The 58,579-nt window shown below is 38.5% G+C and overlaps 2 protein-coding genes across 5 annotated transcripts; both read right to left on the bottom strand.

Annotated features, from left to right (window-relative positions):
- Positions 1-2,530: 2,530 nt before the first annotated feature.
- LOC137236568 (sortilin-related receptor-like) lies at positions 2,531-18,496 on the bottom strand. 3 transcript variants are annotated; one of them, XM_067759324.1, is made up of 8 exons: positions 18,342-18,496; positions 15,233-15,515; positions 14,687-15,168; positions 14,319-14,619; positions 9,924-10,543; positions 7,450-7,809; positions 4,835-4,973; positions 2,531-2,867 (listed from the first exon to the last, which is right to left on the bottom strand). In XM_067759324.1, the coding sequence occupies exons 1-8, from the start codon at positions 18,400-18,402 to the stop codon at positions 2,576-2,578; spliced, it is 2,538 nt and encodes an 845-aa protein (XP_067615425.1). In that variant the 5' UTR covers positions 18,403-18,496; the 3' UTR covers positions 2,531-2,575. The 3 variants fall into 3 exon arrangements, with proteins under 3 accessions (XP_067615425.1, XP_067615434.1, XP_067615442.1); XM_067759333.1 differs by lacking the exon at positions 4,835-4,973 and having other exon boundaries at positions 7,446-7,809; XM_067759341.1 differs by lacking the exon at positions 4,835-4,973 and having other exon boundaries at positions 2,729-2,867.
- A 4,820-nt stretch (positions 18,497-23,316) lies between these two features.
- LOC137236584 (modular serine protease-like) lies at positions 23,317-49,212 on the bottom strand. Of its 2 annotated transcripts, none has more exons than XM_067759361.1 (7): positions 48,994-49,212; positions 40,462-40,732; positions 37,913-38,397; positions 35,709-35,853; positions 35,441-35,640; positions 32,304-32,436; positions 23,317-24,135 (listed from the first exon to the last, which is right to left on the bottom strand). In XM_067759361.1, the coding sequence occupies exons 1-7, from the start codon at positions 49,061-49,063 to the stop codon at positions 23,649-23,651; spliced, it is 1,791 nt and encodes a 596-aa protein (XP_067615462.1). In that variant the 5' UTR covers positions 49,064-49,212; the 3' UTR covers positions 23,317-23,648. The 2 variants fall into 2 exon arrangements, with proteins under 2 accessions (XP_067615462.1, XP_067615454.1); XM_067759353.1 differs by having other exon boundaries at positions 23,318-24,135; positions 40,462-40,738.
- Positions 49,213-58,579: the final 9,367 nt, after the last annotated feature.

Consider the following 58,579-nt stretch of genomic DNA (forward strand, 5'->3'; position numbering starts at 1 on the left):
TTTGAGGTATATGGGGGGATGTTGTTGCTGTAGCAATAAAGACACTCTCCGAACAAGAATAAAACAGGATTTTTTTTGTCCTCATGGACCGCCCAGTTCAACCTAACCTAACCTGCCACGAGTAGGTGATGTTGACAATTTGGTAGGAGAAGCTATTAACTGCGCTGGCAACCCTTTATTTTGGTATTTTATTCAACTTTTACGACAGGAATACCTCCCTCAAGTATATTTTAAATCCCCAAATCCGCTAGCGGAAGTTTAGGGGGTGTTATGTTTAGCGGTCTATATGCGTTTCGCAAAGTCGCGTTGGGTGTGATAAGCAATTGAGTGCAAACTGTTTTAGTTAGCGAGTATATTGAGCTTCATACATAAAAAATGAACCATATTTTTTGAGTAAATGTGGGATTTGTACATTTTTGTTCGGCTCGTAGTTTCGGTGTGCGAAAAGAAAGTTCAACTACAAGCTAATAAGCCTGTTCTCCTTTATCCCTAAAACAGTGCTCAGCAAGCTAGAACAATAACTCGTTGTTAATCGCTCCCAACAGCTCCTACAGCTCACGCATTTATATGCTTTTAACATGAGTACTTGCCTCTTTAGGCTCAATCTCCCTGCTTAAACACTTCTTAACTGAATCAGTGGTACCACATGAGCTTTTAGTCGGGTGTACAGTCAAAAGGTCTTATCTTGGTAAGATACGGAGTCAATTACAGCTCCTTAACATTTAAGAGATCATGGCATCCGGTTGCAAGGCAACTCCACCTCGAGATCCATTACCATTCTATTCTAAGCATAAATAATTCGCTGCACCATTTCTGACGCTTGGGACAGCGCCAGATATATAATACAATTCCACAATATTAACACAAGTATTAAAGGATGTGAAAACCCTTTTCTGAGCATCAGCATATCCTGCATCACAATTAAGATATGTAATTACAACATTTTCTTCACATCTAATTGAAATGTTCGTTCGCTGCAGATAGGGGAACTCCCCAACATTTACTCTGGATACGATGCCAACCATTCAGCATAGTCCAATGCAGTTCCCAAACATTTCAAAAAAAGACCCACTTTCACAATTATCAACTGTTATCCACAAACGATAGGCATCAGCTTAACCAACATTTAGTCCACCGGTATACTCCGGGTGACAATTTAGGAATGTAATCAGCCTTTTTGTTTGACCTTCCGCAGAAGAATCTTTGAAATATTTGTGCTTGTGGACCAAGGGAAAACTTCATTGTCAACTTTCCAACGCAGACCGCATTAGCTTCAATAAGTATGATTTATTGTCAACTTTCCCGAAAATGAACTCATCGCATTAAGGAAAAAACCAAAATACGATACGAAACTACAGCCCCCGCGAATCATCTGAGCGATGCGACCTTTTAGCTAGCGCATCCCCTTTTTAGTTTCCATGTATTCCCGTGTGGAAAAGGGATCCAAGATGAATGTATGTTTGTCTCTATCCCGATTCTCTTTAAGGATTTCTTGCAACCAAGCACACTTTTAGATGTTGTACTATGCCAGATTACTGCCTACTTTCCTCTAGTGTTTCTACGGCTTTAGTAAAGTCTACTACTTTCGCCTCAAAAACACGTTAGTGATCCAGCAGTTTGTAGCATTTGTTTATTTTCGCATCAGCATACCGTATACCATACCTCTTCAATTGGTTTGGAAACATCGATGGACGTGTGTATTGCCTCATCCGCTATCTAAGCACCCTTATTTGTTCGCCCGAAATTTGATACACGCTATACTTTTATACCCTTATGGTCTGCGCTCAAGTAGTTCCGAGGTATTGAGTCTCGTTACAGTTGCTAACGCTGTGTTCATTGCCGCCAGGTTTTCAGGTAGGTTGTGTTGAATGGCATACAGTGCAGCTGTCGGAGTTGTTTTCAGTGCTCCTGGTCTTACCTGTATACCCGCTGTAATTTTTGAGGTAGGTTCTTTTTTGCATGACTGGACGAAACTAGGAGTCCATAGTAAAGGACAGGCCTAACGCTTCCACCGGCAGCCGGTTCTATGTACCGGAACGACTCGGGAATTTTCCTTACCGAGGGCTGTTAGTGTTACCCCATATATTTTCTTGCATCTCTCCCACAAAACGGTCATCCTTCCAGCAGATCCCTGCAGCTGAACTGATCCATACACTCTTACTGCGGGAATATATTGAATCCAACCCCGGTTCAGAGGAATGGTTTTTTTTTTTTTGGTGGCGGAAACGAATATCTTTAGGACGGTCACACTCATGTCAGTCAAATGCCTAAAATCGCTGTTAATGACCAATGAGAGATAGAGAAAGCGAGAGGGGACAGATCATACGCACACTTCAGAATTCTTTCACATGCAGAAAGTGCCGTTGAGGCCTTCTTCACACTCTCCTGCACGTTGAGATACCATAGCAACTTGCTGTCTGGAATGATTCCTAGATGTGGTGTACAAGGTTGCTTCTGCAGGGTTACCCCTCCTAGTTTAGGCCTAGTACAGTTGGTTCCGTATTCCTTTTACTAAACAAGACCAATTAAGTAAAACTTTCTTTAAAAATTCCATTGTATTTATTCAAACGAAAAACTATACCAAAAGGTGTTTGTAACGCATAATTTGCATTTCAAGCCATTGTTGATATTTATCCATAAATATTAAACCGTTTTGGCCGATGACGACAAAACAATCATTCAATATATATGCTAGGCCTTTGCTATCGCGCTGCTTAATCGTGAGGCCCCTATCTTGTGTAATTCTCATACACGAACGTGAGAACTTCAAACAAATTGGCATAATTCTCGTAAGCGAAAAAGAGAAATAATTAACCAATACAAATATAGCTGGTGTCTCTTCACGGCCAATAACGGGATTGTCAGCTCTGTAATGAACAAGAAAATGTAGATAATATAAGAAGTGAAAACAAACTAATGAGTAAATTGAGTGCGGAAGATCGGCTGTGTACTCCGAAAAAAACTAGGTTAGTAAGAGTATTATGGCCGTAACGCTCGTGGTTTGGTCGAGCAACGAAGCAAAACTAATGTAAGCATTGTTTGCAAATATTTGAAAAGTATTTCGTAAATGTGCTTAAAAAATATTATTTAATTACATGAGAGTACAAAAACATTTTAATAAAATATGGTTTTAGCATTAAAAAGCTTTAAATTACGGGCTTGAGCTTTTGTTGGCTAAATAAGTTATTTCGAAATGAGGAAATAAACAATAGTCTCACTCCATATTGCTACTCCGCTTATTCAGCGACGCCTAACAAATTCCATAATGCGAAGGGGCTACCCACTACAACGTAACCTCACATGGCTCGCGCATTTTCCGCACCTGGCTACGGAAGCGCACTAAGAGAGGGCTTTTTATACTGCGCATTACTTGGGTAATTTAACTGCGCCAGTTCGCAGTTCCGTGCCGTAATGAAGACAGCCACGTCGCAAGACTGTCATACAAAGCATTGCAAAGGTCGGGACCTAACACCAATCCCTGCGCTGTTCCGCCTGTTATCCTCGACCTTCTCTGACCTTGATTTGTTTCGTAAGTGATACAGCGATCTTCTGGGTAGACCCTTAATTTTGCTGGTACATAAGGTGGTTCCTCGAAAGAGTGTTTTAGCGCGTGGAGCATGTCGTCCCTTCTGACGGAGTTGAAGACATTTTTTACGTCCACCGTGAGAAGTAAGACAATCGGCCAAGCTTGTTGGCAAGCCGTTTCAGCTTACATTACAGAATTTGTAACCTGAGCTATGGCATCTATTGTGGAGTGGGTTTTGCGGAACCCACGGATTAGACAGACCTCTTGGATCTCTAATGGATGCTATCAGTCATTAGTTTAGGAGGATTTCTACAATTTTCCCATTATGGTCGAAAAGACGACGGGCAGGCCGGGTCTGCTTTGCCTTCCTGATTAGCACGAAGTCGAAGCGTCTGCTGGTATACCATTCGGTCGCTTTTCCATGCTTCATATTGTGTAGGGCCGTTTTTAGCTCACCTTACCGACGTAGTGACCTTCTCTGTTTGTTCGATAATGAAAAGAGCATCTTGTTCTTATTCACCTTAGAGTTATCCCATCTTGTTTACATATGGGGTGATCTCCCCATTTGACTTTGCGAAGGCGATGCAGTTATGGTGACTACCCGTATGATCGTCCATCACCCTCAAACCAGCCGCATTTGACAGCAGGTTTTTCGATGCTAATGTAATATCAGAGATCGTGTATCCATAGCTTGGTCAGCGGTATGTCGGAGTCGTGACGGCAATGACGGAAATGACGAAACCAAGCCGGGCAGCCATTTCTACCACTAAATTTCCTCTGGAGTTAGTCTGGGGCATTTCTAATTCAATAGCTCTCCCATTAAAATCTACAACAACGAACAGGTTACCAGATTAATCACGCACATCGTCGTCTATTAGTTCTAGCTTGTCTTTTAACCCTTGAATTTGCTTATTCCGGAGAGGCAGCAGCTCACTAGTGTGGTGTGCGCCACAGTCACCCGTACGTAGCCGTTTCCGGCGACACAGCTTCTTACGCGGGTGCCAGCGTCCACGATCCAGATCGCAGATGCACTTGCTACGTTCGCGTGTTAGTCACTCCTGATGTTATGACCTTCGCTCATGATCGCATAGCCGGCTCTGCAATGAATTGATTACCCCTACTCTAAAACGCCTAAGAAGTCATTTATTTCAAAACTACTCCATCTCAACAAAAATACAATATATATAATCAGTCTACGAGTTGGCTATTGAGGTCAGGTGTTATTGAGCGGACATCCGAGGTAAAGTGATGGTCTACTCAGTTCTTGTACTTGGATTAGAGAATATTGTGTATTTCTCAAATACTTACATTACAATTTGAGATATATAATAACATGCATTTTGTTGATTGGAATCATGAACTTGACCCGCTGGTAAAACACAGTATATGGTTGGATCGTTCGCTGTCATGCTGTCGGCGAAACGAATATCTTTCAAAAATTGAGCAGCTGAAAGAGTGCAAAAGAACGTTAAAGTATATGTGAGAGCGCGATATTGGAGTGACTGGATCGTTAATTCAATAGCTTGCAGTTGTTTTTTTATCCACCTTTCTTTAACAAACTTATCAAAATTCATTATATGAGAACAAAGAAAAAACCAACAACAAACGAATCAGCAACCCGGCGGATGAAGGAGGGTTTCAATACCGGGTCAAATTTCTACAGGAATAATAATGGCGACCTTACAACTGTTATACAAAGCCTGCTTAAGTCGTGTAGGTAGCACTTCTCCTCATTGCCAGCTAGCGAGGGAGAAGACGAACCCGATACCTTAATCAAATAAGTGAGAAGGGCAATATCCCGGCTAAGGAAAAACAAGATGCCGGGAAGAACGAACTATCCTCCCAGCTATTCAAATAAGGGGGGGCGGGGGGGGGGGGGGGGGGTAAAATATGGGTAAGGAGCTTGAACTACCATACAAAATAAAATCCTAAGGGCGCATGCCTCCAGATTGGAATTTGAGTATGCTCTGGCCAATCCTTAGATAATCGAGACTGTTGATATTACAGAATTTCTCTTATAACAAAAAAAAAAAATTTGCTACATTAACTAAGAATCTGTAAGTTTTACACAATATTGCTAAATTGACACCAATAGTTTTTCTTTTGTTGAATTAGCCAGTTAATTCAAACACAACAAACCTGCTTTGTTTTTTTAATTTTTTTTTTTTTGTTTCATAATCTTATTTTTTTTTTTTCAGTTTCGTAGAAGGAAGAATTGCTGGTCGCACTGATTGAGATATTTAAACCTCACTGTGAGATTCTTTGAGTGTAGGTCGCCCTTCTACTAGAAAGGGTAACACACTTAAACATAACCACCCACGGCTCACGCAATTCCTTGTACCTGAGACTGCACTGAGCATTACTTCGAGTATGGGTGCACGCTACGTAAGCTTTGTGGCTACTCTCACGCTAATGGGCTAGGCATCCATCTTTTCGTTTGCTCAGTATTAGTTCTCTTGTCCACTTACCTACGGTGATGTTGCTCCACTCTTATTTCCATATATACCTGTCTCTCAATTGCAATTGTTGCCGCTTGCTGATGATATTGATGTTATTTGCCTTAACAAAGACGCCGCGAGTTCTACTTTCTTTGAACTAGATAAAGAAGCAAGAAAAAGTTGGTCTCGTGGTAATTGAGGCAGAACGAAGCTCTTGCCGCCGTTCAAGAAAGAATCGGCGCATTCGTGCCTTAGCAGCCACGTCACTGCTGACGGATATGATTTCGAGACTGTTAAGGGCTTCGTCTATTTGGGAACCAGGATTTACAACGAAAACATAACGACGACGAGATAAAGGTTGTACAATAGATGAGAAAGAGTGTCGATTTTTCGAGTATCGATACCTTCTTGATGATAAGCTGTATGAGATTTACGTAGATTTGATCAAAGCGCAGCGAGTAAAACCTCAATGGTTTCGCTAGGTAGGTCACGTTATGGGAGTGGACGAAGACGTTTCAGCCAAGAAAGTATTTTCAAAGTATTCACAAGTTCAAAATTCCCGATTTTTGTGAAAGCTCGCTAATGATTTGATAGAACCACATCGAGGCGCCTTCACACATCGACCTTGTGTAGAGTTTTACCGTTAATGAACTATCTCATATCCTTGTGTAACTTTTCCACTACTGCAGAGTCCGTGCCTATTCAGTTCTTCCAAAGTCTTGCCAGCAAAAAGCATATTAACTTTTCCATATGTCTAATATGATGCCCATACGAAACTTCTGACTTTCCCCAGATTGATAGAAATTGCAACTCCGATATTGACGCTTAAGATGTGTATTTTAAATGAGTCGGGGAAGGCCATAAATCAAAATCGTGCACAAACTCGCCAAAATATATACTGTGCAAGAAGAAAAGCAAGTGATACTTGTCACTGTGGTATACAAAGAGGCGGCTCAGAAAATAATGCCGTTATGCGACTGCTCCAACTCAATCTCAAGCAGTGCAAAGCCGCACAAACCCTCTTGGCGCACACATTTGGAGAGTTTGCCTTGCTAAGCTAGCCATACAGGAGGAAATCGGTAAGCTGGTTCTCAGATTCGATATAACGTTCGTTAGTGCCAACTTGGCTTGGCTTTAGCCAACACAGTTCATTGGACCGAAGGTCCTAGGTTCAAGTACCGAGTAAAGCAACATCAAATAATAAACACTCCAAGTCAATATCTGCATTGAAAAGCTTTTGAGTGAGATTGTATCTGCCTTGCAGGTACCGCTCGGAGTCAACATAAAACACATAAGTTTGGTCCCGCCAAATCAGGAGCGTAGGGTGAATTGGAAGATAAGATCGACATAAATCTCCTTAGAGATAAAACTCGTCAAGTATAATTTTTTTTTAAATTCAGTGAACTAACTAGTGAATTACTTCGAGTCTCGATTTGATACCGTGTCTTATAATGTGGATAACAAAATATTATAATCCTTACTTACAGGTCAACACCATTTTGGGTGAAATAACGGTGCCATTAAACGCTGCTTCATAATTTCGATTCGTTGAATTATTCGTGTTCAATCTGAAAATATTTACAAAAGCCTTGTTCTCGGGGTGATACCATTCTGTCTGAGATAATTCCATGCATTTGGGCTCGCATTTAAACCCAAATGTTTGCCATTCACCGTCGGAGTCACAATAAATTGAAGATCGAGGCATATTTCGCCTGTAACCATTGGCGCAATAAATTGTCGCTTCGGTACCAGGTTGATGGTATTCCTTCGTGCAATCAACTACTTTTTGTCGATATTTGCATCTCACTATCTTGGAAATTCCATGAGTTAGCGGTGGACAACGTTCTAAATCATAGCAGGAGAAAAGTGGTAAAAGAAAGCATATTAATCGCAATTAACTTACAGGTTTGGAAGTCATATACGGTCACTAATCCCAAGTATTAAGTTAATTGCCAGGACACACTAAAGTAATAACCTTGACCTTCCAAACGCTTGCCAAATGTAAAGAATTTCATTCATTATAGAACTACTGACAACATTACCCAGCAGAAAAAATTGAAAACAGTCACGCAAAGCGAAAGTTCCCCTCTACATGTTTAATAGGGTCTAAACACGGTGCGTCTGACTCGTGAATCAGCTGTGTACATGTTGTCCCGCCGTCAAAATCATACTCGTTTTCATTTTCATGTGTCAGCCAGAGTTATGTCTGTGTAACAATTACAAAAGTATTTTCACTAACACATCGAAACTGACTCTTGACTCTGATTCCCTATGTGAAGACCCTATAATGACAACCTCCGGATGCACAGCGGGATAACTGGTTTGTTATACATTTGTTGACCGTTTGTTATCGGCATGTTATTGGTGAGGCATAGGCGGGTTAGCAATGTGTAAACGAGGGGTTTTAAATTTGTTTTCGATAGCAAACGCTATCGATTATTTATCGTCTATTATTAAAAGTTCAAGAAAAAATTTCGATTTTGTTATCGAAAAATTATCAATTTGTTACAGAAAAATAATCGATTGTTATCGGAAAAATATAGCAGGCAGAAAAAGTTATCGTTGTATTATTAAAAAATATAGATTTGTTTTAGAAAAAATTTGTAATTTAAAAGTTATCGATAGTTCTTCGATAAAAAATTGTTAAAATTTCGATAGCAAATCGATAACTTTTCGATTAAAAACCGATATTCATGGGTAACAAAACAATAATTTTTGATAACAAACCGATAGCTTTTAAGTAACAAATCGATAACTTTTAAATAACAAATTTTTTCTAAAACAAATCCATATTTTTTTTTAATAATACCACAATAACTTTTTATCTTTAACAACTATAAAAAAAATTAAGAAAAACTTTCGATTTTCTTATCGAAAAATTATCAATTTGTTATAGAAAAATAATCGATTGTTATGGGAAAAATATAGCAGGAAGAAAAATTTATCGTTGTATTATTAAAAAATTATGGATTTGTTTTAGAAAAAATTTGTAATTTAAAAGTTATCGATTTTTTTACTTAAAAGTTATCGATTTGTTATCAAAAATTATCGCTTTGTTACCGACGAATATCGGGTTTTAAGCAAAAAGTTACCGATTTGCTATCGGGGAAATTGATTTGCAATTGAAATTTCAACAGTTTGCTATCGACGAACTATAGATTATTTATTGAAAATATTAATTTTTTACCGAAATTTTATCGATTTTTAATGAAAATAAATCGATTTCTTATCGATAACAAGCCGATATTTTATCGGTAACGCGTTCAAACTTTTTCGATACAAATCTATAACTTTCCGATAACTTATCGATTTTTTGGATAACAAATCAATATTTTTATGATAAAAAACGATTTTTTTTCGACAGTAAATAATAACAAGTCGATAATTCGCTAATAATATACCGAATTCTCTATGCGAACAGTTGTTATCGATGTCAAACCGATAACACGTCGATAGTAATGCATAATTTTTTTCCCCCGAACCGTGGTAAATGATTCCAAAATACTACTGAAATGGACCACGAAATGTCTTGTAATGATCCCAAGATTATCCCATAACGATTTCAATATAATCCCGAAAGGATACCTAAATTATCGAAATTGTAAATAATCCCGGAATGTTGCCTAACATCTTCTCAAAATCATCACGAATCAGTACCCAAAATAAACCGCCAAAAATCCAAAATAATCCCGAAATGATTTCAAATTATTCCCTACTACAAAAAAGTCTCGAGAAATAATACCAAAACTATCCCCGAACAGTTCGGCAAAGATTTCAAAAACGGTCCTGTTTATGACCACTGCATGTATTATGATTTTTCTCAAATAATAAATATAAAACATGTTTGCCATGCTCTCGTTTTCCAGAGTCTAGGGATTTTGAACGTCTTAAGTTAATCCCGATTAAGTGCTGCTGTCTGTCAACGCTTTAAGATAATTTTTACATTAAATCGAACTCACTTGAGCATGTCGGTACTTCGCCAGACCATACACCATTATGCATGCATAAAAGCTCCGACTCTTCGTTAACCGGTTGCCAGGACTCTTCACACAAAAATTTAACAATAGATCCAATTTTAACTCGGCTGCCGATTTTTAATTCTTCTTGATCTGTTGCCGCACGTAGTCCAACACGGTCAACTGGTATTGTGCAATAACGATTAGCGCTACCCGTGTCATAATTTTGCCGAGCTGCAGTGTCTTGCTCATTCCGCTCCCGCATCGACTTAGCATATAGTCGACGTTCTTCTTTCGCTTCATTTCTATCAATATTCGATGCATAATTATCATTGAAATTAAACTCATAATCGTGTTTTGCTCTTGCCACCGCAATTGTCGCACATATTTCCGCTATTTCATCAGAACCGTCAACGCAATCCATGCGTCCATCACAATGTGCAGTGCTGGGCACACATGCACCGTAAGCACAAGTAAAAGATGTATTTGTGCAATTCATGTGTGCACACATTTCCACCGTCTCATCGGAGCGATCTGCACAATGTGGTGTACCATCACAGAAGAGTGAAAGCGAAATGCATTCGCCTGAGCGGCACTTCGCCAAATCTTCATCGTCTGTAGAACTGTAAAATATGTAGAAATTCGAAAGGTCACTTATATATCTTCTAAAAATATATTTTTTCTAGGGATCCAGGGCTGCAGAAAGGAACGAAGAGAATCTTCACCGACGGTCCTAAGGTTAATATGATCATTTGCACGATAGTTGCTATAGGGCTTTCTAAAGATCTGGATTCCTTCACGTTAAGGACTTTCATACTGGCACCACTCACTACTTCCAAGAAATAGTCAATAATATTTTGCTGATCATCCTGACTCCTGCAACATCATACATTGTGTTTCTCGTATTACATAAATGTATGTAATGAATTTGGAAACTAGCTTTCCGAATTGCTTAGAATTCGATACGACAGAAACTTATTACCTTTGTCAACTATGGAATACCTATTTCGGCTAATAAGCCGATCTATACAAAAAAAAGGACGTGTGGCACACGGGGACTGCCGCGGTAAATCTAATGCATATTATCAAAATATGCAATTATAATATTTATGCAACATTTTGTTTTCTTTGATATTAATTCAAGTTACACTTTTTAAGCGTGGTGACCGATAAGAAACTTTAACTTCAACTTTAACTTTATGATAGAGATCCGATTTTATGTATTTGGGTTGTTGCTAACACCGAACCTTTTTCGAACCTTTTCGAACCTTTTTTGACAAATATCCGTTACGGTTTTTTTTGATTTAGTCGCCAAGCCAGCGATAAAATCTATGCAATAGCTTAAACATCTTATATGTGGTTCAAAAGTTAGAGCTAAACATAGGTTGTGGTAAGGATCATTTTCACTTCTCGTTTTCCCTATAACTCTCCCTTAAGAATACATCTCGCGACAGTTCTGAGTGATTTTTTTTGGCAGCTCTGCAGCCTTTTCCAGTACGACCAAACCTGCGGCGCGTAGCGTATAAGCAATCAGGAAACTGCCTTGTTAGTTCTTAGCAGCGCTTCTCAGTTTTTTGCCGGAAAGCGACTTGAGTATTTTGCTTTAAATGTAAGAGTGCTTCGACCATTAGACCTAATACTTTGGGTGACTGACACTCAGTAACGTAACGTTATCGACGTGAACGCAAAATATTCGCATCATCAGTTCCTTCCACATAGTAAAAAAAATGGCCGTGTACCTGGTCGATTATAGTGTCAGAAGGGGCGAGATGAAAACCCAGGAAGTCCGGGGAGATAGCTGTTTATTCCAAAAATTAATTCATGTATTGGTTGATGTGTAGAAATTAAACAGGAGCAGGGATTGAATACCTCCCTACATCACCTCTGTTTAATCCTTCTAGGATTTTGGATTTCGTTCCTTAATTGAACCGATGCTTGCCGGCCATTAAGATAATTTGCGATCCTACTTTTGGAAAAGTGTGCCGTCGTTAACTGTAAAAACCTCTTGAAAGTCAAGTTCCACGAGCACCGTCCTATGATACGGTGTTGGCTGGTTCTGTCCGTGATATATCTTTTTGTCTATAGCGTTTAGCGCGGTAATAGTGCTGTGCATTCGGCGGAAGTTATGCTGATGATCGGCTAACCGAAGGTGAAAATGGGGAAAGAGAATAGTTTCTAACGTCTTCGCTATTGGAGAAAGAAGTGAGATCGGTCGATGGGACTCACCTTCGTTAGCTGCTTTTCCAGGCTGTATTAAGGGGACTACCCTTGCTATCTTCCATTGCTCTTGAATTACGAAAGACTTCAACGCGAGGTTGAAATCGTGCGTCAAGTAGTTTAATCCCTCAGCGCCAAGGTGTTTAAGCATCGGAATGGCTATACCGCCTGGGCTTATTGATTTGAAGCGCTTGGACTTTTCAATGGCTTCCTTAACCTCTATAGGGGTGACAGTAATTGGCAGCAAGTCGTGCTGGCATTTTGTGTTCTTCAATTTGCACGACGGCCAGTCTTATCTACTAAAGAATGAGTTACAAACGGCTTGCTGAAATTGCTCGCACACTTCCTCGAGTCCAACAGTGTTTTATCCTCAAAACAAGAACTTGACAGTTGACTGCAATTTACCGACACCCAGAGAGAGATAGCAGTTCTTTAGATGCTCTTCCCATTGAGCACGTTTATGTTCATTTGCCAGCCGCATAATATCTAAATTGAGATACCTGATTTCAGGGTCTCTAGGGCAGAGCTGCCCCGCTAGGTTACGTTCCCTTGCTAGGGTTGCAGCTTTGGCCGGGAAATGTGGTATGATGAAATGGGGAGTGCAGCGAAGGATGGATTTGTGAAAGCCTTGTAATCTTTCCAACTAGCATTTTTAGAAATTAGCTGAATGCTATATTGAGAGAAGTATGCTCAGCTGGTAAGATGCTAAAGTAAGAATCAACTGCCATTCAACGCAGTTTATAAGGCCTGGGTTGGTGATGGGAATGTCCACTGAGCTGTGACAATATCCTGAACTTCGAGTGGGGGCATCGCCATCAACTCCGCAGAGAGCCTTGCTATCTATTTGCTGCACCAGTTACCTACCCCTATTATCGGCTGGCTGTCTGGCTGGAATGCCAGAAATCGTGTTGGACGTTAAAATCGCCAAAACGGTATCACGGCGATAGCCTCTTATACAGCAGGTAGCAGGAGGAATATAGATGATTATAATTAATTATTATTTTTGTTTTTATCGGCCTATTGATAAATAATTCAAGGTTCGAATCGAGCTCAAGGCCAGAACAATAATTTTTTTCTAATGATAATTATTGTTATTTTTTAATTTTTCTAAATTTGAAAATTGTATTTTGTTTTTGGAATAGTAAGTAGAAAATTTTTCAGACAACCTGCCATAGCTGCGCAGATAGATCCATTTCGAAGGGTGCTAAGCCTTCATCATCAGTACGCTTTAGGCATGCTGCGCTAACCATTTAGCTATACATTAGAAAAAAATTATTGTTCTGGCCTTGAGCTCGATTCGAACCTTGAATGATGATTATAATTTTAATATTGGAATCGCCTGACCAGACAGTTATACCCTATCATTCTAAGGTTTTGTTCCTTCGGCTCATGTTGGGGTGAAATAGACTGTATAAATGATAAATACGAGGCTGCTACCATTACCCTTTCACGATCTTTGCTTTGGATGTTGTAGCCATCGTTAGTGTGGAGGTCCGTTCTGGTGGCTATGTAGCATTACCTAAAATACGCTTCACTTTCAATGCCTTTTTTATGTATATACACATATTGACCACACACATTCTAGTCATAGCGACCCACATAAATTATTTTGAACCCAGCGAGAAATCAACATCATATATACATGCCGACACACAAGGCACATATCCGTTTATATTTGTCAAGCCGTCACATTGACCAACATACTTATCGATCAGCATGACTGATCGACATTGTCGGTTTGTCAATGTGACTGCCAAAATATTTATATGCACATAATTACATGTGTCCGTAAATAGGTCACTATAATAATAATATGCTGACTTGGCATATATACAATAGAAATGTAGATACTTTTAGTTTGTAAGTATTTGTGCAAACTCACATTAGTCATGTAAGAATTCTGTATAAAACAGAAAGGAATTTCTAATAAAAATTCAATCGATTGTTCACAACCAAACAACAAAGTTCTTTTTCCTTCGTGTTAATACCTCAGCTCGCTGCGTCTCTTGAATTTCGACTATACGTATATTATTTTTGTTTATATGGTCAGCTGTCTACGCGATCTCTCCCTGTCTCTACGCTTAGTTGGCTAACCCTACTTCCATGCTCATCAATGTATCTTATAGCAAACTATATTTTCCTTCATAACTTTCTTATTTTCTTCGTATTCAAATAACTTACATACACGCGCCTTGCACAATTTTAAAATACTCATCATCATTTTTGGTACACAAGAGTTTCGTCTCATCTGAACCGTCAGCACAATGCCTCACATCATCACAAATCTGTCTTGTGGATACGCAAGCGCCGTATTTACATTGGAATTCACTTGAGGTACAAGTACGATTAAGACATTTAAGAGCTGTTTCATCCGAACCATCCTTGCAGTTTTTAACACCGTCGCAAAGTAGCTTCATATGTATACAATCACCGTTATCGCAAGCCATCTCATTTGAGTTACAAGAAGGAATATTGGTTGGTCCTGAAAATTTTAATTTAAATTGAAATTTTTTTTTTTTTTTCATTGGAAAATATTACCCAAATCTTACTTGTACAGTTTGGCCATTGACGATACCAATTATTATCCATATTACATACTAAGCGATCAATACCATTCAAGATGAAGCCGGGCGAGCACTTAAACTCCACTTCATGATTAGGTAAAATTCTATCCAGATAATTTAGAACCTTGTTCGTCGTGCTATGTATGACTTGCAGATGTACATTATCGTATGGCATAGTACAATTGGAGTATCGTGGGAACTTTGAACGATCTCGTTTAGGTTTAAAAACATTCCAACTCATTGAACATAATTCATCTGAGCCATCTGTGCAATCCCAAACATTGTCGCATACCTGCTTAATGCTGATGCATGCGCCATAACCACAACGAAATGAGTAATTTGGGCAAATCAAGTGCGCACACGAGATGACCGTCTCATCAGATGCGTCTTTACAATCTGGCTTACCATCACATAAAGTAATCAGCTCAATACATTCACCCGACTGACATTGATATTCTTCATCGGTGCTAATTCAAATTTAATTATGTATAAATTACTTTTAAGTACAGTTAACTCTTGTGAGTGACTCACCAATATCCTTGTAACTTTTTCCATACATTTTCATCAGATTCACATAAAAACTCCGTTTCATCCGAGCGATCAATGCAATGGATTTCTCTGTCACATTTCGTATTGGCTTTTACACAACCACCATAAGCGCAGCGATATTGGTCATCCTTGCAGGTATTGTAGATGCATGCTTTTGCAGTTTCATCACGTCCATTACTGCAATCCACATTTCCATCACATAGTTTACTAAGTGGTATAGTTTCTTCTTCGTTACAAGACCAAGTATCATTCGTGGCGAAGGCAACTGAAATATATTAGAGTTACTTAAGTATGAGCTAAGATATCAGCCAATCAAGTTGTGAGGACGTCTGTATTATGTAGTAGATCCATGTGAGATCTTGGAAATTTCCACCGGAGATTTGAATATGTCTCGACTGAAATATTTACGCCTCATCCTCGTAAAGGCTGAACAACTGAACGAAAAGTGACTGGATGATTATACCTCGTTGACCTCCGTATAGCTTACACTAGTGGGGCTGTCCAATATGTGAAGGCATACAGCATGGATTTGGATTGGACGGTGCCCTGTTAGCACTCTAGTAACGATGGATAGATTGCTTTAGCAAACTTTAATGGCTCCGATAAGTGCTTGAACATAACGTTTGCTAAGCTGGCTCAAGGCGCACCTGTCCAGTAGCAGAGAGCAAGTGGCCAGCGGGATCCAAATGTTTTACTCTAACAGATAGGCTCAGTACATCCGTGCCAGTTTTCAGGGTTATCTTTAAGTCATGGCACCCAGATAGTTTTAATAAAAAGTAGTTAGATGGCACCGCAAGGGAGGGAGGGCAAACCCTCACAGCCATAGACCTCACGGTGGCAGAGCTAATCGGCTTTAAAGCCACCTCACTGTCTGGGTAAATGTTAAAGTCCCTAACTTACAGCGGCGATTATCTTCCCTTCTACGGAATCTTTCGTAACAGCGACCTCCATTTGGAAATCTCTCCATTGAACGGGCGGCCTTCATCTTCAGCTTATACCTAGGTTAGATTAGATTAAACAGGCAGTCATTAAATGCCTTTCATAGACCGAATGTGTCCACAGTGTTATCACAATTTATTTAACAACCAAACAATTAAGTAGGTCCAGAACTTATGTAACAGAAGGAGAACGAAAATTGACACTGATGATGGTAAAACGCCAAAACCGGTTTGCCTTGAAACCAAATTTGACAAGGGATGAAGGAAAATCGTTACAATATGCATTTTACTTACTTAATTGGCGCTTAACCGTTTAAACGGCTATGGCCGTCCAACAAGGCGCGCCAGTCGTCCTTCTCTCTGCCAACCGGCGCTAATTGCAATATGCATCAGTTATAGAATAACTTCATCCTCTTTGCAAATACTAGAAGTTTTCTAGGACCTAGCTTAATTGTTGCTTCGATATCTCGCAACTCTGCCGCGCTTGGTAGCTGGAGCCTTGATACCGCGAGCGCATGTCCCGAACTCAACTTATGAGCAACTGACGCTAGAAAGCACTTATTATGCCCAACGTGAGCCTTAAGTCGTCTTTGTTTAGAGATATGAGCAAATTTCACGTCTTTCTTGCTTGATGGGTCATATGCAGCTTCCGTCTCCTTTTGATTTCTTCCAAACAGGTTGGAAAGTCTACGACCGTTTGGTGGAGTGTGGCGCCTCCCTTTGCCAACTAATCAGCCTTTTCGTTACCTTCTATCTAATGCGGGGAACCCTGTATAGATGTATGTTCCGGACTGTGCTAAGTGTCTCCAATGCTTCTTTGTATTATGGGACACTTCTTGTTGAAGTACTCTTTGAGATCATTGCCTTGATCGCCGCCTGTCTATCAATATAAATACTGAAGCGACTGTAGCTTAGGTATGCTTCCTCCAGAATTTCTGTTGCTTTCTTCACTGCAGTGATCTAGTAGCCTATAGGATCCACTTATTTCTGGATCGACACAGTTAGCAGCGGTCCCGACCCCTTCCATTAATTTGAAACCATCGGCTAGTACCGAGCTCATGGCAGATTACTCCTCCCTAAACCCTACTATTTAGTTTGAATTCAGTTTCACCAAACTCCTGTTTCTTCTTATTTTCCAACTACATTAATCCTTTAATATATGAGCGATGAATGTGGTAACAGGAGTGGAAGCCAGCGCACCGTAGTATGTCCTGCCAGGGATGAAGTCGAAGTCGATCATAACGCTGGCATAATTGTCAAGCTCATATGCCATGTCACGAAGCCGTATTTCCACTCTTGCGCGACAATTTTGCACACGATGTCAACGGGATACAGATTCAGCATTGCGTTTAGTGCCAGTAAAGGTGGCGTACCAAAGGCCCCACCGATGGCTGGAATAACCACCTGATCATCGCTACCGAAAAGCTGGAAAAATAGTATTGTGCCCTTCACCAGACTAGAATGCCAATAAAATCGGCTTAACTACCATATCGTACATCCAATATACCACCTTTGGAAAGAACTCCCAACGTTTTCCCTTTGCCCCTCGACAATTGTCCTCCACATTAAGTTTCCATGACAGCCCCCCCCCCAATACAGGGTGGTCTAAATTCAGCAATCTTGTACTTCCTCGTGTGCGAAATGGGCTCCATTATGCTAGGGCTGTAAATTTTTCCTCATGATTTGGACCTCGTAGTTATGATACACACGTAATCCTGTCAAACGTCCTTCAATGTATTCAGAAATTTTCCTTGACAAGAATTGTCAGGTCATCGACATAAGCCACCACTTGGCAGCCCTTACTTTCAAAGCCCTGAAGCATGACCCAAACAGGGGAGAATGAACTCCCGCCTGTATCATGCCCCTTCCCTGAGACATCGCTTTCTTTCCCCATTATCAAATTTGTGGTCCAACAATATGCCGCCTCCCCTGTTTAGGTTTTCAAAAGTATTGTAGATATTGAAAGTCCAATACTAGCCCTTATCCGAAAGTTTTTTAAAGTATTTGATGTGATCACGTCAAATTTTCTTGGTTATCCCATCCGTTCTTCCACAGAATCAGATTATTTAGTTTCAAAACAACAAGTGCAGAAGTGGAAAAAAATTGAACAAAAGGCCGGCTCAATATCATGTTTACCATATAAATGAACTTACGCGCTTCCAAATGACATATTGCTAATTCTATGAAAAATATATATTTCAGGTATTTAAACATTGGAATTTATTAGATTTTTCTATTGATTTGCTTCACAAAGCTTTTTCCACTTAATTTAATTTCACTGTAATCGAGAACTACGATGCACGCCGGAGATGCGTTGAATGCAGACTGATAAGAGCATTTAGTTGAAACGAATATGGCATGCTAAAATCAGAAGATCTGCTGCACTGATAATCCGTTATCATTAACTTAACCCATCTAGGCAAATTTCAGGAAATAAGCAAAAACTCTTTGCAATCTTACAAACAGCACAAACACCTACACGAGCATAACCGCGAATAGTATTGGAGTTTGGAAGTGGGGGTGGCAGTTGGAGTGAGATGGTATGGATGGTCGATCGGTAGTGGTAGTGGGAAAGGAAGTGGGAGTGGAAATGGAAGTTGAAGTGTGGGTGGGAGGGGGAGTGAGAATGGGGTGATAGTTAGTAAGAATGAGAATGAGAGAGACTCATGGGGATTGGGGATGAGAGTGGGAGTATGTGTGGAATGGGACAATTATAGTGAGATGGGAAGGGAAAAGAGAAACAAGAGGACAGGAGCAGGAAGGAGAAATATAAAATGAACTAAAACAGGATGAAAAAGAGAGTGATATTAATTGGAGGAAGGATAACTTTTAATTGAAGGTGAGCGGATTTTGGGCAGGACAACACCTGTCGGATTAGACAGCTCTTTATATGCAGTTTCTGTTCAGAAAGTAGAACTGAGAGTGCATAGCCCCTGAAACATTGCCTGCAATTTAATCAATTAGGAGTATGACAAATTGTCTGCGGATTCAGTCAGCTCACTTTGCTATGTAAAGACCTCAATCTATATGTTTAGAATATTTTCAAAAGCAAGTTACGAACTACAAGCTCATTCAAAGGCCAATGACTGAAAGGAAGGAATAATTTGAATAGCTTAAATCATTTAAAGGATCCCATGTTATGTTAATGACTTTGTAAAATTTTATTAATAAAGTAAAAGCTGAAGATGCCAAATCACATAAGCACCATTCAAATTCCACTTTCACATATCACAAGGAGACAAAGAAGCTTCTTGAGAAAATTTTTCTAATTCTATCGGACGCGTTGCAGCCTTCCCTTTTTCGCGGAATATCCTATAATATACCAATATACCCATTTAACGTTTCTGATCTCGAACTAATGGATACAGTAACCAACTTTATTAAGCACCCAAGCCAGGAGTAGCTTAATGCTTCTGGTTCTATTAAAAGTCGTTTTATGTAATGTTAAGAGAAGTCCGAACTAACTTTAAGCATCAAAGGCAATAAATTTAATTCATTTGGTTTTGTTGTTAAATGACTTAAACTACTGACTTTTACCTGCCTCAGCTAGCCACCTCCGTTTCTGAATAAATACATAACACACACATATATATGCATACACAAACATCCCATTCGCCAATACCTGCTCATACCATACGAACTAGAGTTATAAGACAAACGACAACAACAGATCAGAACGAAAAATTACGCTGAAGATGGTACAACGCTGAAACAGTTTGTCTCCAAACCAAGTTTCACAAGAGATGACGCAAAATCATTTCTATATACAGCAAAAATCTTCTTAGTACCTACAATTGAAGACCCAGTTAGGTTGTTTAGACGGGTCTTTGCTGAGATCCAAAAAGGAGTGTTTTGTAAGAACGCTACATTCAGTTACTTAATGTACGAAAAGTTCAAATATCATTATTTGCATTGGTATCCACATTTTCTCAGAAGCTATGTTATGAATTAGCTTCAGTACAACCAACCACTCTGACTTTTCTTGGCCTTAAACAAAATATCACATGACGACCCTGCGTCATATGACGTCCCCATCGTTGCGTGTATACAAAAACATGGACCCACAAACTTGCATGCTATACTTGGCACTATAATTAAGGCTTGAGTTTTCATACCGTTCGTAAAATATATCGTGACCTCTTCGTAGATTTTGCAATCTAGGGGTCTTCATATGATATGGATTGGTTATAACGACTCATGCATGCGAATGAGCTCTTAGTGTGCAGGGATCTATGGCTTTGTGTATTTGCCTATCCATCAACTTGTTTGCCATATATTGGCCTTTAGAATTGACCGATGATTATATGAAGAAAGGTTATCAGGATAATACGAGGCGCTAAGTGAAGTTCATCATTGAGAATTTGGAGGTTGAGGTCGAGTAGTTTTCTTTGTCCGAGTCGTTTTGTTTGTGTCAGAAAACCCTTACTTTAGATTTAATCAATTAATTTCTGTATGAAAGGAGCCTGAGCAGTTTGAAGCATTTTGTGTTTCTGTGGCTTTGTGTGAAAATTATTTTTTTTTACAATGTGGTTTAACTGCTCGGTGTACATTTGAACATAGATATTTCAGTCAAACTACGAACGAACAGCGAATGACCTAAAAACTTTTAGTTTACCAACATGGCCAAGGTGGAAATGTGCTCACTTTTAATGTCAATTTCTACGAAGATAATCGGGCCTCGAGCGAGTTAGACGATTCTTTCACTCATGTGGTTTATTGCCCGTATTAACAAGCATGCTGGATCTAGTTTTATATGCCTCCTCACTCAACAAAAGATGTGATATTATAGTATAAGAAATAAAAAAATAATTGCGCAATTCCCTGAACTTGGGTCGGCATGATTCAATTTTGTATCAGCAACCTTACAACTGCTTATGTATTTTAGTTTGAGTGATAGCCGGCCCAGCAATGGAAGCTCACTTGGATAACATTAATCTCTGTAATACCACATAAGCGGCGACGTAAGCCACTTATATAATCGTTGCGCAGCAATAATGTTAAGTCTAATACGACCGAACTCGACCCTGTATAAGTCCTTCCTTGCGCCGCGTGGACTCCTTTTAGACAGCGACCCGTTAAAAGCCATTTCAAACCCAATAATTCCATCAGATGGCCTGCCACCTACATCCAGCCGGTTGGCCAGGGGAATTTTGCATTCCCTACAGCCATCTTCATCCGTTCCAGCACCTGACAGAAAACCTTCCTTTCAGCCCTCTCAAACAACTTCGAGCCATCCATGAACCAGTCTACTACCCCAGTCTACTTCTCCACTAATATCTCGATGGTATGACTTTTCGGAAACTTGCACTGGGTGCAGTTTTTGGCACACAATAATCTGGGTTTAAGTCAAAACATACAAGGTAACAGCAATACTACACGCGTTTTTTGTTCTAGAAAGTGCGGGCTGCAAGTTTCAATATTTGAGCATACACAGTATTCGTATCCTACGTCCGCTAGATTACGGCTCCCGCTAATAGGCGTAACATGATTTTACCGAGATGCTGGGGCTTATACTTTAATGGCGCTTTTTACCGTAACGTACGGATCTTTATCCGGCAAAGGACCATCAACATCGAAAACAGACGCCAAAACATGCGGGGAATATATTTACCGCTACAACAAACAACATAACTTTCCGATCTAGAAGTAGCAATTGCGGTTAGTCCTTTTAGTATTCGCCAAAAAAGGGTAGTTATGTGGGTTATACCTCATACACTGTATGTGTCCATAGATCTTAGAATTGTGTATACACGGGCTTCTGTTCACACCTTTCCTTCTTGACCGATTTCTCCGAAACGAATTGGGACATCCATCGTCAATTAACCGAGTGCTACAGCCTCCTTTGCCAGCTCATTCGCTTTTTCGTTAATTTCCATCTCTTTATGGCCGGGAACCAGTATAAGAGGATGATCTGGCCTGTGCCAGGCACTCTCCAATGCTTCTTTGCATTCCATGATACTTCCTGATGAAGTACTGTGTGAGATGATCGCCGTCTGACTATCAATATATATATTGAAGCGACTGGAGCTCAAGAAAGCTTACAACAGTATTTCTTTCACGGTCACACTTTCCACTTGAAAGACGCTGCAGTTATATGGCAGCCTGTAGGTTGTACTTCACAACACCTTTTTCCCATCAGCGGCAAACAAGCGATTTGAAAGTTTGAGGTTAAACAACTTTGCATCCACAGTTAATATATTGCCGGCACCACCAATGTGCAGCACCAACATATAAGCTTCGTTTATCACCATGGACTTTTGATCTACCGCATCCGGGACTACAACTGACATACAAAAGGCAGCTACTGTCTTGGCAAACGCTCAACAACGAGCAGAGACGACTGAAGGTAGTTTTATCAGAACTGCCATTGGGTGACAAGCAACTTTCCGAAGCAGGCAGCACCCTTGAAGAAGCTGTATTAAAAGGCTTATGAATGATGCGCCTACAAAAATTTGTATAGTTTCGTGAGTGTTGAAACTTAACTAAGAAGTTTGAATTTGCTGTGAAAACACTTAAAATAGAAATTATTAAAATAATCTGGTTTCAAATTAAAACTCTGAAGTTTAATCTTGCAACTGATAATTTAAATATTGAAACAGATTTTCTGTTTCGTTTAATTTTATTACTGGAAATCTTGGAATAGTTTTGAGAACATTTTGTTACATATTGTAACGAATGTTAGCAGCACTAAGCGATGTTAAGCAGTGACGTGAATTCACATCAATAATTCAATCATTATGTATCTACATAAACGAATAAATAATTGCGTCTACACATATGTACGTATACGAGCAGCGGAGCGGCAATGCACAAACACATGCATATATCTTATCTCAGTTGTCACAAGAGAGGGCAATAATTTTTGCACGTAGTTGTGGCTGGCGATTTTGTAGCCGAAACTAACTAGTAAGTTCTGGAAATCGAAGAGCCTAGAAGTATGCAGCGTAAACTATAAAAGCGGGGCAGGCGAGTAAGAAGTAATTCAGTTTGAGTTGAGCTATCAATCAGTTTGATTAAGCACGCGATCTGGCGGCCAATAGTAGAGTTTCATTTGAGTTATCAATCAGTTTGGTTATTAAGCCAGCAAGTAGCAAAGTATAAGTGTTATTGTGAAGTACTTTAATAAAGGCCATTTTTCCATTATTCAATATTGGAGTTATTTATTCAACAGTTTAGTGATTCGAACTTAGCAGAGGATTGCAAATAAGAGGATTTGCAAATAAATTCGTTACAATATGATATGGTTTGTTATAGATATGAAATAGTTCGCTGTATAGAGCACACGATTCAGATACGGACAAGACGACCTAAAACCTGTCGGCAGAACGCATAATTCTTTAGGTAAAACTATTTATATTTATGCTTATGATTGAAATAGCATTAATTACTATCCCGATTTTTTACATAACATAGATTATTATTTTACTTTAATAATTAAACTTCTTCACTTAATGTTTTCGTTAATCATCATATTGGCTCTCCACATCTCTCTCAATCACATCCTTCAACATTTGTGGTATTTTTATAAAATCTGTAGCAACTACTGGTTCGGTTGTTGTACATTCAAATGCAAGACTTGGTTTAAAACTTATAATACCAATTAAATAGAATTTGTCATTCCTATGCACAACAATTCCGCCACCACTGTCACCATGACACAATTCACCCGTATTATGCGAATTTTGGATCATGCGATCACTTGGGCGTACACAAAACTGAACATCTCTCAATTTAGTAACACAATCGTTACGAGTTATTGTCTTTATCATAGTTTTTGTAAATAAAGAATCCTTATTTTGTCTTCGCCGCCTTGGCCAACCATTAACAGAACCTGATTCGCCGGTTGAAATATCAGCAGACGAAAATGTCGTGCAAATCGGTCTAATATTTTTACTCAGAATTAATGGAATGTCAAGTTTAAGAAGTGCGACATCACTGTCAGTAGATCTGAAAAAGAAGAAATGGAATTTCTATTAGCATTGTGTAGAGGTGTAAGAACTTCGCAATGTAGTTTGTATACACAGTTAGAAATATGTTAACATATCTGTAACAAACCGTTAACACTACGATGACAAATTGAAGGCGCACCCCTCGACGCAACACTACTTCACGAGCTTCATCATACCTAGACTACCACTACGCATGGCCGCAACACATGGAGACAATGCTAGCATTTCAAGGGTGTAAACTTCTCAAAGTGTTTATCCAACTCTAGATTGTGTTTATCCAACTTTAAAAGGCAAATGTTTTGCACTTAAGTATAAGAGCTATCAAAAGCGCAGTTTTCTTTGAAAAACTGAGTTCAGACCTCCTTCTGCCCACACGTATTCCGACACAATCATCCACCAATTATAGTGGATATCTGCCACCCATTCACCGACCGCCCATTCCATTGCAATGGTTATTTTGCGTATTCGGAAAAGCGTGGAACCAGAAGCAGGGCAGCAAAGTATAGAAGACTATGTGCAGGTCTTACGAACATAGACAAACAAAGTTACTCTGATCGCCAAAAAGACGGGTATGGGTATTTTCACTGGGCACTACCATCTGTGTATGAGTCTGATTCAAATAACGCAAACACCAAGAAGATTGTATACACTTGTAAAGTAAGTGTGATCTCTACTCAACTCTGGATTGTCTAAGTGCGATCTCAGCCTGGTGCGAAACTCTCCTCGCAACCTTTTAAGGATGCTTAGGATCGATCTTTGGTACCGATGTCTCGAGAACGATTAATTATATGGCCATTAAATTTGGCACGCGTCTCCCTTATGCCTAGGCGAACAATCCTTATCCGACGCTCATTTCTTAAAATTGTATGTCCCCTATTCAAATTTTTTTATACCCAGCTGTACTTGTACACAGGGTATTATAACTTTGATTCGATACCGGTTCTTTATACAGGTATAAAGGAATCGAGATAGATATACACTTCCATATATCAAAATCATCAGTATGGAAAAATAATTTGATTGAGACATGTCCGTCCGTCCGTCTCTCCATTCACACGATAACTTGAGTCAATATTGAGATATCTTCACCAAATTTGGTACAGAATGGATTGGTATTGAAAATGAGCGAAATTGGATGATAACCACGCCCACTTTTTATATATATAACATTTTGGAAAACACAAAAAACCTGATTATTTAGTAAATAATACACCTAGAATGTTGAAATTTGACACGTGGACTGATATTGAGACTATTGATAAAAATGTGAAAAAAAATTTGAAAATGGGCGTGACACCGCCCTCTTGTGATAAAATCAATTTTACAAATATTATTAATCATAAATCAAAAATCGTTAAACCTATCGTAACAAAATTCGGCAGAGAGGTTGCCTTTACTATAAGGAATGCTTTGAAGAAATATGTTAAGGACCACGCCCACTTTTATATAAAAGATTTTTAAAAGGGTCGTGGACGAATAAAATAAGCTATATTTTTGCGAAAAAGAGCTTTATATCAATAGTATTTCATTTCCCAAGTGGATTTATAACTAAATAGGAAAAACTTCAAATTAAAAAAATGGGCGTGGCACCGCCCCTTTTATGACTAAGCAATTTTTTATGTTTCGGGAGCCATAACTCGAAGAAAAATTAGTTCAGAATAGAACCATATCGTTAGATTAATGTGAAAATGTGCTAAGTCACTTTTAAGGAATTTTACAGGAGACGAAAAAAATGAATAATTTTTGAAATAACCTTTTTTTTCACAACTGTGAATGAGGTTACCTTAGTTGCAATACTTTTGAGTGTAGAAGCTTTCAAAAAGATAAACAAAAATCATGTATGCGAACCCAGCAGCTATTTTATGACTTAGCACAATTTCCGCATTCAAAACAATTTTTTTCTCCTGACTTAGCACTTTTTACTCAATATGTTTCCCCATCATTCCTCCCCTCTAATGATTGAAATATAACACTAAAACTATATATTTCACAAAAAATACTATTTATTTGTAAAACTATTTCTAACTGTTATGATCCGGACTCTTTGCCGGATGGTGCGCAGACAATAATTTATTTTTAAATTCAAAAAAATGCTGTGTTGTGTCTTATTCCATATAAATACAACTGCCACATACATTATCTACAAACTAAATGCTAAATCTCTTAATCGCTATCAAGAGAGTAAAGACTTGGGTGTAATTTTTGACTCCAAACTCTCTTTTTTCTAGTCACATTGACTTCATTTATTGTTACGCATCGCAGAGAATTCTTTATATTCCATAGATAGTGATGGTCCTAGCCTATAGGTTGTCTAGTTCCAAAGACTGCTTACATACACTGTTGCGCGTATTCAGCAAACGTACTAAAGGGCTCAAAGTCATTCATCTCAATGCGCAAAGCCTATATAAAAAGCTGGATGAATTGAGATTCATATCTGAAGTTTCTGATATAGATGTTATATGTATTTCCGAAACCTGGTTTTCTTCATGTCACAAAAATGATTTGGTGCAACTAAATGGATATCAACTTTTCAGGACTGATAGACGTGGTCATGGTGGTGGTGTTGCTATATATGTTAAAAGTAGTTTATCTTGTAAACTTTGCTGCAGTGCTAGTCTAAGTGATTCTGTCGAATATGTGTTCGTAGACGTGTTCTCTGTAAATAATGAAAGGCTTCTTATCGGCTGTGCATACAGACCTAATCGTGGAGTTGACTTCTCTGGCTTTATTGAATTTTTCGAGCCTCTACTTATAAGCTATGATAATATAATCATCGCTGGGGATTTCAACTCCAACCTTCTCGTCGACTCAACTCTAAAGCTAAGTATGGAGTCTCTTGGACTTTTTCCCACCAATTTAACTTCACCTACACACTTTACTGACTCAAATTCTTCTTCGCTGGATTTATTTTTTGTGAATGATCCCCTGAAATTGCTCCACTACGATCAATTGTCGGCATCTTGCTTTTCAAAACACGATCTGATATTTCTTAGTTACAACTTTCAAATGTCACACATCCAATGTTCCTTTACGTATCGTGATTTTAGAAGCATAGGTTACAGTTCCCTTAATGCAGCGGTGGAGTCGGTCGAATGGAGCTTGATTCGTACGCTGACATCGGTCGATGATGAGGCATCATTCCTACAGAACCATATTATTAGGCTTTCCACAACCATGTGCCAGTGAAACTCAAAGCTGCTACACACAATAATACCCCTTTGGTTTAGTGCCAATCTAAAACACTTAATTCATCAGCGTAACCTTGCTTACTCACAACTGCTTCAAAGCAGCTAGGATCGCTGCAAACATAGCCGTTAGGTCAGCTAAGCAGAAATTTTATAATAACAAGTTTAGTGCTGCTTTGAGTTCGAATGAAACCTGGAAGTTGATTAAAGATATTGGTATCGGAAAATCCAAATGCGATATTTCTGTCCTCCCTGATGTAGACATTAACGAGATAAATATAAATTTTGTAAATCTGCCAATCTCAACTGACAATATATGTGCTGACAATTATTGTATTCGCGCTAATGTTGATTTTGGTCCTCTTGAGTTTGCTAGTGTCGATGATTGAGATGTCGTTCAAGCCATTCTTTCAGTAAATTTTAATGCTATGGGGTTCGATGGTATATGTCCGAAATTTTTAAAAATGATTCTTCCTAAAATCCTTCCTCACTTAACCTACTTGGTTAACTCTGTGCTGACGTCCTGTGTATTTCCCAAATGTTGGAAAGTTGCTAAGGTAATCCCAATCCCCAAGCAAAACAAGGAATATAGAACTATAGCTATTCTGCCTTTCCTTTCCAAGTTCGTCGAACGAATTTTGCACTGCCAGATAAATACTTATGTGCAGGATAATAACCTTCTCACAGATTCCCGGTCTGGATTCAATTCAAATCGTAGCTGTAAAACGGCGCTCCTATCGGTGATAGAGGATATTCGAGAACAAGTTGACAAAAAGTTTACTGCTTTCCTAACCCTTCTCGACCATTCAAAAGCGTTTGACTCGGTTGACCACACCGTTCTCTGCAAGAAGCTGGACAACCTATTTAATTTCTCCAACTGTGCAACAGCCCTAATCAGATCGTATTTGGCCGACCGAACTCAGGCAGTAAGTATTGGTAGCAGAAAGTCTGACTTCGTCAGTGTTTTAAGAGGCGTCCCACAAGGCTCAATCCTTGGTCCCCTGTTATTTTTTTTGTATATAAACGATTTGCCTGGTATTCTCAAGTATTGTAATATTCACATTTATGCTGACGACGTACAATTGTATATGTGCTGTCCTAGTGATTGTACCAGTTCATGTATTAATAACTTAAATTACGATTTGTGTCAAATTGGTACGTGGGCTTCTATGAACGGCTTATGTCTTAACCCTAAGAAGTCGAATGTATAGTCATTCATAGAAGGTCACTAGATAAAAGTGGAATGGAAAATTTAATTTTAGACAACACTATTATAGAATACGTTGACACGGCAAAAAATCTAGGTGTAGTTTTTAACAAAACCTTGAAATGGAAAGATCACATCTTCCGCACAGTGGGAAAAGTGTATGGGATGCTTCGTACACTCTGGCTTACACAATATTTTACTCCGTTACATATTCGTCTACTAATAGCAAAAGCGTACCTAATACCTGCGCTCCTTTATGGTTGTGAGATTTACTCTAATTGTGACTATGTATGTAATAGGAAACTTAATGTTGTTTATAACAACATTGCTAGATACGTCTATGGGTTGAAAAGATTTGACCACGTCTCTCATCATGCTTACAGGTTGCTAAACATTTCTTTCGATAACCTTATTAAACTAAAAACGCTCACTACGCTACATAAATTAATATATATGAAGGGACCTGACTATCTGTATCGGAGGCTAAATTTTCTCCAGTCGTCTAGATCTGTTCTCCTTACCCACTTCAGATATCGTATGCTAATATCTGATCGCCAGTTCTTCATTACTTCCATACGCCTTTGGAACTCGCTCCCTTCTAGACTTAGGCTTATAAGCAATGCTCCGCTCTTCAATAAAGAATTAACAAGTTTCTATAATAACCTAGACAATTAAAATACTAATTTGTTCTAAGCAAATGTACTCTATCATTCGTTTATTTATTATTTATTAAATTTATTATTTATTGTAACCTTTTCTTAGCCATGATCATTAGCTTTAAGTTTTAAGTTTAAATTGTTCCTATTTTATGCCTTTTACCGACTAGCACTATAAAATAATGTTTGCCAAATTGTTGTGCTGGGATGAATTGCCTAATAAATACAAATACAAATATAAATTGTTTAAAAATTTGTTGCAATGGTTGGGTTCAGTAGACGTAACACCAGTGACTTTAAGGACCCTATGACGTTGACAGCACTTTATATATCCTTTGTCAGAAGTGGTTTTGAATGTTGCTCAATAATATGGAATCCTTTCTATGAATCTAACTCTTATATTGATAAAGTTCAAAAAATGTTTACAAAAATTGCTTTACGTATGCTTCACTGGCCAGACGGCCTCCCATCGTATACCAGCAGGCACAAATTGCTTGGTCTTCAGGCTTTGCACGACAGAAGAACTTGTATCTCACTCATGCTTGCCTATAATGTAATAAACTTGAACATAAATTGCTCTGATTTATCTACTTTGTTCATTCCATATATTCCGCTGCGTGATCTTCGGCATAATAGATTATTTATCGAAATAACTCATAAAACAAATTATGCTATGAATGAGCCCATAACTAGGACTATACATCTAGCGATTCAGTAGTGTTATTAATTTTAATACCAGCTTGAATTGTTTTCTATTTTTAACTAGTCTGTAAGAAAGCATGTAGTTATCGACATGTAAGAATTGAAGTAGATTATGGTCAGCGCAAAGCATTTATCAAACACCAAAAGCATGTCTCAATTGGGTGAAACCAATTTCAATGGGTTTTATTCGCAACCCTCTCAAGGGGTTTCCAGCGCAATATATAGCTTCTCCAACCCAGTGGCGAATCCTGTTTCATTGACAGCCGAGGCTCTGGCGACCCCAAGTTCTTCATGAAACTAGGGGGTGGGGAGGGCGGAATGGCCTAGAAGGTTTAATGTGGTCATATAAATCGTTCCCGGGATGGTCGGGCTAGTAAATTAATAGTGCTTTGTACCGGAACGTACCGGATCTATATCCGGCAAAGGACCATAAACATCGGTAACACCGCCCAAAGCCTTCGGGGATTGTCTTTATCGTTAATACAACAACAGAAACAACAAATCATGTAATTTTAGACTGAATGAATAAAATGCGCGCACAAAGAAATGACTAGTAATTCAGATTGATATTATTGACAGGTTGACTTAGCACATTCTTTTTAACAGCTGACGACTTACACATCATTGCCCACAGCACGTAAAAATCAAAAATGAAAATATTTTTTTTTTGTGATCGATGTATTTTGAATTCATTTTTAAAACTGCATTAAAATAAAATTTAAAAAAAATTGAATTGAAATTGAAATTAAGCACACAAGCCAAACAACAAAAGCAAATTTAATTTTTAAACCTTTTAGAAATGGATGGAATGATTTTTTCTTAAGCAAATATCTTTGTAGGACAATTGTAAGAATATGCTAAGGGGAAAGTTGCAGCCCAAATCAAGGCTTTGATTTGCAAATTACGGGACTACTTAAGAACTGTTTCGGGATAATTTCGGAACTATTTCGAAATTGTTTAAATATTTTTTCGGAAATTCGGAACAATTTCTGTGTCGCTCTTTTCATCATTTCGAGATTATAACGGTATGAGAGACTATCGCCTTTAATAAAAATATATCCAGTAGATTCTCCTTGAGCATTATCACTTTTTGAGTCAATTAGTTTGTGCTTCTGCTATCACTGTTGGAATTAGTTAGCTAAAAAAGTGATTTTAGAAAATTGCTAAATTTCTTGTTATAGAATAAGTTCGGAATCATTCCGGGATCATTTCCAGATTATTTTCAGCCTATTTCCTATTTCTGTATAACAACAGGACTACTTGGGATCAATTTTGGGATATTTAGAGATAATTTTCGGATTGTTTTTGGAATCATGATCCAGGGCCATTTTGGGTCTATTCGGGATAATTTCCGGGATGAATTCGGGACTATATAGACAAGTTCGGGACTGTGTTCGGAATTATTCTGTTGCTGGATTGTTTCTAAATTACTTCACGATTATTTCATAACGGTTTCTGGATTGTTCTCGAAATCGTTTCGGGACTATTTTCCTATTACTTTAGGATTTTGGGGCCGTTTCAGGACTATTTCAGAAAACATTTCGGGGTTATTTCAAGATTTTTTAAGACGTTTTCGGGACCATTTACAAATTTTGAAGATCTTCTTGGAACGGTTTCGGATAAATTTCTAGGCTTGTTTTGTAATAATAGCACCGCGACCATTTCGTGACTCTTTCGAGATTATTTCCATATAGTTTTGAATTGTTTTCGAAAGTATTTCATGACTATTTCGGACCGTTTCGGAAATGTTTTCAAAGCTGTTCGGGAATTAAATCAAAAGGATTGATACGAAATATTTTTAACTATCGACGGAACATTTCGAGATTATTTTCGAAAGTATTTCAAGACCATTTAGGGATCATTTCGTAAAAAATATATCAGGGGAGCATTGGACCCCACCTTTTTAAGAAATCTAGGATATCCTTTCTTCTATGCATCGTTGTGGGTTAATCTAAGGACAATTTCAAGATTGTGTGATCGGGATCTTTCCCGGACTTTTTAAGGACTATTTTCTGGACTCTTTCGGAACTATTTTCAAGATCATATCGAAGGATATCGCAATAATTTTATATTTTTTTGTTCGTGCGGACTGGGCTGCGGGTATAGGCTAGAATTTAAATAAACATTATATTTTTGAAGCTGTCGGACTCGACGTAATTCCTATGAGTGCAGTGTAGTTCTCATGATCTCTTCAGAATTAAAAATAGTGACGGCATAAACACGATTTCGAGCATAATCGCATAGCTATTGAATTTGGTTAAACTCCATAAGTCAGAAACCAAGGTAGTGGTTATCCCCCATATAGCCATTCTAAACTGGCTGTTAATTTGTAAATTTTTTGTAAAAAATAAAAGTAATCGATCCTTATGAGTTGACCCACCCTAAGATATTAATGTATATAAAACTTCGCGCTTACCTATCAGCAATTATCCTTGACACATTTTTCATAAAAGACTCTATGCTTCCATTTCTTGAATCACCAGCAACCAAAACTTGTACAAGCCTCACTGGGAGTACTTCTTCATTTTCATCCCAAACGCAATGCAAAGCTGTAAAAGAAACGAAAAGGGATATTTTAACAAAAACTAAACCCGATTTAGCTGAAATATTCAAACAAAAACTGGCATATTCTTCATATAACGCCGATCATTAGAAAAGAATTGAACCAATATGAGGACATTTTAGAAGGTGATGAAGTTCGTGATTGGCGAACTCCGCAGCCAACAATGAGACCCGAAAAAACGGTAGTGACAGCTCTAGTCACCCTATATCACTTCTGGCATGTAGTTACTTGTAGATATGTTTGCATTTCTGTGCTTCGCTTAAGCAAACAATTTAAATTGTAACAATTCAAATGCCAGTTATTCCAGCTGGTAAAACGTGTCGATCCGAGAAAGGAGTAGTTGTTATTGTAGCTATCACTCCGCGAAGGTTATAGGGAAAGGTATCGATTTTGATGGTTTCATTGTCGGTTATAGGGTATTTTGATCGCCCCGTATGACAGGCGTACCTGCCTTGGGTCTCTTCTAAGCTCCTTTACCTCCGGAGGGAAGGAGTCTGCCCCGGTCTTGAAACCTTCCGTCATCTGCAATATGTAGCTCCACACACTCACGCCGTTTTCATGGTTTTCCCCTTCTAAATAGGCATCTTTCTTTCTTCTCCGCGTCGTCAGGATAACGCTCAAATATACCGCGCATTTTCGCAATAGTACGCAGCGTGGGCCTATTGCAGCTTGCTTTTTTTTCGAGGCAATATAACACTCCTCATCGTATCATCGGTTTATGCAGGTTAGTTGGAAATAGGTGTGCTAACATCAGGGGCGCTCTCAATACGTAGCGCTCCGATTGCTCCGTCACATTTTCGGATCGAAGAGAGAGAGAGAGAGATCCCAGTGAAGTAATAATCAGTTGTCTGTTTCATGAGCAGCTTTTGAACAGAAAACTTTCCTCGTGTTACTGCGGGCATTTTTTTTGCTGCACAGACGCATTTACATACCTTGGCTGCTACAGGATAGGAGTCCGAGTGAATATGTGGACCTCGTAGATTGTACACATACAAGATACTGGAACTGCGACTTGAACGAATTCGATCTCAAATCATATACCTCATACATATTGAACATTCGGAGATGAGCGATATGAGCTTATATCTCAAGGGATTGAAGAGTGCAATTCACAGCTTCCACTACCGAATTGTCAAACTCACCTATGCGACCTGAATCCTGTTACAAATATGAATGTATTTGGCTTTGGCTACCACTAGTTCTTCATGAAACTAGAAATAAGGGGCGTTATGGCCAATGGAGGTTCATTGTGATCATATTTAATCGTTCTTGGAATGGTCGGGCTAGCACCTCAGTGGTGTTTGTTGGAGGAAATTACAGGATACATGGCCGCCAAAGGATCACCAATATTGATAGGACTCCAAAAAATCTGCGAGAAGTGTCTTTATCGCTACAACAACAACTATAACTGCCGTCGTTGCTTAGTGTTTCTCTTTATGCTGCAACTTATTACTGCAAGTGACCATACTTCGAGCTCCAGCGAAGACCAGTAACCTCAACCCACTGGGAGATGTTACATCGTGGAGGTGAAATTTTTCGACTGTAGGACTTAAGACCTCTTCCTTGCTCACCTTGGCGTTAAATTCGCCCAACATGATTTTTAAATCAGCCGTCTTGTGCTTTTCCTCATTTCACACAAAAGGAGTCTTAATACTTTTCTCCGCATCGTCTTTTAATGCGTAAGCGCATATATACGAGATACTAAAAAACTTCGGCATAATGCGGATATAGGCGAGATGCTTGTTCACAGCCGTGAACGAAATTATTTGGCGGCGAAGTTACTTACCCGCCACAAAACCAACACCTTACCTCCGAACTGATTGTTTTGTACATATGGCCACCGAACTCGACCTCGCAAAGCCCCATTGTTCTTCTTGCCTTGCCTGTTTCATCGTACTTCCTGTATAGTGATGATGTCGGCCTTTGCCTTGAAGAGAACATCAACCAACCCGGGCATATCTACCTTTCCTTGAAAGAGCTTGAACACTGAGGTACATGCCCTCAAATCATGTTCTTTAAAATCAAAACCCTTTAAACGTTTTCAGTATTCATCATCAGTTCTCATTCCAGGCTTGTTCTAATGTTTCAGTGCAAATCATTTTTACTTCGTAAGTCCCAAGCCTAGCGCAATGAACCACGAACGGTATTTGGATTTTGGTCGAGAGGCATAGCTAAAAAAAAATAATAATTTGCACGACTCCCCTCCGTTGAGATTTGGGTAAAGGTTCACTTTCAAGATGCGTCATACTCTCTTTTCATTTTTTCCTACAAATTGGCGGGACGAAATCTACATGTTTTATGCCGACTCCGAAAGTCAACTGCTGGGTTATCCCCTAAGAAAAACCGAAGAACACGAGATAAGGGCAACGGCCTTGCTGTGGATCAACCGGGTTGATTGTAAGGTCTCAAGGTCTTTACGGCCATGTTTGGATAGGAAAGGAACTAGCTTGCTTCTCGAGCTAAACAAATCTGCAATGAGTGTACTTAAGGGTGTTATCTTAGGTCATTGCGCTATTGCACCAACGTTCCGACGGTGGCGCATACCAACAAGCTTTATCTGCAGAAGCTGTCAGAATGACGAGAAAGAAGAGTCGATTCATCACTTTCTCTGCCTATGTCGAAAGGCTGGCTTCCAATGCTGATTAAGTTTATCAGAGAAATCAGGTTTTTTCGCTGAGGAATCCTAAGAAGTCATCTGGTTGGATGAATGTGTCGCCACGCGGCACTCCCTGAGGCACTCACAATGGACAAAAGTGTCCAAATGATCATTTTCAAGACCATTCTCAATATTCAGAAAAATGTTATAACGGATCCACTACTGCACCGGGTCTTAGCGATGCTGAAGCAATAATGCGCCTCTTCTACATCACAAGAGACCGGGCGTTCTAGTAGTCCATTTTTAGCGTACGTTTTCACCAATTCAGATGGTGTTTTGGGTGATTCGGTTTTAATTGATAAAACTTAATTTTTCTATTTTAATTTAGACTCACCCGATATTACTAGTCTTGGTGAAATTATGGTTCCTCCGCAGGCTTTAATTGATTGTGCATAGATACCAACATGCCATGGTGAATCTGAAGCTGTTGGGTCTGACAATGTTTCAGTTTTGCCGCAAATCGGTTGACAATTAATCTTCCTTCTATCCCAACTGAAACTGGAAGTACACCTCATCGAGATTGTTGACTCACGGCTGAAATTATAGAAGATGTGTTATTTTTTTCGATACTCAAATTAGGCCTTTCATTCACACACACTCACCTTACCGTATTTTCGTAGCTGTCAGCACAGCTAACTTCCGCAATCATATTCGGTATTATCCTTTTACATAGCACCGGAGCTGTGTGATATTTGCAATCGACTTTCGTTGATATGCTTCGGGTTAAAATATTAGTGTCGCAGAATTCTGGAAGATATTTGAAAATAGTTTGTGTTCTCTTATTTGCTATTTCTTTCTTCAGGATAGATAAAAAACTAGAGAAGATTTTGGTCGGTCGCGATATACTTTGGACAGATAGGAGTTTTGTCTATAGTATGCAGAGTGAAATTGTGTAAGTTAATCGTGGGTCTTCTTAAGTATACTCCTGACTGAGCTCCCATTGCGGTAGCTCACGAAATAATTTGAAGACCTCTGTGGCACACCTTGATTAATAAATAATTTTACCGGAGCACTTTTAAAGTGTGCGGGGAAGTATAATAAAGTGGATACTGTCCAAAGCCGAGGTAGTGCTCACTCAATTTATTAACTAATGATTGCACCGTTAACGGTGACAGGAAAAGTAGTCGGATAAGGTGGCTTGCCAAAGCTGTTAGTGGAAACTGGGAGGGATGCCAAAATTACCGCCGGATGTAGAACGGTGAGACGCAGAAACTACACGCTTTGGCAAGGAGCTTTCACTTTGGCCGCAGAATCGCGTTTACTTGCATTCATCGCTTTCCAGTACATAAAATAAGGATTGAGAAGCACAAAAGCTGTTATCCAGCGGCTTGGGGACCTTCCCAATTTGTTTCTTTCGTTAATTCATTTAAGAATGAAGTGTATCAAGCTGGAGGGACTGGATGTGGCTATGAATACTTGTGATGCTTCTGAAAGCAGCATTACAGCAGAAACATTTTAAGATATATTGGAAGCGTAACATGGCAACCTGTGTGATTAGAGGTAGAGAGAGCGTACACGGGAGCTTCTCGCTGGAACACATTTTTTTTCGTTGTTATTTTACTCGCTCGGTTCCGGGAGGCGGCACACTTTTAGCTACTATTTAATATCCAACAAAATAAGAACTTGCATTTTCTATGTACATACCAGGAAAATCTTCCCCTTCCTTAGCTCCGCCAGACTGTCGAAGAACCATACACTAAGAAATCTGAGTCGTATTGTTTGCAGTTATGGAAAGAAAGCGGTAAATCGATTTCTATACGCCAACGACCACATCTTTTTGTCGAAGAAGGAAATTAAATTTACAATAACAGAGCAGAGGCGAGTAGAGTTTAAAGTTAATCTGATGCTGGTAACAACAGGTGGAGTAGCAGTACTGTAGAAAAGTGTACCAAGGAACTTATTGGCAAACCAAACTCATTATTGAAGTGACCGAACATGCATGTCGACGTTCAACTGACACCACTTTAACCGAACACTGTTGCTCCCCCATAGAATGGATTAGATTAAAAACGCAAACTACCAATAATATATATACCATATTTAAAAATCCTTTTCTTAAGTATTTTCATACCACTTTTCCAGGAACAAGACCCGTAAGTCCTTGGGCGAACTGCCCATACTATAAAAAATATGGACCGTGCACGATACACATATTGCTGAATGCGGTTCAATGTACTGACAATTGTGCGTGATGTAGGAGATTAGGTTCCAGTGGGAAACCCTTTTTTCCTACTTGTTCCTTCCTAAATTCCTCACCCCCTTTCCATTTGCCTTTTCTATTCATGCTTTCGCGACTGCCTTAATACTCTTCTTGATTATTAAAATGTAAACCAGTAAAGTTCCCAGTTTGTGTGCATTTTTGGCTTAAATCTTTCGACACGTTTGGGAATCAAATAGCGACACAGGGGCGCCAAAAAAAACCCTATTTATATATATACTAGCTAGGTACCTGCCAGACATTGTTCTTTGCTATCTGCATGACTTTTGAGAAACATTTATACCTTTTATCCCGCCTCCCTCTTCTGCTCTGTCTTTTCTTCTTCTTTTTATTCGCTCCTCCTTCTCATAATGTGTCTCTCACTCCTCGTTTCTCTCCCCTTGCTTTCTCTGTCTATATGTCTTCGTCTCTTCCTCCAGCTCTCTGTCCTTCTCCCTCAACCGCTTCCACTATCTCTATCTCTCTATTTTCTAAGTAAAAAACTTGCGACTATAGCTCTGCAGTAGGGTTGACATAATCCCAAGTAAAAACTTGGGGCTAAGTCACTTGAGACTATGTCATAGCACCCTTCAATTTTTTTGTACTTACTGTAGCATCTTGGAATATCTGCATCCCATCTATTGTTTTCTCCACAAATTCTCACAACTTCGTCTGTGCTTGCCCAAAGTGAATAATTATTTTTACATTTTATAAAGATTCGCGTATCTTTTTGCACTGAATAACCAGATTCAATGTAAACGTTATCGTTATCGTTGTATATAATATGATTTTTATCATATGGAATTGTACAGCCATCAATAGTTGGAGTTGAGATTCTATTTGATGACTCCAACATGCATCCAGCATGAAACTCATCCTCATCAGATCCATCATGACAATCTTTTCGTCGATTACACTTTTTATCTGAATCTATGCAACCGCCATAACGACAACGAAATTGTGCTGTCCCACATCTCCTTAACGAGCATAATATGGAGCTCTCATCACTGCCATCTTTGCAATCCTTCTTGCCATCACAAAAGAAATCTTTGTATAGAAATTCTCCGGACTCACAGGATAACTCATTGGGGTTTCTGTATGAAGAAAAGTAAGCAAAGATATAGAAATATATCAAAATAAGAAGAGTTGATTGTGTTTCCAAAGACCAAAATGAGATCTTTCTCTTTTGTAAGTCCGATGTGAAATAATACTCAATATGACATAATTCTTTCGCTTCATTATTGAAGATGCCAGAAACTGCTCACAGTGACCCATAGCCACGACCCAGGAACTTGGAGAGGATGCTAGATAGCTCCACTCAGACATTAAAAGAGCTATAAATGAGAGTGCCTTGGTGGAACAAACGGCTTGGACAGCTGAGATGGCAAGCTATAACATTATATAACAAAGCTCTTAGGAGATTGGGGAAGGCTACCTGGAAAGAACATTTTAAGGAGGTGATTGATCTTTCAACAGCGACACACTTAAGCGATCACGGATATGCAATTATTACTCTGAAAAGGAGCTACACTAAACAGCCGGAATGGACATTAAAGATCTTACTTAAAACTCACTTTTCGCAGGCCATCAACATTGACATATAATAGGAGGTCTGCCGATCATTATTGGCAACGAAAAAAGCTTAGTAAGAAAGCTCATCAGTCTCAAGCGAATGCAGTAGGCTTTGTCTACTTTTAGCGCATCTAAATCACCAGGACTAGATGAAGTCTATCCCTGCCTGGTACAGCTGGGAATAATACATATAGCCACAACCTAATCCAATTTATATAAGGTAACTCTACCGCTCGTCTACATTCCAAACAGCTGCGCAAAGGTTAAGATAGTATTCATACCAAAGCCAGAAGGGGAACGAGGGCAACTGCCCGCTTCATATCGCCTGTATGATTTCTCCTGAGGTGTAAGGAGAAAATTGGCACATTAGCAAGGTCAAACTAAACAAGATCCCTTTGTTTAGGAATCAATATGCCTTTCAGTCAGAAAAATCCACGGATACAGCTATTCTTAGCTTCACGGAAAAAATTTAAAACGCTTTGGAATCTAAAAATGTAGCACTCTGCACCTTTATTGACATCTCAGGGGCTTTCGATAACACGACACCGTAAGCTATCGAACAAGCTGTGAATATTAAAGATAACAGCCCAATGATCATTCGCTGGGTGCTAAAGAGAAGAAAAATCAGTATGATGGTAGGGAGTGATAACTGAGTGAATTTTGGCCATTTGGGGATATCCTCAAGGAGGTGTAGGATACATCCTCCTCTCTTGTGGACCCTAGTCATATATGACTTCCTTCGGCTACTGAAATCCAATGGATTTGCCATATAAAGAGTATGCAGATGACCTACTAATCAGAATTTCTGGGATGCCCGGGAAAACAGTATCCAATCGCATGCAACAAGCCACGCTCATCATAGAAAGATGGTGTAATACCAAAGAACTCTCTACCAATTCTAACAAAACTTCCCTAGTACGTCTTACCCGAAAAGAAAGCTATCTATGCCTGAATCATCTCTGGGTAGCACCACCTCCGGTTTAAATGGAATGCTACCTTAAACAAGGAAATAAGAGCTCGCTAGCACTCGACTCTATGGTAAAGCAGGGGCTATCTACTTAAAGGTATACTGCACATTTATAGCTGCCATCTTTGCTTACTTAGTTCGGTGGTCGAAGACTATTAGAGTAGAGCAATAAGAATTAAAGAGTTTTGAAGTTTCCATTGTGGACAGTACTCTTTGAGAAACAGGGATTCCATATACTGACCATGACTTTGAGGTCTGGTTTACAGATGCATCAAAAACGGGATTTGGTATCTATGGGCTGAACTTTAAGGAATCAATACGATTGGGCTGCTGCCCCACTAATTTTTAGGCAGATATCCATTCAATATAAGCCTGCGGTAAAGAATGTCAACGAAGAGGCTTAACCTCGAGGAGTATTCGCATTATTTCAGACAGCCAGGTAGCCTTGCGTGCCTTGCAGTCTTACATAACTACTTCCAAGCAAGTGGATGAATGTTTCGTTATGTTGGATTCCCGGCTACTCATGTCCCTGAGTGTAACAAATAGGCAGATTAAAAAGCTAAGCAGTGTGCCACAGCAGTATTATATGTTGACATAAAATTTACTTCGTTGGACTTACTCGCTTTTGCTGCAAAAATATTTCCACTCGTCCGAACCATCCGCACAATCACGTATTCCATTGCACCATCTTCCATATGGTATGCAAGCACCATAATAACATTTAGCATCGGCATCTGGACAATGCGCCTTCAAGCATGGACTTGATATTATGTTGTCTGCTTCGAACTCATCCGAAGCATCTGTACAATCTTTATGACCATTACATACCTGATATTCGGATATTGATTCGCCATTCTTACAGGTAAAGTAATCTTCATAATCGTCGTATTCTTGAGCTACGAGAAAAGAAATAAAAACGGTACATTTAGATATTAATTTATAATGGAGCAGAGTCTCAGTCAGAGAAGTGGTAATGCCGTCTTCAGTAACATCAGAAGTTTTTAAAAGCAGCACCACACCTCATTTATATATATGGTAACCACTACATACGTACGGCTCCACTATAACAATCAGCAAGCGAATGAGAATGCACAGACAAAATGCAGTGCACAACTTCTGAAACTGCTTATAACGACTTAAGTATTTTTAAGTAGAAACAATTTGCATTTAATAGAGCATCGAAGGCGCGACCTATGATTGGAGAAGTCTTTACCGCAAACACTTGGCGTGAACCGATGTTATTCTCTTATCTTGCACAGGCCCGCCACTTTTGATCAATAGGTGACCTCAGTAGCGCACTTCTTTTTGATATGTCCGGAGATTGGGCGTGAAAGGTGCTAGTTCCTGCCGCCTCCTTCTCCCAGACACAGTTGCGTCCACCGTCCCCGTACTTATGGGTTCAGGCCATCATATAAATTAACTGGTATCATCAATATCAATCATCATCAGTTGCTTGAAAATCTATCCACCGGCATTCACTAACCCACCGATATGTTAGTCCGACTCGCAGTACATCGATTTCATCAACCACAGGTCGCTTGGAAATCGATCAAATAAATCAGTCATCTGCGCGTCCCCGATTCAACAATCCTATCCACTAACATCCACCAATCCATCGACCTACCAATATTATCCACCGACATCCACCAATTCGTCATCTAGAACTCAGAGGTTATCGATTCCACCAACCACCGGCTGCTTGGAAATCGATCAACCGATTCGTCTTCGCCGATTCATCAACTCTATTGACCGACATCTGCCAATCTACCCATACGTTATCCGACCCGCCGGTTCATTGAATGTGACCAACACAACCCATAGCCACCTATCGCCTGTCTAACTATCGTAATCCTCTCTAGGAGTCAACAGGACACTATTCTGCGACAAAGCCAGTCACCGTTCACTGATTTTACAGCAACCGTAGGGATCCGTCAAATGACACAGCATTCACCGATTACCCCAGCAAGGTGTCCATCGACCGATAAATGAATCCCCCATATTCCGCCGCCTCTCAACCAACACCCGGACATTGTCCAACGATCCTACCTGCCTATCACAGTTACAGGTCCCCTCCAATATGAAAATTATGTACAACTAGGTGCCTTCTCGACTATGGATTGACTAAGTACTACCCTAGCCTTCGACGAAACTTTTTAGAACGGTCATACTCATGTCAGTGTGTCTCGTGCAAGGGATGGTTGCATCGGACAGGTTGTTCAGGGCTAGACCCTAAAACCAGACGTCCCCGTAATTTCTATAAAGTTTTTGTGGCTCCCTGCTGTTCACACCCAAGGGCGTCCCGTAGTCTGAGCCTTAGCGCCACCCCCCCCCCCCCCCACCACGACATTCCAGCAGCTCCGCTGCTCAGCAGGCCACTACTAGTTCCCCCAGCTGCTCCCGCCCTATGGTGCCTCCAGCTCATACGGCCCTTGCCACTCATAACTACAATCTCCGTAATAGAGTGGCGACGTCTCCCCCGTTGCACTTCAGAATTCTGCAATTAAACTGTAATGGATTAACTGGTAAGATCACGGAGATAGTCGATTTCATGAAGCGGCACAACACACGCATTGCTGCGATTCAAGAGACTAAACTCACAGCAAGATCTGCTCTGCACACATGTTCTGGGTACAATGTCCACAGAAAAGATCGCGAGATCGGGAATGGAGGCGGTCTCGCGTTTATCATACACCATTCAGTGCAATATCATATATTTGATCCCGACATCGGCCGCAGGGAAAATGTCCTGGAACGTCATGGCTTATCTGTCCGGTCAGGCGATGTAAACCTAGAAATCATCAACATCTACATCCCTCCTGCCACCTGCTGCCCCAGTGGATACCGCCCTAACATTAGTGCGTTACTCACTGGCGACAATCGCATTTTTTTAGGCGATTTCAATGCCCATCACGACCTATGGCATTCAAACTTGCAGGCGCACAGCAGAGGTGAGATGTTTGCGGATCAAATAGAAGAAACGACATTCTGAAAAATAAACGGAGATGCCCCCACTCGTATGGTAGGAAGCTGTCACAGATCGCCAGATATATCAATCGTGAGCGCAGGACTCGTAAACTGCGTCAACTGGCAGCCGATGGTAACATTGGCACCCGACCACCTGCCAATACTCATCTCGCTCGAGCATACCGCCGACTTCATCGTCTCTGAAAAACGCACTTTCATGAACTTTATAAAAGGAAAATAGAAACAATATAATTTATAATTTGCTGCCCTCCCTATCCCGACTGATGCTCGCCAAGGGGAACGTGCTTTCCGCAAGGTCATTGAATACGTCGCGGCTCGCTTTATTCCCGCCGGAAGAATTCTCGAAATTCGGCCTCACTTTCCGGCGGAGGCCGCAAATTTAGCGAGAGAACGTGACGTTATAAGACAGGTCGATCCCGGCGACCCCCAAATAAGCGACATAAACCAACACATCAGATTGCTTGTGGATGAATACCGGTGGGCGAAATGGGAGGAACATCTAAGAAAATGTAACCATGTCTGCCGGTGTGGGTAAGCTTTGTTCCACCGTAAAGTCCCTATCGAATCCGTCCAAGCACAATGACAAATTTCCATCGCCTTCGGCGATAAAGTGCTGTCGGATGTGAAAAAATGCGCGAGCGCCTTTTGCCGACAATATATAATGCATTCTACGGTTGACAAAGCAAGACGGAGGGCCAACAGACACGCGCGCAAACATAAATTTAGCGCGTCCCCAATTACCATCACCGCCAAAGAGGTTGAGGTTGCCATCGGTCAACTAAACCATCTAAAGCGGTGGGCCCTGACGGCATAGTCATGCCGATGCTTAACAGCCTAGGAAATGAGGGTTTTAAATATTTAGCACATGTCTTCAACCTGGCTCTTTCCACCTTTGTCATTCCCGAAAAATGGAAAATGGCGAAGGTGGTCCCGCTACTAAAGCCTGGGAAACCAGCTAAAATAGGAGAATCATATCGGCCGATATCTCTCCTATCGCCAGTAGCTAAGACGCTTGAAGCCATTTTACTGCCCCCTTTCAAGGCAAATTTGCCACTAGCCTCTCATCAACATGGCTTTAGAAAACGACACAGCACTACCACCGCGCTAAATGCCATCAACACCCAGATAAATTGCGGTTTAAACAAACCCCCCACCATAGAACAGTACTCCTTGCGATAGACCTATCAAAAGCTTTTGATACGGTCAACCATGGCACGTTACTGCAAGACCTGGACGGGTCTACCCTTCCTCCAAGTCATAAAAGGTGGACCGCAAATTATCTGGGTGGACGGCGGGCATCGGTGCAATTTCGAAACGAAACATCTAAACCAAGGAGAGTTAAGCAAGGGGTGCCACAGGGTGGTGTCCTATCCCCACTTTTGTTTAACTTCTACATATCAAAGTTACATTCGCCACCAGAAGGAGTTACTATCGTTTCCTACGCCGATGACTGCACAATAATGGCCACAGAATCAGGCCCACAGATCGATGAGCTATGTAACAAAATAAACGGCTACCTCCCTCATCTCTTTAGTTTCTTCACCACGCGAAACCTGACATTATCACCGACTTAATCATCGGCGACCTTATTTACATTATGGACGTCCCAAATGTCGACCATTTGGACGTCCACGTCAATAGCACTACGCTACCGATTGTCCTACACCCCAAAATCTTGGGTGTGACGCTCTATCAGGATCTACATTTTGGTGAGCATGCAGCTGCAATTGTACCGAAAATCCAGAGCCGTAATACACTCCTCAAATCTCTTGCTGGCAGAACTTGGGGAAAAGATAAAGAAACGCTCATTACGACTTACAAAGCAATTGACCATCCGATTGCATGCTACGCGTCCCCGATATGGTCGCCAAGCCTTCTGTCCCCAGAACACGATCTACATAATGAGGCGAGAATACTCCCAATAAGGGAAAGAAATTAAATGCTAATGCGCAGAAACCTAGGCATCCCAACAGACATCTGATTGATGAGCCAACACCGCCCAGGGGCTTAAGGAGTCATCTCCGTAAGCACTATGAGGACATACGGCACCTGAGAAGACAGCCGTATGAAGCCAAAAAACATAAGCAGGTCCTTGGTGAACTCCATAAAACGGCGTCGGACCTCTATATCAGGAATTGCCCAGTGAATCCAGTACTCAAAGAGCAATACCCTAAACTTGCGGAAGAAGAACGCATACTCCCCAGGGAAACGTGATTCACTCTAGCACAACTTCGATCTGAATACTGTAACAGGTTAAACTCTTACCTATCCAGAATCAACCCCGACATACAAAATGTATGCGCCGCTTACAACGTGTCCCCACATGACACCAACCATCTCTTCAATTGTAATGTGGAACCAACGCCTCTATCACCTCTCTCATTATGGTCCACCCCTGTTGAAACAGCAAGTTTCCTCGGACTCCCGTTAGAGGACATTGATGACAATTTGTGATTGGTCCGACCTATTGGATGGGGCGAAGCACTGCTACAACAACAACAACGAATCCCACCTTACAAAGTCGAAATACAATCGCTGCGTGATATAGGGGAGATTTTTCTACAACGTTCAACCGCGCCATTAGCGGTAAAACATGACTTAGAGACGAGTACAAAATCTCAACTGAGATATATATATGAGATTTATATGCACGTTGCGTTAGGTTAAGTTGAACAAGCAGGGCCACAAGAAAGAACTGCTAGCCGTTACTTTGATTGACTTCTGATCATATTTTTATAATCGTCGTTACTACCGCATATAGACCAATCTCCGACAAAGCTGACTGCTACTAACTTAAAGTGAGCATCAGTGTCTCGCTGGTCTACAGCGGGTTTAATATTATTTATTTATTTATTATACTAAGGACGCTGTAGGAACAACATAAAGGAAACAAGGAAAAAATCCTCTGCCACATATAAACTCCCCGCTAGAGTGTGCTCAAGCGTATACAATTTGTACAACACCGCAGAGCACAAATCTATAACCCTAGATGAACAATATCAAACCCCGCCATCAATATTCATTAACATTCTAATGATTATGCAAAAGCAGCCCGGACCTGAGGAATTAAGTTTCCCAACTAGTATATTCAACTTGTGTTCGTTCATCAACTCGTATCAATCCAAAAATATAGAAAAAACCAAAAGTACTCTTATAAAACAAACAAGCTAGGGGCCGGTTTGTTAAGGAGGATGTTAGAGGTTTGCCACGGATATTATATTAATACGAAGACCAGGACGGTTTGACCGCTTAACTTATTTGCTTTCCATAAAACATTTTGAGGTTAACAGTGAAGTGGAGTGGAAGAGAAGTGAAAGGCGTCATATTCTTATATTTGCATTCAGTTTATCTTTGCAGCGAAGACGCTGAGCTTTGTAACGGTCGTCCTTCCTCCTGAGATATTGAAAGCTTTCAAAGCTCCCAAATATTCTAATCTGCTCCAAGAACTTGAAAATCAAAGCTCTCGCCGAGATCGGAGAGCTGGTATAATGAAGTCCGGCAAACCCATACGCATTTTAAATAACTTCTCAGAGAGAACTTTATCCCTCGATAGCAAATTCAGTACAAAGTAGCTTTTGCTGGTGGCTGATGCATTTGCATATAATCGACAGTCGTTCGGTGTTGAAATATACGAAATTCGTTATTTTAACAGAAATTCAGTCTGTCGTTTTTATACTCAGTTGAGCAGAGCTCACAGAGTATATTAAGTTTGATTGGATAACGGTTGGTTGTACATATATAAAGAAATCGAGATAGATATAGACTTCCATATATCAAAATAATCAGGATCGAAAAAAAATTTGATTGAGCCATGTCCGTCCGTCCGTCCGTCCGTCCGTCCGTCCGCCGTTAACACGATAACTTGAGTAAATTTTGAGGTATCTTGGATGAAATTTGGTATGTAGGTTCCTGAGCACTCATCTCAGATCGCTATTTAAAATGAACGATATCGGACTATAACCACGCCCACTTTTTCGATATCGAAAATTTCGAAAAACCGATAAAATGCGATAATTCATTGCCAAAGGCGGATAAAGCGATGAAACTTGGTAGATGGGTTGACGTTATGACGTAGAATAGAAAATTAGTAAAATTTTGGACAATGGGTGTAGCACCGCCCACTTTTAAAAGAAGGTAATTTAAAACTTTTGCAAGCTGTAATTTGGCAGTCGTTGAAGATATCATTATTAAATTTGGCAGGAACGTTACTCCTATTACTAAATGTACGCTTAATAAAAATAAGCAAAATCGGAGAAGGACCACGCCCACTTTTAAAAAAAAATTTTTTTCAAAGTAAAATTTTAACAAAAAATTTAATATCTTTACAGTATATAAGTAAATTATGTCAACATTCAACTCCAGTAATGATATGGTGCAACAAAATACAAAAATAAAAGAAAATTTCAAAATGGGCGTGGCTCCGCCCTTTTTCATTTAATTTGTCTAGGATACTTTTAACGCCATAAGTCGAACAAAAATTAACCAATCCTTTTGAAATTTGGTAGGGGCATAGATTTTATGACGTTAACTGTTTTCTGTGAAAATGGGCGAAATCGGTTGATGCCACGCTCAGTTTTTATACACAGTCGTCCGTTTGTCCTTCCGCATGGCCGTTAACACGATAACTTGAGCAAAAATCGACATATCTTTAATGAACTTAGTTCACGTGCTTACTTGAACTCACTTTATCTTGGTATGAAAAATGAACGAAATTCGACTATGACCACGCCCACTTTTTCGATATCGAAAATTACGAAAAATGAAAAAAAATGCCATAATTCTATACCAAATACGAAAAAAGGGATGAAACATGGTAAGGTAATTGGATTGTTTTATTGACGCGAAATATAACTTTAGAAAAAACTTTATAAAATGGTTGTGACACCTACCATATTAAGTAGAAGAAAATGAAAAAGTTCTGCAGGGCGAAATAAAAAACACTTAAAATCTTGGCAGGTATTACATATATAAATAAATCAGCGGTATCCAGCAGATGATGTTCTGGGTCACCCTGGTCCACATTTTGGTCGATATCTGGAAAACGCCTTCACATATACAACTACCACCACTCCCTTTTAAAACTCTCATTAATACCTTTTATTTGATACCCATATCGTACAAACTCATTCTAGACTCACCCCTGGTCCACCTTTATGGCGATATCTCGAAAAGGCGTCCACCTATAGAACTAAGGCCCACTCCCTTTTAAAATACTCATTAACACCTTTCGTTTGATGCCCATATTGTGCAAACAAATTCTAGGGTCACCCCTGGTCCACCTTTATGGCGATATCTCGAAACGGCGTCCACCTATGGAACTAAGGATTACTCCCTTTTAAAATACTCATTAACACCTTTATTTGATACCCATATTGTGCAAACACATTCTAGAGTCACCCCTGGTCCACCTTTATGGCGATATTTCGAAACGGCGTCCACTTATAGATCTAAGGCCCACTCCCTTTTAAAATACTCATTAACACCTTTCGTTTGATGCCCATATTGTGCAAACAAATTCTAGGGTCACCCCTGGTCCACCTTTATGGCGATATCTCGAAACGGCGTCCACCTAAGGAACTAAGGATTACTCCCTTTTAAAATACTCATTAACACCTTTCATTTGATACCCATATCGTACAAACGCATTCTAGAGTCAACCCTGATCCACCTTTATGGCTATATCCCTAAATGGCGTCCACCTATAGAACTATAGCCCACTCCCTCATAAAATACTCTTTAATGCCTTTCATTTGATACACATGTCATACAAGCACATTCCAGGGTTTCCCTCGGTTCATTTTCCTACATGGTTATTTTCCCTTATGCTGTCACTATAGCTCTCAACTGAGTATGTAATGTTCGGTTACACCCGAACTTAACCTTCCTTACTTGTTACAGAATATTCTTAGCTTGAGATCAAGATTTTCTCTTCTGTTGAAATAACAAAACAAATTTGTTGATAGCATTATTTAATCGAATTTCTGTTAATTCAAACAAAAGGAAGTTTGTTAATTTTGCTATCATCATTTCTTGCGGTGCAAATAAAATATGCATATTTATAAGGAATTAAAAAGCTCAAACTTGCGCAACGCAATTCTATTTAATTGGCAAATGCAAATAGATTTTTGCATTTATTTAACTCATGAGAACTGTTTTTATTGATTACCTAGGCTTGCACAGCGAATTCTGTGAATTCCAAAATTAATTAAAAATATTACTAAAATTAGTTTAAACATTGCAATAAATAATTTTTTAACCGGATTTTTTACAAATTTTAAACCACTTATGTATACAAATTTTTTTATTGAACACTATTTGTCTAAAAATAAAAATTTTTTTTAATTAAACTTTATTCCGTTTTCTTGTTCAGTGCGATCTTATAAAGTACGCGCACAGCATCCAACTGAGGGTATCATCCCATGACCAGTCGTAAATATAGCTCCATTCATTTATTAAACATCATCACTACTCTATAACTGCATATGCACACCTTGATTGAAAGATTTCAGCTCTCACGCGCCTCGATCTGAAAGCGGTCTAACTCAAAAATCTCGATTTCTGAAGGAATGCATACAATTGAGCTGTTTAGTACAATATAAACCGTTATGTATAATCATTGCACTCATAAGTACACTACTTATCGTTAAGGTACTTGATGAGAAGTGAAAATTCCTTTGACGCTTATGAGAGAGATTGTCTGCATTCTACCTTTCTCTATAAAACTTATATTTTTGAACTGATTGCCGTACTTACATCACTGCTCTCTTGTAACATTGATAACAATAAAACCTAGAAATTCATACCGAGATTTAGATGAGACAGTGTTACCGAATCACTTTGTTAATCCCCTTTTACGAACTAATTTCTGGGTAAAGTCGTTTTAAAAGAAAAGCAAAGTTGCTTATCTTACCTGCCCTTATATTTGATTCGGAGTCATGTACGATGTCGGAGGAAGTTGATATGGCTCTTGGAGTGTTCGAAAGAAAATTTATCAGGAAAATGTATGGTCCTGTTCAAGGTGCTGACGGCGAGCATCGAAGGAGATATTAACACAGATATGAAGATGGTGCAGCGAATAAAAGCCCGTAGGCTTCGCTGGCTGAGTCATGTTAAAGAGAATGGACGGAAGTGCTCCGGCCAACGATGCAGCTCGTCTGCCTCCGCAGCATCCAGCAGTGCCCTTGCTTTTGGAAATTCGTCTGCCTTCTCGTTGCCGCCAATGTTCCTGTGGCCAGGATACAAAAAATAGGTTTGCGTAGTTAGCTGCGTCTTGCAGCTTCTGATGATCTTAGACGTAGTGATTGGGTAATCGTCATAAGCGCTGCTGGGCTATCTGAGTAAATGCGTTCACCTCGCACCCCTAGAAGTGGAAATTTTTACAACGATTTTTTCAGCAAACTAGGAGTATAGTTCAGAAAACCATTGTAAAGAAAAAACGTTTCTAAGTCTTGTATTAATCTAGAATTTTAGTGTATTGCAATTCTTAGTCAGCTTTAAACATTGCAAATAGTTGAGACCTCTGTGATAATGCAAGATAAAAAAACATCCACCAGAAGGTGCGGATCAAGATGTTTGAAAAATTCGTTAAAACCCGATGGAGCCTTGCTATGAAATTTAAAGTATTTACCAGGAAAGTTAGATAGCTGAATCTTTGAACCTCATTGGCAATCAAACATAAGAGGAACAATTCCTGAAGATGGCGCATGGATCATGTCACTTAAAAAGATCGAGCGAAATTGAAAGTCTGGAGGGAAAAGGGGAAATATGGGAGAGGAAAACCCCAGAATCAAATCCGAACTGTGTGTTATCAATTTGTTCTCGAACTGCTTACGGTTTTTATCGGTACGTTATATGTTTGTAATAGGTGCTTTATCGACAAGATATAACCGAGTTATCGATTTGTTATCAAAGTGTTATAAATTAGATATCAATAATAAGGGTCTTCAATAAACTACTCACTTTTTTCGATTTATCATGGAAAATTTATTGATTATTTATCAAAAGTTTTGACGAGTTTTCGATTTGTTTATAAAAAGCTATCAATTCTTAATCGATTAGCTATGGGTTTGCTATCGATTATTTATCGAAGAGTTATCGATAAGTTACTAAAAATTATAGATGTGTTATCGCAAATGTAGCGGTTTGATATCGGATTGCCAACAATTTTTCATGGCCGTGTTATAAATTTTTTATCAAAAATTCTTAAATTTGGTTTCGGAAACTTAACGATTATTTATTGAAAAATCATCTATACGTAGCACACACAAAATATAGACGACTTTTGGAAATGATATAAAAATATTAATATATATATTTTATCAAAACTTTATCGATTTTTTATTCAGTATTATTGATTATATATCAAACAGTTATCGATAATTTATCAAAAATTTATCGATTTGATATTAGCGTACACCAATTTGGTATTGGCGTTCTACCGATTTGTTATCGAAAAATTATCTATTTGATATGAAAAAAGTTGTCGATTTGTTATGAAAAAGTTATCGAACTATTATCGGCGTGTTATCGATTTGTTATCAATGATCGTTGTGTTTTCCTGCATTACATTTACACTTTTCTGATATTCTTTTGAGCTTTACTGAAATACAATTGATTTGTTTGATATTCATTTGTTCGTTTCCGAAATACAGTTGGAAAAGGTGTAGTTATATCTAATTTTTCTACACCACAGTTTTCTCCTTTTTATACTCAGTTGAGCAGAGCTCTCAGAGTATATTAACTTTAATTGGATAACGGTTGGTTGTACAGGTATAAAGGAATCGAGATAGATATAGACTTCCATATATCAAAATCATCAGTATCGAAAAAAAATTCGATTGAGCCATGTCCGTCCGTCCGTCTGTCCGTTAACACGATAACTTGAGTAAATTTTCAGGTATCTTGATGAAATTAGGTATGTAGGTTCCTGGGTACTCATCTCAGATCGCTATTTAAAATGAACGATATCGGACAATAACTACGCCCACTTTTTCGATATCGAAAATTTCGAAAAATCGAAAAAGTGCGATAATTCATTACCAAATACGGATTAAGAGATGAAACTTGGTAGGTGAGTTGAACTTATGACGCAGAATAGAAAACTAGTAAAATTTTGGACAATGGGCGTGGCACCGCCAACTTTTAAAAGAAGGTAATTTAGAAGTTTTGCAAGCTGTAATTTGGCAGTCGTTGAAGATATCATGATGAAATTTGGCAGGAACGTTACTCTTATTACTATATGTATGCTCAATAAAAATTAGCAAAATCGGAGAACGACAAAAACAAACAGCTTCTGGTAGACTTATCAATTATAATTCCAAACACGCACTCAACACTATTTCTAACACAGCGAAAAATTTTATAAGAAGGGTTCTTAACATAAGTGATAAGATGTTTCACAACAAAGACATAGTGATAATTAGAATAACCCTGGAACAAAATTCTTTTCCCAAGTCCCTTATAAACAAACTGATTCACAAACATCCCACAGCGAACGCCAATAATAATACAACCGAGAAAGATGATAAAATTTATAAATCAATGACATATATCCCAGGAGTGTCTGAAAGAATCAAGAGATCAAATTTATATGACAAAGAGAAATATGAAATCGCGTTTACTTACAACAACACTCTACGACCAATTTATAGTAATTTAAAGGACAAAATACCAAATCATGAGAAATCCAACGTGGTGTACAAAATTCCATGCAACGGCGACGGGTCCCACGTATGCGAACAAGTATATGTAGGGACAACTAAACTTAAACTAAAGACGAGGCTTTCCGCCCACAAATCGAATATTAAATTGAGAAATAATAATCCAGAAAACAAGACAGCATTAGCTGCGCATTGCAAAGACGCGGGACACTATCCAGATTTTGAAAACGTAACCATTCTGGAACATGAAAAACATTATAATAAGCGCTTCATTTTAGAAACCTTGCACATTTTGAACACCCCTAATGATATAAAAATGAATTTTAAATCAGATGTAGACCATTGTGCACAAACCTACAGAAATTTGGTCTTAAAACAACAACATCACGCTGCTGTCAGTTAAGCACACTCACTAAACTTAAGCTGGAACAATAACTCTAGCAATGCTGAGAGCATAACATACATTAAATACGTACATACAATCATATATATATATTTTTAACTTTTGTTGACACATTTTTTATTGTATACATATGTTTTTTGTTTACACTTGCGGTACATGAAATTGTTTATATTCGCGGGAGTTTTTGATTTATCTTTATTTATATTTTTCGCTCTTTTGTTTTACTAAAATTATGTTGTCATAATTTCTGTTCAGTCGATCATACATATCCATATGTGTAAGTCGTATTTTTGCTACGGAAATGTATGTTTAAAAATGTTAATTGTTTTCTTTTCGTAGATTCTTGATGATGACTTCAGATTGAAGTCGACATATCGAAAAAATAAATATATTTTGAATTCTACTAAAAAAGAAGTTTTATTCAATAATCTGGCCTAAAGCTCAATCAAAATTATCAAATTATCATAATATATAAAGAAAATAATACTTAAAAATCATTTTCTTACATTTTTTTGTTATATAAATAAAATTGATAAAAAAAATTTTTTATTATATTATTTTATTCAATTAAATAAAAAAAATATAAAAAAAAATCGGCCCACTCTGGGATTAGTGGGGATGATTGCAGAATTGATTGAAGTTTTTTATGAGGAAACAAAAAAAAAAAAAAAAATGGCGAAATTCGAAAAATCTCGAAAAACTGAAAAATTAAAAAAAAAACTTTAAAAATATAAATAGATATAGGTCAGATCAAAGTGATTTTTTCAGAAAATCTTCTATATTAATATTTATGCGACCTTTACTTGAAATTATATTTATTGACTTTTGGCTGGCTCGAGGTCATTAGGAATAAAAACACATGTTTGTTAAGTTTTTCCCCAATATATTTCGGTTGCACATCGGTAACCGTTTTCAAGGGTAAATTTATTTACACGTCTGGCTGCTTTGATGTGTATTAAGTATTAAGCTCCACGTCAAAGCAGCCAGACGTGTAATGAATTTACCCTTGAAAACGGTTACCGATGTGCAACCGAAATATATTGGGGAAAAACTTAACAAACGTGTGTTTTTATTCCTAATGACCTAGAGCCAGCGAAAGTCTTCTATGATATATTAAAATATATATCACCGAGTTTCACGTTTATACTTTCTAAATAAGGGAGAAATGGCCAAAAATCTCTCTATCTGAACGATCGGTTGTATGGGATATAACTATATATAGCTCCGATCAAAGTGATTTTTTCAGGATATTTTCTATGATATATTAGAATATATATCACCGAGTTTCACATTTATACTTTCTAAATTGCGGCAGGAATGAACAAAAGCGTCTTGTCTGAACGATCGGTTGTATGGGAGATATATTTTATAGTGGTCCGATCCTACCGGATCCAACAAATGTCTAATATAATACAAAAATACATCCTTGTGAGATATCTCAAAATTTGAGAGACTATTTTGCGTTCAAACAGACAGACGGACGGACGGACAGACGGATATGGCGATATCAACTCGGTTCGTCGCCCTGATCAATTCGGTATACTTAATGGTGAGTCTATCTTCTATATTTCTCAACGTTACAAACATCGGACCAAAGTTAATATACCATTTCATGTTCATGAAAGGTATAAAAATCGTTTACCCAAATGCTGTAATTTAAAAGGTTGGAGAGGCCTTGTCTCCAATCCGTGCTTCAGTCACTTCATTCTGTCTGCGATGATATCGCACATTTTAGTTAATTATTCGATACTTTGGACCATATGACCAACGATTGTTTCGGAAGTGTAACCTTCACCGAATACGGTGCGCAGTCTAACTCTGGAACTATGGGACGTTGAGTATTCACATCCTCTATTGCTTCGCCTTCGCAGTAGTCGCATATGTTATTTTCTTTATCTTTGACTTTCCTTTGACTCCTTAAAACTTCCGTGGCTGGTTAAGAACTGAGTAAGGTAGAAATCTGTGTGTGTGTGTGTCTTTTGGCGTCCAACGCTGTCTGCATTATCGCTCTTGTTTGGTAGCTTTTGGCGCCATTTATTCACAAGTAATGGCGAAAATTGCTTAATGATGAGCGACACTTGCGTAGCATTCGCCACAGAACGTACAAATAAAACTCAGTAATTCTTTTTGTTTTTTTTTAGTTTTTATTATATATATAATTATTTTATATATACTCATTTATTATGTATCAATGCATTTGTGTGTGTGTGTATGTTTGTGTTATTATCAGTATTACGCATACAATTGATTCGATTTTAGATTTTATTAATTAATTGATTTTTTTTTTTCATTATATTTGCCTTAAATATTCATACTAAATATTTATGCGCTATTTAATAATCTGCTATTTTTTGCATGCATTTTTTGTTGCAGTTTTTCTTAAAATTAATTACATAAATGTGTATATATGTATATATGTCTTTCTTCTGTATGCATTTTTTTTCCTTATCTGTCAAATTATTTTTATTTTATTAATATTTTTTTTTATAATTTCGCTGCGTATATATTTATAGGGCAATTAATCAAGTGCGTATGCTTTATGTAATTGTATGTATATACTTTTGTTTGCTATATATATGTATACGCACATATATACATATGCATATAATTAATTAAAGCAATATTTATTTTGCTATATACATACATTTAACATTTTATATGAAAGCAACTGTTTGCTTCTTTCTAACATCTATAAAAAGCAATTCACTTCTCCGCAATTCACCTATTTAATAATTTTTTTTTATGCATTCTAAAGTCGATTTACTCATTTTATTTTCATATTCTTTTATTTTGTTTTCTTTCTGATTACGTGTCATTTATTTTTCAATTCAATTTTCAAAAACATTCCAAATTTTAATATTTTTCAGGGCCCTCAGTGAAGCAGCTTTACTTACTTGCGAAGCTAAGATTTTCATGCTTATCATTCAATCAAAATTCAAAATATTTGGTATTTGAGCTTTTCACTTTTTTTTTATTTTATTAGTGCGATTTTTTTTAATTTTTTTTAAGCCAAAACAGAAGCTCTTAATAATTTTTGTTTGTATGCTTGTATAAATGTATGTAAATGTGTATACGCATAAAAAAGCTTAGTTTAAAAGCACATACACCAAAAATAAGAAGCTCTATGAAATATTATATAGGAAGCTTAGAGTTAAAACGTTAAAACGTTAGCTAATGAGTTGAATTTTTTAAGCTTAGGTTGAACTTTCTAGCTTTTACTGTGGTACGAGCCGCTATAGCGGAGATGAGCAAACCATTACAAGCGTGTCGAAGCTTTATTGAACTTCCTCACATACATCCTTACACAGATATTACAAAATCTCGTTTACATGCAAACGAACTTCCCCCACTCGAATCATATTTTAAAGCAGTCATTGGTGCCGTATGTCGTATCGCTGTAGTCGTATCCCTAACGTAATCAGCTGTTTACCGTTACGACGGTAAACCAAAAACCAATTGGTTGGCTACGATACGGTTACGACATTAGCGGCACCAATAATCGATTGCATTGATTCCCATAAGGTTGGTCGAATCAGCTGTTATAAGGTTACCGATACGGTTACCGATAAAGCACCAATGTCTGCAGCTTTAGTCGATGTTCAGTGTCTGAGTCAGAACGTTGGTTGCTGCTGGTTTAATCGCGTAGGAGTGTTTGTGTTGTTTTTGTTTCCAAATTACGTATTTATTCTAAAATTGTAAGCGTTTTATTTTACTGCCAAATAGTAATGCTTATTGCATATTTATACAAAATTTTTGGATATTTCTTTGTTCCTGCAATGCAAAAGTCGTTATTTTAGAACACAAAACTGTTACGTATTAAATTGTTTAAAGTTTTTAGTTTTTAGTGAAGTTTTTACGAAATTCGCATTTTGTAAACATATGTGTGTCCTCATCACTGATAAAAGCTTGATTCGAAAGCGCATAACACAAAACGCGATGCTCTATGAAATGTTGTGTAAAAAGCTTATAGTTAAAATGATAGCTTTTGAAGTGATCTTTTAAGCTTTTACTGAGATATGAGCAGTGTTGCCAGGTTAGCCTTTTCGAGGCTAGATTTAGCCTTTTTTTTGCCTTTAGCCTCGAAATCTTGGGTTTAGCTTCGTGACTTTTTTCTAGCCTTTTTTACTCCGAATGTATTTTTAATAATTTCTAAAATAAAATAATTTCAATAGTTCCTGTGAACACCTAATACCTAATAATATGAGTTCTCTACAAAAGATTAATTCTTTTTCTGCTGAAAATTCGTTGAAAGTTTCAAAGCCAGATGTATTTTCTTACTTTGAAAAAGAGAAGTATAGTTATTCTTCAAGTCAAATAGCATTAATGGAGCTACAGTGGCGAAAACTTATAAGAATACAATGGAAAAATGTACACTCCACCATGGAATTTTGGTCGGAAGTCCGAGAACATAAAAATGCATTAATCGAACCACCTTTTTTAGAACTTGTCGAATTCTTATTTAGTTTTTTAGTATTAGCACTCAGTAGCGCGAAGGTTGAAAGAATTTTTAGTGGCATCAAAATTCTGAAAACTAAATTAAGGAACAAACTAAAAATTAAAATGCTTAATGCGCTGCTTAATATTAGATGCTCGTTAAAACGCTTATCTAAATGTTGTAAGGATTTTGAAATTACCGATGATCTCATATTTATGGTAAATAGCCAAACTTTATACGCAGACTTAAGATCTTTTGATTCTTCAGACGGGGAATATTTTATATAAATAATTAGTTTGTAATATTTTTTTATGTATATACACATATGCAATCATTTAAAGTAATTCCATGTGCTAGTCAAGGAAAATGTGCCTGATATGTTTTGAAACAAGAAGTTATGTTTAAGTTATGTTTATAAATTTTTATTTACAAATGTGTAAAGTAAAATATAAAAAAAAAACTTTATGAATTAACCAAAAAAAAATCTGGCCGTTTTTTAGCTTCTTTTTTTTCTAAATTTAGCTTTTTCTAACCTTTTTTTTTTGCCAATCTAGCTTCTTGTTTCGTCATCACCTGGGAACACTGGATATGAGTTGCCTGTTTTTTTCATGTCCTTTACATATTTCTTCTTATTGTATACAATCAAATCAACTGCATACCTTGCAACTAGTATGGATCCGAGGACCAACTAGTCAATCAACTTTCTATTTTCCCATAAGATCGCCAACCAGTTAGGGGGCGTGTATGAGAGATATCAAGAGTCAGATTTCCCAATAAATATCAAAATATGACGAAATAATTTCTTATTAATTCATTACAAGCAAAAAGATTTTCAATGCCAGTCGAGTTAATCTGTAAAATTGTAGTTGGTACATTGATGAAAAAATATCTGTCCAAGTATTGAATCTATCAACTTCAAGACTTAAGTGTTCGAAATTTTAACCATTTATTCCAAACTATGAGACAAGTAAGTATATTCCCTGTAGGGAAGTCAGTAGCTAGTGATACAAATTCCGATTCAGCACTAGATCAAAGTCCCAAAGAGTACTAGTTCGATAGTAGCTATATTCTGACTAGCTCGGAGCTTTAGAAAATGCAATGCAGCTGCAGACAAATTTCACCGTCAAGGCCATCGCTACATTAAAGTAGCCAGTTTAAAGCATGTAGAAGAATGCACTAGAAGTGCACCAGAACTAGACATTTTCTCTAGAGGCATGTTACTCATTATGGGCATACTGTGATGGGTTTTCTATTT

Source organism: Eurosta solidaginis, chromosome 1 (genome assembly GCF_040869045.1).
Source record: "Eurosta solidaginis isolate ZX-2024a chromosome 1, ASM4086904v1, whole genome shotgun sequence".
Lineage (NCBI taxonomy): Eukaryota > Metazoa > Arthropoda > Insecta > Diptera > Tephritidae > Eurosta > Eurosta solidaginis.

Excerpts from the sequence above, each read along its gene's own strand:
- LOC137236568 (XM_067759324.1), bottom strand. The coding sequence starts at position 18,402 with ATGTTTAAATACCTGAAATATATATTTTTCATAGAATTAGCAATATGT. Across the intron at positions 15,516-18,341 it reads AATATGTCATTTGGAAGCGC|TTGCCTTCGCCACGAATGAT; the intron begins GTAAGTTCATTT and ends AATATATTTCAG. Across the intron at positions 4,974-7,449 it reads ACCCAAAATGGTGTTGACCT|CTGCTCAATTTTTGAAAGAT; the intron begins GTAAGTAAGGAT and ends GCACTCTTTCAG.
- LOC137236584 (XM_067759353.1), bottom strand. The coding sequence starts at position 49,063 with ATGTTTAAACTAATTTTAGTAATATTTTTAATTAATTTTGGAATTCAC. Across the intron at positions 40,739-48,993 it reads AATTCGCTGTGCAAGCCTAG|CTCAAGAATACGACGATTAT; the intron begins GTAATCAATAAA and ends CTTTTCTCGTAG. Across the intron at positions 35,854-37,912 it reads AGATATTCCAAGATGCTACA|AATTCTGCGACACTAATATT; the intron begins GTAAGTACAAAA and ends AATATCTTCCAG.